This window comes from Dipteris shenzhenensis, chromosome 11 (genome assembly GCF_047967505.1).
Source record: "Dipteris shenzhenensis isolate YYH24624 ecotype China chromosome 11, Dip_SZ_1.0, whole genome shotgun sequence".
Taxonomy (NCBI): Eukaryota; Viridiplantae; Streptophyta; class Polypodiopsida; order Gleicheniales; family Dipteridaceae; genus Dipteris; species Dipteris shenzhenensis.
In genome coordinates, this window is record NC_141606.1 from 5,907,055 (window position 1) to 5,966,456 (window position 59,402).

A 59,402-nucleotide genomic window follows, 5' to 3' on the forward strand; every position below is an offset into this window, starting at 1 on the left:
AGAATGATGGAAGAGATCCAAAAGCAAGGCAAAGAGATAAATTGGATATGTTAACATTTTATTCAGCTTATAGTGCAACGTTCCAAGCTTATGAAGATTGCACTTTCATAATATTTTTGGATGACATGGTTGTCTCTAAAGGTGAAGGATGATTCAAAGTGCAAACTAGAAGTAATTCTAACTTTCAAACATCAGATTCAATCCTATTTTGATAGTCCAATTGAAAGACAGTTCGACACAATTTTGAATGCCAAATTGTAAAGTCCAATCGATCTAAAGCAAAATCCTAAAGTGTGAACAGTCTGAGGCATCATCAAAGGTACGATTATCTCTACTTTTCTCATTTACTGATCATATCATGGCAAAGACAAAGCAAAACCAATGTTGGAGGATGCATTGTTTGTTATCTGGAAATCTTGATCATAAAGACAAAGATTGTTATCTATATTTGTGCAAGCATTACAAGCAACATAGTCAACGAAGAAACTATTGTGCTGATCTATTGGAGCTGAAGTTTTATGGGATCTTTCCAACAATATGTGAAGCAAAGTCTGATCGAAAGGTCGGGAACCTATTGTGGATAAGCTATTGGATTATTCCAACTTGCTTGATGATGCAAAATATTGGCATACTAAATTCCATTGAGGTGATTGGAGGTCTAATCAACATCTTTCCAACATCAAAGAGCTTTAACAAAGAGTTCAGATTTTGCAATTTGAATATGGGCACAAAGAGGACAATGATTCCAATTCCAACTATGATTCCGACTCAGATTCAAAAGATAATGGTAAGAATTGCAATGATAATTCCACTATTTCTGTTCGTACTCAAATGAATGCAAATGTTTCAGAACATACCCAAGTCGACATCCATTCCAAATAGTCAGACACCAATCTAATGACCGCAAGACTAGACGATAAGCTGCAACAATTGGACAGACTACAACAACCTAAAACAGTCCTCAAACAGTCAAACAATGATTCTGAATAGTCAAATGATAATTTTGACCAGTCTGAATGTTCAAGTATGCATGAATATCTAATGCCTAAAAGTTCTAGGTTTCTTCATCAACAAATGGAGCAAGAAGAACTTGGATCGAGAAATAATGATAAAGATGACTGCTTTCTAAGAGAGGATGTGGAGAATTTTTAAGGGTCCAATTGCCTCAAAAAAGTCAAATGAAATGCAACCAATAATGTTGACAGAAATTTAGATTTTCAATGGCAAAATTCAAATGAATACAACTCAGTTATTGGGTGAAGAAAATGATGCAAACAATGTTCCAGATGAAACACCCTTTGAGGTGGTTTTACAAACAGAAATTCTAAATTATGGATGACACGTCCGAAATGTTTTTTGATACTTGCACTAAGTTTGAGGATGATTATTTTGATCAAATAATGATATACAATTAGATTTTGGTTTATATTCAGATCCCCTTGTTGGCAAAGATCCAGTTGTTTGGGAGGACTTGAGTGCAAAAGCACAAACTGGAAATTTAGAAATAACTGCAAACAAAGATGATGCTGATGTTCATGAAATGATAAGGATGAAAGATGAAGGGAAAAAGAGGAGTTTAACCTGAAGCCGGAAGAGCCCAAAATGGAGCTGAAACAGCTCGGAGTAGTCCTCTAGTCACCTCTACTTCATACCACAAATGATTAGACACTTGGCATATGATCAAGGTCGACAAATAAAAGCTTACAAGAATGATAAAAGGCAAACATAAATTCAGCAAACAGTCTGACAGAAAGCAGTCCGAGCATGTTTCAGGATGTTCCATGATGGAAGGCGGATGCATTTTAAAGGTTGGAAAAAGTCCAAAAGATGAAGGGTTCGTGTTTATGCTTTTTGTTCCGAAAAGAGCTACCCACCATAAGTGCGAGGTGTTGAGGGTATTTAGGCACCTAGGCTAAGTCATAGGCTAAGAGGAGGCTAAGTAGAGTCATGTGGAAGTTGAAAGGTCACAAGTCATATAGATGAGTGGCAGTTATCAAGGACCACTATGGGCAGTTATAACTCCTTTTGGATAACGGTATCTTGATGTATGCCAGTCAGGCCATGTATTCCCCTTTAGCAAGCTAGAATGCTGATCGGATGATGATCCCTTCTCCATGCTCCTGACTGTATATTGTTGGGAGAAAGCTTTTACATCTATCTTTCTCTGGTGTATCAAATTTTACCTCGAATGATATATTTTCGAGTTAATATACAGTCCCCGATAACTTTTGTTTCTGCACTATCTTGTTGTTTTTGCATGGCTTATGCACATTTCTATTCTAATCAAGTTTAGCCCACAATAGTGAGGCATCATCCACATATGGGGATGAGTGAGAGGATGTGTCTTTAAGACATCCATAGACTATGCTAGAAGATGAAACCTTCGTCAACCTCCTTGTAGATCTCCCAAGGGCATGGGTCTAGAATATTGAGTTACCTTCTCACAAAAACAACATGACATAGTAGCTCTCATTGCTTCAGCAGTAGTTGCCCCTCTCGTTTGCCTTGCTACGGTTGTAGAGAAAGGGACTCGGAGATGTCAGGTACCCACTCGACAATGAGCTTAGACCTTGCTAGTAGCTGACACCCCTTCCTTCCCATCCTCTCCCGGACCCCTCCCCCTTGCCCCCCTTCCACTCTCATCTTCTTGCCCCCCTCTACCCGTCCCCCTATTGTCATCACCCTCACCACCCACCCCACCCCCTGCCCCCTCTACCTCCACCCGCTACCACCACAACAAGCTTGTCCACTTCTTATGCCTCCTATGCTCCCCTTAGGCCTAGCCTTGTGATCCCCAGCCTTTGGACAAGGGTAAGGTTGTGCCTTCTTCCCCCCTGGTATATGGCCTCTTTACCACTTCAACAGTCTAGCCCCTCTCCTCAACAAGACTACAACCTCTTCACAGGGAGGCAGTAGGTCTTCCCAGATTCCAGCTCTAAGGCTCCACCATAGGCATCCCTTGCCAAGGGAGTTCCAGAGGCATGGACCATGGAACTACCTCAAGATCCCTGACTCTTATCCTATGGCTCTAGAGGTGATAGTTTGAATCCTATAGTAGCCAAGAGGACTTGATTGGTGTGGCTTACTCCCGCTGGTGCCCTTTTTGGGGTTTCTAGTTTGCTTCCACAAGTCAGGAGTAGTGGACACCTTCTATGTTGGATGCCCTAATGAGTGATGTAGGTTTGGCAGCTGGAGTGATCCATTGTCCACAAGAGGTGGAGATCACTCACCTGCATTAATAGATGCTTTAGCAATGCACTCACTTTTTTGGCATAGATGTCCCCTTCATGTTGCAATGGGCATGGAAGTTAGGAATTGAGCCTATCATAACCCTAGTTTTCCATCTGAGAGATATAGACTACTCTCCTTCCAAACCCCTTTTGAGGTCACAAAAGTCAAGGTTTTTGGTGTAGGCTCCCACTCAGGCTAGCCTTGTTTCCTCTTTCCCCCTCCCATGAGCTGGACCATACTGAGTTGGAACATGCATGTACTACTTCGACAGGAGTTGCAGAGAGCAGTGATGGGACGGAAAGTAGATATTCTTTTGATTTAGGAGCACATGCTTTCAGTAGTAGCAAACATTAGACATCACCACCACCTTCTCATGGGGAGGGGCGTAGAGGTTTGGTCCACAGAGTGGAGGATTTTGCATCCAAGTCTCCCAGGCAGTGGCCCTAGAGGTCTTTGATAAGTGTGAGCTTATCACAGGTCAAGCAGCTTGGATGGGTCTCTGTGGGTGAGTCTAAGATTGAGATCCTAAATGTGTATGCACCCACTTATAGATGGCATCGCCTAGCTTTTTGGATGTTGCTTTCCTTTTTCGAGTTTGGGAGCAAATCTTTGCAGGTAGCACAACCGGAAAGTGCAAGAGTGCATTGTCTCAGATTGGGACGCCCTTCGTGGTGCGGTAAGAGGGTAGTATATGCTGCAGTAAAGGCAAAGCCCCTGGTGACATTATTTTTTTGATTTGAGGCCATTTTCGGGCCCATTTTGGTGGCAAAAGTTTTTCGCAGGCACTCAGGAAAGTGCCCTAGTTTTACTGTGCGACCACTGTTCCACAAGTCGGTGAAAAGTTATCACAGAAATGGGGGATTCAGCAATGCAAAGGGGTGGCTTCAATGGCATTCTAGTAGGCACTACAATGTTGGATCACTCCCCCTATTGTACTCCACCTAATGTAGCCCTACCTGATACTTCCCCAAAAGGGGGTTGATATCCCATATGATCTATTCCAAGAGGCAAAGGTGCAATAGGCAATAGGTGAGATCTAGTAAGCAGCCAGAGGGAGGGCTTGAAGCTAGTTGGGTGTCACGAGTAGTAGATGCAATCCCACAGAGAAGCTGGGACCTATAATCATAGGCCCTTAGATGGAGGCATGCTCTTCGAGAGTGGGAGAGAGCATTATGATGGGACTTAGCCTCCATAGAGAGACTCAGAGAGCAAGATTTGGGCTCCCAGTGGCTCACGGCTTGACTTGCAAGCCATAGAGGTTTGTTGGCCCGAATTCTTATACCACTCCTCCTAAGACAAATGGGTGCAATAGGGGGACAGGATGACTAGATAGTTCTTCCAAACCACTGGGCCACGGTCAATAAGGACATAGCTCAATGGTTGTGAGATGCATAGGTGCAGATGCACATGGACCCTTGAGAGATTATTGGATTGACCATGAACTTCTATAGTAGTTGTTTCAATTAGAGGAGGAGTTGCCCTCAACTCTTGTAGCTCGTGAGGCGATCCGGCAATAGGTTTTGCCCAATAGTCCCATAAAGCTTGAGTAGATGGCTAGAGGTTTCATTCATGAACAATGAGCCCTAAGAGGCCCTTAAGGCCCTCCCTCCTTAGAAGTGCCTTTTGGAGGATGGCTTGACCCCGAGTCTCTATTGGTGTTTTTTGGAGCATCTTCTCACCCCGCTTAGGCAAAATTGCAAGGGAATTTTTAACTTAGGCTCACTTCCTCTGTCTTTGAGTTAAGGCTTGATTTTCTTGATCCCAAAGATTAGACATTCGCCTGTGGAGATTGATCACTTTACTGGATACCACTTATTACAAGATCTTGGCCAAGGTCTTAGTTTGCAATTGAGGCCCCACCTTCATGATATCATTCATGATAGGCATATAGGTTTTGTTCAGGAACACAACGTCCAGACAACATCTTCACCAGCGGTGGATTGGGCCAGAGAGGAATCAAAACCTCTTGCTATCCTTCTCTTAGATTTCAAGAAGGATTATGAAAGGGTGGAGTGGTCCTTCTTGGAGGGAACTATGTACAGATTAGGCTTATTGGAGAGCTAGATCAAAGGGATCTTAGCTCTTTATGTAGGGAGCTTTAATCATGTGATCTAGGGTGAACACATGGGCAAGGCCTTTTCTTCTCTCGCTTGGTTTGACAAGGTTTCCCCCTTCATCTTCCTTTTTGTAGTTGAGGCGTTGGGCTATTTTATATACTCTCAAGCGATAGGAGTCACAAGGATCTAGCTCTTGATATGATAGGAGGAGGAGCTACTAGACTCATAGTTTTGTGATATGGCCTTATATGTGGAGGGAATATCAGGGAGCCTTGTGAGACAGTCGGACTCAAAGTTTGCAAATGATATGGCCTTGTATGTGGAGGGATGAGCAGGGAGCCTTGTGGCCATCTATCATGAGGCCTCCGAGCTGAATCAACAGGACCAAATGTATTGGCTTCTTCATGGGCCTAGAGGAGGTTTAGGAGGTATGTGATTGTGGGTTTGCCTTTGGAGTTTGGTGGATTTTGCGAGGGCAAACAACAATATACCCTAGCTGCCAAGTTGGTATTGATATTTTAATAGAGTAGCAGATTGCCACCGCGGTTCTCAAGAGCATTCAGTGCAAGCTTCTTCGACCAAAATATCCCTAGCAAGTAGACTGCTAGTAGTCAACCAGGTCTTGCATGGTACATAGCCTCCTACCGGTGCTTCCATTGGGGGTGCATGACGTGGCTAAGATGCTTAGTGCATAACTTCCTTTGGGTAGGATTGGATGGCATGCAAACTATCAAAGCTAGAGTTGGAGTATTTAGATACCACATCCAAAAACTTTGATCAAGGCAAGTGTACTCCAAACTTGGGAATTTTAGATGATGACGAGACCATATATTGGATGCATATGATGACCAGTATTTGACTTAGTAAATTTAAGAATGATGTCAGCTTGCTCAATTAAACTAATTGAATGATACCAATATGAAGAAAGTGCTATCCTTATGCAAGCTATGACATGGTCGTACAAACACCTATTAAAGGAAAGATCAGTTATCGAGATTGTCCATGCCTCCTTCACTGTGGTAACATGTTGAATTAATGCCATGATGGAATCACTAACACTGCAGACAATAGAACACAGCGTATCTACATTTCTTCTTCTCCACGCGAGAATCTCATCCGCAGTTGGTACTATCTGTTGTTCTGCATTGGCTGGATCCGGTCTTGCAACCGACCTCACGTCCACCCTAGTAGCAGTGTCCCAAAGGTCGTATGTGCTTAGGATGGTCTTCATCTTGAACTTCCAGAGTGGATAGTTAGAGCCGTCCAACTTTCTGCTTTCACCAAACAGTGGGATTCGCAATCTTGCAGGCTGGGCCATCTCTCACAATCTGCTCGCAAACAAAAACACACTACCAAATCTTCTTGCTAGAGTCCAGGCTCTGATACCATGTAAGAAAATAATACATCTCTGCTCAACAAATAACAGGATCTTGTACGCAAGAGAGAAAACAAGATAGTATGGAGAATCAAAAATTTGATTACTGTAAAACTGATACAATAGATGGTGCTACCTCCCAACCGTGCGCTCCTATGAAAGAAGCTTCGATGGCATGCTGGAAACAGTAGAAGACGAAGACTGGATGCTAAGGAATCAGGGTTGCTGTAGCCAGTGATGAAATGGGCTTCATGGGCTTGCTCTTATATAGCCACCAGTTGTAGTCGGTTAGGCTCAATTGGGTGACTGACCTAGTCCGCCCAAATCGGTCGACTGGGGGTCGGTCCCAAAATAGGCCGCCGACCATACGATAGAACCGGTGCACAAAACAAAGCAACTCACCTACGGTTACTGTTCGGCCCACCATTCGAAATCATCTGAGGCTCCAAATGGGCCCTGCAACCCGAGACTGGGCTGCCCTAGGAAATGCTCCATCTACCCTCAGTGCGGTCAGTCAAGGGATGCCTTCCCGCACTTGCATGTAGCCTAGTTGGCAGTGTGCCAACTCTATCTGAAGCCGTCCAGCCATCAGGCCACACATGGCCCCCATCTGGTGTCCAAACCAGGACCTGCCAGATAACCGAGCTACTCAAATGCCTTCTCCTCATATGGGGGGCTTACAAGTAGAGTTAGCTGGTTCTCGCGTAGTTACACAAGAGTGGAGCATTAATATCTAATAGTAGTGTGGTAGCTTGTTGGTGAGATTCAAGATTGTATGTATCTAATGCTTTTCTATTACTTCTTTCGATTGTGATAATTGGATCTCTTCTTTGTCATATCAAATTTTTATCTAATAAATCAAGCTCCCACCTTGACACTTCATTCTTTGTTTTCATACATTATTGGAAATAAGGTTCACGATGTGATGGCATTCCAAAGTATAAAACATACTAGGTTTAGAATTTTTTACTTGTAGTTGGGAATGAATGTAAAAGGTTACAAATAATTACCAAGCTTGGTCTAATTATATCTCATGCCTAAGGCCACACCTAAAATGGTGAGGGTCCATTGCCCTACCTCTCAAGATGTGCAGACTAAGGAAACCTCCAGTCACCTTTGAGGACTTCATCACCATGCTTCTACATCAATAGTCTAGGTAGGGAGATGATTCAACTTTCTCCACAATGTCAAAGAAAAAGTAAATACTTCAATAACCCATCTTCTTCAAAGGAGGGGCAAGGAGATGGTTCAACTTTCTCTATAAGCTCAAAAAAGGGTAAATACTTCTATAACCCCTCTTATTCAAAGGATGAGGGGGAGAGAAAGATAAAATGCTTCTACTACAATAGACACATTCAAAATGAGTGTAGAAAGAAGGTTGTAGATGAGAACAATGGTATGCTTAATCCACCCAAGAAGGACTCTAGTAATAGTGCTCAAGTTGGGTTGGAGCTATTCATGGCTATGGAAGAAATTATGATGATGGGGAACAAGCATTTGCTTCGGTCCACCACATAATGTATCCTAAACTTAGTAACTAAAAAATTTTAGCCTTTGCCAACTTTTCATAATTGGGGTTCATTCAGTACCTTTGTTGCCTGATCAGCTTTACAGCTAGGATTAGAGAGATTCAATGTTGAATCAAAGTGGATGGTACACCCTTAGGTTGTGTAGTGCCACATGAAGACATCTTTAGGTCTATGTACTTCCATGTAAAAACACCTTTGTATTACAAGAAAGGTTCATAGGATTGCTTGATGACCTCTTTAGTTCCTCTTTGAGCTATATTAGCTTCGGCTCTCTTTGAGTTCTTTGATGGCTTGTCCCCCAATGATTCAGCCATTTCCATGGATTCTATATATATTTGATGAGCAACCTCTCTTGAATTTTTCTCTATCCTTCCCATCTTTGGTGATACCCTTGGACATGTCTTTTTTGGCTCCTCTTTGTCCACAAGTAGCTATATTACCACTCTCATGGCACTAATTGTAGCTATCAACACAATATTCATTGCAAGTAACTTGACTTCTATATCCATGGAATTTGCTTTGTCTAGTGGCATCTATATTGCCACTTTCATGGCATCGATTGCAGATATCAACACAATATTCATCATGAGTAACTTGTCTTCCATATCCATGCAATATGTTGCCTCCACTTCTAAGCATTTAGCCATATTTGAAACTTCTTGCCTACATTTTCAATTGTGAATGTACAATTTTCCCAATTGTGCACACGCTTGGCTCCTTTCAAGTGAGCCTATCCAACCATGGCCTACCCAATTGTGCACAACTTTGGCTCCTTTCAACCATGGCCTACCCAACATCTTGTTCACTTCCATTTGACCACGATAAATGTCAATGACAAGTAAGCCCCATATATCTTGATGCATATGTGTCTTAGCATACCCTTTGGCATCACTAACCTCTAATATACCATACAAATCTTGAAAGATAGTTTCAAGTTCTTCAATTTGAGCTTTTTTTTGGACTTTTGAACTATGATGACTCTAGAACCTCTGTCAATGAGTCTCCCTTGACCATGTGGTTCTTGACCTTGAAGTCAATAATTGGTAGGTCTTTGTCCCAAATATTTGTCTCAAATATGTCCATTCTAATGGTCAATGTTTTTTACATTGGTTGTTTGCTCACTAGTTGATTTTGGAGGACCTTGGTGCAATGAAGAGGAAGTTTGAATAGTTGGCTGATTGAAATCATCATGTTTAGCTCATGAAATTTCTCCCATGCTACACTAAAATTATTTTGCTCCAATGGGCTACCTTCCATTTCATCATCATTGGTGGATACTATACTTTGTTGGCATTCTTTTACCCCTCCATCTCTTTTCTATCCTCAACATCATATCAGCTTTTGAACTAGTTAGGTTTCCCACTCTCTTCTTGGCTTAAATTTCCTCATCATTCAATGCAATCTTCCATAAGTTTGCTCATCCAATCTCCCTATCCACTTTTCTTATCTATTGACACATTTTTTGTCATTGAGCTCTTACATCCTTTGTTGTGCCTAAGATTCACTTCATGTTCATTTGCACTACTTGCTCTCAAACTTTCTTTGGTTTTCATCTTTATCATATCTAGTACTAAGGAATCACTTTGTGTATTTGTCCCATCAATCACCCATTGGCAACTGCATCAATTCTAAATTTATGAATTCATTGATGGTTCAATGTATGCCTTGAGCTTTATTTTCCCAAGGCATAGAATGTAACAGAATAATAGCGTTGATAGCTTCTCAATTTGTAGAGCCACTACACTGAGTTTGTAAACTTCCATTCAGTCATGATACCTTCACACAAGCTGCATTACATCTTACATCTTGGCACTAATTTGGTCTTGTACCTCTTAAGGGGCTTGCCAATATCTCCTCTTTACTTCCTTCCATCTCGCTCCATCACTATTCAAGTTTCTTTTCCATTATTGCAAAGTCCATCTTACCATCTTCTTTCATTGGTACATCAAAAAAGGCTCGCCAAAAATGTTGGCTACAAATTGTACCCAACACTGTGCTTTGTTTTGCATTGAGATGCATTTAAGTTGACCAGGCTCTTGGCTCTATAAGGAAGTACACCTATTTCTAGATGGCTAATAGTAGCAAGTGCTCATCTAGGAGGGGTCCATTATGCCCATAGCCACCTTTGAAGACTACATGTTTGTAAAGGAGGCATAAATACTAGAAAAGCTAATTTATAATCAGAGCCTAGTGCATACATTGCCAATGGCTTAGACTAAATTTGGAGAAGAAAAGTACTTCTTTAACTGCCCATTTATTTTTGAGATGTAGTAGGAGTGACAATAATGCACTTGCCATGCCCATTCATCCATCCTATCTCCACACTTATTTTGATGAAATCACATTGCAATCCATATGAATGCTACTAATGTAAATGCTCTCACACTCATCTACAACCATCACTGTGCAAGTCTAGTCCATTCCCCTACACGTCACTACTAACTACTTAAGTACTCTCCTCCATCAAGCTTGGTGTATTAGGTATATTTCTATTGCTGTAGCCAAAGCCATTGGTAGGAGATCCTAACAAGAATGTTAGCAAAGTTTCTACTTGACTTTTGCTTTCCCTCCTTTGTGGCTACTCAGTGTGCTTCTATCACTGACTCTAAAAAATCTTTGGGGTTTGCTTTAGTTCATCAACTCATTTGACTTAAACTTCTAGCTATGGTTCATTTTATCCTTCATTTTGTGCTTCACCTTGCATTCACTTCATTCTTGAATTTAGGGTTCAATAGTTCATGGCAAGGCACCTTAAGAATTGGAATCCATTTGTCTCTCCATGGCTAAATTAAAGGGGAAAATGGACTCAAATAGTTAAACATCATTGAGATAAGATTGACCCCATTTAGGACTAGGATCTTTTTTTGAGAGAAGAGGAAAAGGTGGGAGTGGAGAGTATGGAGTAAAGGACATGCAAACACCACAAGTTCAACATCTAGGACCTTGCATTGAGAGAAGGGGTGAATGTAGGAGAGGAGAGGATGGAGGAGAGGACAAGAAACGACCACAATTCTAACATACCATACAATATGCACAACTATCTATTAAAAAAGATAGCATTTTGAAAACTTTTGGCATTTTTCTTAAAAGTTGAACTCAAAACTTCAATATTGGTTTATTTCACTTGTAAATCAACCATTTGGACAACATCAACCTTGAGTACTTAGAAAAGCTAGACAACTCAAACCATAAAGCTATCTTGTAAGATAGATGGGAATATGTTAATGGTTCACTATGATAGATCCTACACTACCAAAGACAACTGGAATGGAATAACAAAAGGTTCACATGCCTATCACTTGTTAAGATGTTATGCTTGTTCAACTCAGTATCTTAAAATCATTGAAAGAAGCATTGGATAAAAGAGATTTATTAAGATTTTGACACCAAAGAATAAGATCAATCAAGGCTTCTAACATAGCAAGAATCTAGACATGCAAAAGTGCAAAGAGTCAAAGACATCAATACACAATTTGACATAATATGTAAGTCATCCTCAATGGACTTAGAGAAGGTTGTGAAACACTCATCTAGAATATTGCAATTCAAAAGCAAGTAACAATACTAGAAGAATTGCAAATATTCTTACTTGGTTAAACCTTTGAAACACTTTCAATTCAAGCCAAAAAAGGTCAAACAAGAGATTGTCGGATTGAAATCAATGTAGAGGAAAGGTACTCCATTGTATATAGGAGGAATGCAACATCAGCACCAAGAATAAAATTGAAATAAATTTATCCATCAACTTTCAAGAGGAAATCATTGAGGCAATCATTCAAATATAGGAAATTATCAACATTGAGGCAATCCTTCAAATAGAGGAATTTCAAAAAAAAGGGAATTCATCACCAAGTAAACTTTAAAGAAAAACATCATCGAAGTCATGGTCATTATGCTAATTGACAATGACAAGGTCATGGAAACAATAGAGAAAATAGGTACATAATAATTGAGAGCTTGCATGATGAGAAAGCTATGCAACTCATTGAACTATCCAATGAATTCATCAATCTTGCATTGAGGAAGGCTCGAAGCTTGTACTATACGATGAGGAAGTTTAATCACAGGAAGAGAGTGGGAAACTTGACTAGTTTAAGAGCAGATATGATGCTGAGGATAGTAAAGAGCGGGAGTGGAAAAAGAAGGCCAAGAGAGTAAAGGCTCCACCAATGACAATGAAATTGAAGGGAGTGGAACAAGATAACAAATGCAACATGGGAGAAATTTAGTGGTATACATGCAATGATTTCGATAGGCCAACTATTGGAAATGGCTCCTCATTGCACTAAGATCTTCCAAAATCAAGCAATTACCTGTGACAAAAACATTGACCACTAGAAAGGAAATAATTGAGACAAATATTTGGGACAAAGCAATGCACTAAGATCTTCCAAAATCAAGCAAGAACCTATGACAAAAACATTGACCACTAGAAAGGACATAATTGAGACAAAGATTTGGGACAAAGCAGTGCCAACAATGATTGACTGTGTAGAGTGAAAAACCACATGTCCAAGGGAGTGCCCATGATTGAATTCAAGGTCCAAAACCACACAATCAAGGGAATGTCATTGATGAAGGTTTTGGAGTCAAACAAAGTCTAAAACTAGCTCAAGTTGAAGAACTTGATACGGTCACCTTTCAAAACATAATCAAAGAAATTCTAAAAATGGTTTAAGTTGAAGAACTTGAATTCATCACCTTTCAAGAATTGTATGGCAGATTAGCGGTTGGTGATGCCAAAGGGTATGCTAAAGGACATATCAATGGTGACAACTATCCTGGCAAATTGAGAATAGAGGTAAGAAAGTGTAGAGAGATCCTTAGAAGTGGATGAAGCATATCTCATGGATATAGAGGACAAGTTACTCACAAATGAAATATCATGCCAATATCTACAACTTATGCCATGAAATTGGCAACATAGATGCCAATGGACAAAGCATATTCCATTTACGTTGCATATAGAAGTCAAGTTACTTGCAATTAATATTATGTTGGTAGCTATAGTTGATGCCATGAGAGTGGCAACATAGAACGACAAAGAGGAGCCAAAAATTGGCATGTCAAAAGGGTATCACTAAGGATGAAGAAGGATAGAAGAAAATTCAAGCAAGATTGCTCATGAGATCAACAAAAATAGTGGCAATGGCCAAATCATTGAGGGTAAAGCAAAAAAAAAACTCAATGTAGGCTTGGAAAGAGAGCAAAGCTAATACAAATTAATGAGGAACTACCTAAGAGTTCATCAAGCAAGCCTATGAACTCTTCTCGCAATTCTAATATGTTTTCTACATGGAGGTAACATGTTTTTGTGTGGTATTACACACACCTAATTTACTTTGATTCAATACTGAATTTGTTTGATCCTAGATGCAACACACATGAGGTTACAAAGGTATTGAAAGAACCCCAACCATGCAAACTTGACCAAGGATGAAGTTGATCAATTTACGAGGGGTAGGATTTATTTATGTGGTGGACCAGAACAAGCACTCATTTCTAGCATCATAGTGCCTAAGAAGAATGGAAAGCTGATGGTGTTTGTGTACTATAGGAAGTTGAATGAAGAGACTATCAAAGACCCTTTTCAACTATGTTTCACCAATAGCATTCTAGATGAGTTGGTGAGCATCGATGTATTCATTCATGGATAAATACAATTGGTACAAATAAATCACCTTTGCTAAGGCAAATAGAGAAAAGATCACTTTAATCACCAAATGGGGGGCATACTCAAGTAAAATGATGCCATTCAAGTTAAAACAGTGGCAAAAATATTTAGGAGGCTTAAATCTCTCTTCATCTATATCAAGAGTATTATTATGGCATGCCATTTCAAAGAAAGGGATATGCCTAAGAAAAGAAAGATTGATGCCATTGTAAAGAGAAAGGACCTGAGAAATGACAAGAAAGTTCACTTAGTTGTTGCAAGGCTCCTAAGTTTCTATTGGAGGTTCATTAAGAAGCTTGTTATAGTGGCTTTATCACTACATCAACTTACAAGTCAAGAAAGAAGTTCAACAAAAATAATGAAAAAGCAGATTCTATAAGAGATAGTATTGACATCACCCATACTCAGAAAACTGAATTGGAACAAGAACTAGAGGTTGAGAAATATCAATAAAAAACAAGTCAAGCAAAAGAAAAGGAGGTAACTTCATGAGCACAATGAAGGGAAGAGGAAGTGAATTGAGAAATCGATTTGCTGAAAGAGGGTGGCAAAATCCAAATAGCTCAACAAGAGGAGAAAGCATCGAGAAGTGGAAATAATAGGAAAATTTGGCAGAAAAACAAAGAGAACACAAAGCTAAAGGCAATGAGAGTGCAACAAAGAAGAATTAGATTTGTCAAATACTCACAATACAAAGATCCAATCAATGACTAGTGAAAGCGCATTCTTGTGCATTTTCCTTTTCATGTATATGAAAATGAGCAATAAAAAATTGTATATACATTTTCATGTATATGAAAGTGAGCAATGAAAAATTTTAATGGATCATAGAAGCAAGCTTTATTCGATGGTGTGAATCAAGTTTTTAAAGGCATGACATGAGAAAATAGTAAAGATAGATTATGGATGCATTTTCCTTTTAAAAATACGGATGAAAACCAATACGAGAACAACATATGTACTCACCATCTATTGACAAAAAGTGGACAACAAATTTTTGCACTATAAAGAAAAACAAATTGGCCCTTGCATGTCACAAGAGAGCAATTGTCTATTTAACCAATTGCTACAAAAACAACTGATAAAGCTTGATTGACAATGGAGAACCTTGCTTTCTCCCCAAAAGATATTGACACACATGGCCTTGCATAGATAGCACTATCTACAATAAAAACAATTGAAAAACTTACCTTAGAGACATGGCCTTGCATAGATAGCACTATTTGTAATAGAAACAAGTGAAAACCTCTACCTTAGAGCCACTCTAAGACAAACACCTTGTGAAGGATGAAAATGTCCTCCAAGAAATGCAAATATTGATAACAAATGCAACCTAGGAAATAAATATACTAGACTTTGAAACACACATTTTCAACTTTGCTCTTGTCATGTTAATGATCCTTACCCAATATGAGCTAGAAATTGTGTTTGCTTGCAGGAAACTAACCTTGTTCAATCTCAATTTTATGGCCTCTTGGATTTAAAACCATCGCAAACTTTGATACATTTGGGTCTTACACTATCATATGAAATACAATCTCCATACATGCCTTTATGACTCTATAATATGAAGGAATGAAACTCACAATTACGAGAGACCCAAACGACAATAATTTTTGTAGCATAATCAATATATATAGTCCTTTAACATCCAATCATAAATGTTTTATTTGTGTATATTGATTAATTCTTGGAGATTTACATGATTAATATAAAGCTTACACGTTTCTCATTAGAAGCAATGATGAAAATAGCTTACAACTGTTCACTACATACAAGACCACATATGGTTCAAAAAGGGAAACCATAGCAAATCTAGAAAGAAAAGTGCAAAAAAAAAGTTCCAATGTATTTTTCATCGAAAACCGACCAATAGCATGTCATGTATGTACATCGATTATATTGATGCAATTCGACTGCAAATAACAAAACCAACCTTGTTTCTAAAAAGGGGCCCAAAGTGCAGTTTATAAACACCAACATGAAAGAAAAATAGAGCATTTATTCTCAAATGAAAATAGTGATTGCAATAACATATTAGAGAGTCCACATATATCACTTGTGAAATAAGTATGTCAAAAGAACAAACATGGTAGTATATTTAGCAAAATTTGATGTAGAGTATGATTGGGTTTTTTGGGAATGCAACAAAGAAGAATTAGATTTGTCAAATACTTGCAATACAAGATCCAATCAATGACTAGTGAGAGCAAGTTCTTGTGCATTTTCCTTTTCATGTATATGAGAAAGAGCAATCAGAAAATTTCATGGATCATAGAAGTAAGCATACTTACCTAATGTTGATATTATGCAAATGAGCACACATGCACATTAAACACCAATCGTGGTTTAGTCAATGGTATGAATCAAAATTTTAAGGGTAGGACATGAGAAAACACTAAAGACATAACATGGATGCAATTTCCTTTTAAAAATAGGAGTTGAAACCAATACGAGAACAAACATATGTACTCACCATCTATTGACAAAAAGTGGACAACAGTTTTTTGCACTATATTTGAGAATTGACAATGGAGAAACTTGCTTTCTCCCTAAAAGACATTAACACACATGGCTTGCATAGATGGCATTATCTATAATAAACAATTAAAAACCTCTACCTACTAGAGCCACTCTATAGTCAACACCTTGTGACGAATGAAAGTGTCCTCCAAGAAATGCAAGGATTGTTAACAAATGCAACATGGGAAATAAATATACGACAATTTGAAACACACATTTTAGACTTTGCTCTTAAGTTCCTTACCCAAATATGAGCTAGAAATCGTGTTCGCTTGTAGGAAACTAACCTTGTTTAATCCCATCTTCATGGCCCTCTTGGATTTACAATCATCACAAACTTTAATACATTAGGGTATTGCAGTTTCATATCAAATACAATTTGCATCCATGCCTCAATGACTCTTTAATATGAAGGAATGAAACTCAAAATAATGAGAGTCCCAAAGGACAACCATACTTATAGCATAATCAATATATATGGTCCTCTAACATCCAATCATAACATCCAATTGTAAATCTTTTATTTCGATATGTTTTAGCATTCACACGATTAACATAGAACTTACATGTTTCTCATTAGAAGAAATGATGAAAATAGCTTACAATTATTCACTAGCACATATGGGAAACCAAAGCAAATTTAGAATGGAAATTAAAACCATGTTTGATACTGACTTGCATTGACGTCCATGTATCTTGCCACACATTAGAACCATGATGCAAGGGTACACTCCCCTTAGGCTACGTTCACACCACTTGCTTGGCCATGGAGGAAGAAAATGGAATGGAAATGGGCGCTGGGTGTGGTAGTTCACAGCACTAGGTGGTTATAAAGGCTGCCACTTTATTGCATCAAAGGGTAATTGGCTTAATGGTTGAAAGAATCTTGCACAATGAAATGGAAGGGCAACCTTGTTTCGCATGCTTTCTCTCTCCTCACCTAGATCCGTGGGTGCCCCTCTTGGACGGGTGACGTTTTTTCTCCTCTAAGTGCAGGTCACTGTCATGGATTGGACCACGGAAGACGAAGAACATGTATGGACGAGGTCAGGGCCGGTTCGGTAATGAGGGTGGTTACACACCAAGCAAGTGCCCGCCTAAGATTGAATATAATTACAGTGGGTGGGCAGTGTTGCATACACACTGCCATAAGGGAAAAGGTAGAAACTTTGTGGGGTTCGAGTCCCACTAGTGTTAGCGCAATTATTAAATTTTTGTGAAGAAAACCCCCGCCCGGGTGCTTGGGCGGGGGGGTCTTGTTTGCCCAAACTTGGGTGGGCATCGAAAATATCGCGACCCCTCGCGCCTCAACATGTGGCAACATTTTGTTTTCCCCCCTCGAGCACGCGGGCACATGCCTGGCGTGTAACCACCCTAAGGGTATATTGACCGATGGTGCGATGAGGGCAGTGTGCGTGGGCGCAGGGAGCTCACCAAAATTCCATCTTTCGCCTCAACCAAGTCTTGAACGAGAGGGCACTTGCAAGACACGTGGCAATTGGATCTGCCCCATGACACTCGCACCACTAGAATACTAGTATACTAGTATAAGCAACGGGAGGACAATTTTGCTTGCTGCCTGCAGCTTAGCAAAAGCAGCAGCAGTAGCAGCGGCGGCGCCACACCTGAATTGCAATACAGGACCACGCATTGACCGGATTCCATTGCTTTGCTGCGGCATAATTGCGCCACAGTAAAGGTCACCACATTGCAGAAGCACGCTCAGAAAAAGAAGCAGACGCAAGCAGCAGCAGCATCATCATCATCATCAAAACGAAAATCAATCGTAGCAATTGTAAGAACCACCGCAAATCTACGTAACACTGGCCGTTTCTCGCATGCATTTCCACCCGATTACCTCGCTTAGGAAAGGCATAGGAGCATATCCTTCTGCCTTGTAAATGACATTGCTGAATTACGTCTGCCAGATTATACATTTCCACTGGTCAGGGTTTCCATTGTGCTTACACAAGAGAGGGAAGAGATCACATCTGTGCGCTCTTATTCCGAACTCTCAGAGAACCGCAAAGGATGGAAGTGAACTCGGGCGTTCTGGTAAGAAGCTTTTCGTGCGACACGACGATACCGGAATTGGGGAAAACGCGCGTGGGTCCTGCTCATGCAGGAGCTAAAATCCTGGTGTACCACGGAGACCTTTTTTGCGGTTTTAAGGAGAAAACTCATTCTCAAAATGGCAGAAGACCACGCAAGTGGAGGATAGAGGCGGTGGCAACGGATTCTTCTCCAAAATTGAAAGCAGCTTCTTCGTCTGAAGACAGGCGAGATGAATACAAACAAGCAGAAGCAATCGTGTCATCGGCTACTCGGTCTTTGGTAAACTGCTAACTCCATAATCCAACATTTTGAGGGAAAGAAATGGATGTGAGATACACCCTAAAAAAACCGAATTGTGCTGTGTGCTGTTCAACCAAGTTCGATTTATGGATACGTTATTTTAGATCCAAACTCATTGCCAAAGGACTAGGGACTTATCGTCACTGTTAACTTACAGAGTTGGTGAATAGTGATTCTGGCTAGCTCTTTGCGACCCAGACATGGCTTCAGCCTTAGAGCTTTGCTAAACCAGATTATTTGACAGTATGCTGCAACGATATTGTTTTTGTATGGTTCCACCACTTCTCAAAGAGGAAAAAGCTGCAATCTTCCTGGTAAAAGCTTGGACTTAATAGAAAATCCTATCAAAACCAGGCTACATCCTTAGCAGGCTCATTTTTTGAGCTAAAACATCTTATCTGTGCCAGCATCTCCATGCCAAATGGATTAAGCAGCAATCCACCTTCAGCGTATAGAGAAAGCCTGTAAATTGAAGAAACCTGATTGTGCTCTTTCTGGACTTAAATAGGAAGGGAAACTTAGTAGTATGGCCCCTGATAGAAATATTGAAATCTAGGGTCGATGCCCCACCTGTGAGCCCCCAAATGGGGAGGCAGCGGGGCTTCACACCTATAGGATGTTGGGTGTAATTGTGCCACAAGGGCACATGTAGAGGCTGCCACAGTGCTGTTTTTTGAATTCTTCTCTACAATTCGAGCAATAAATTAGCATTTTACATATAAGAGTGTAAATTATGTATAAAAACTGTATTGGTTATTTTGAAATAAGAATTTCGTAGTGATTTGAGGTTCAGTAGCATTAAAGTCAGATTTGGAAACAGTAAACTAATCTAAAGATGGTAGAGTTTTGGCTAAGATTGTGGGTTGTGGAAGTGGAACATAATAAAGATTGGTGATATTTATAGAGTGGATGCATGCATGTCTCTTTTTGTTTTTTTTCCTGGTAACGATGGTATGTTGCTTCAACCTATGGTTTTAGAATGTTGGAGAAAGGCTCTTTTTGACTTAACATTTTGTGTGCAGAAAATGAGGGGCATGTCAGAGGAGATAAAGAATATGAGAGCCCAGCTTGAGGAAGATGAGCAGGTTGCATCCTTAATGCGAGGGCTGCGTGGACAGAATCTATCTGATGAACTTTTTGCTTCTTCTGATGTTCAATTGAGACTTGTCGAGGTATGCTGACATATACAAAATACTTGATTTGGATCAATCACTATTTTGATAGTAATTTGAAGTCGTTAAGTGGATATGATGATTAGAAGTTTTCTCTTTGGTTGTACTCCTGTTGTCCATTTTTTCCCCATTAGGAATTAGCTGTCTTTCTTTTATCGTAATGCAAATGTTGTACATTTTTCCAGGTAGATGGTGGAAAAGGAGAAATTTTGCCTTTAGTCTATGACCCAGATACCATTGCAGCATATTGGGGGAAGCGACCAGGAGCCGTTTTTACCAGGGTTGTGCAGTTGCTTAGCGTTGCTGGGGGTTTTCTTTCTGGGATTGCTTCAGATATTATTGCGAAAAAAGTGAAGGAGGTATACATAAACATTGTAGAGAAGTGTTGTTTTGTCAAAGCAGCTAGAAATTCAAGGCCCTTTGATACACACATTTACTCAAAGGAATTCACAATCTCATCGTCTCTCATGAATGCCTACTCCTCCTACACCTTCTCATGTGTTATGAACTTAAAAATTACGTATTGGTTTGATCTAATTTACATACTGGATTGATCTAAATGTTTGTGTTTAGATATTGTGGATGCAATGGATTATCGTAACAACAGAATAGTCTATGGAAAGGGGGAATCCAGCTACCTCTGAAGTGAGTAATTTAATATGTGAGGGGTTGTTTGGACTTGGAGAGGGCTGGGAGGAGACTGTGGAGGGTAATACGGAAGTTCACCTCCCATTCATTGTACTCATGTTGTGGCATTTTTAACACAATGAATTCAATAGTCAGTGAATTGTGCCTTTACAAAAGTAGAACCAAGGGACTGTTTGACTCCATTGTTTTTTGGTCATTTTTTTGGACTCGCAATGGGGTGTTTTACTTTCTGGTAGTCAATCTGTGTGAGCTACTGCATCCTTTGCATTGTTGTTTTGTAAGTTCTGTGGACGGAATCAAAACCTTAGTTAAAGGAAGAGTCAGGGAGGCATCCCGACTTACAGGTCTCTCATGAAGGTGTAAAATGTATTAACTTTACTATATATCTTATTTGTTTGCTGTTGTAATGATAATTATATTTTATGGTCATATGATGTGCTTCTTCTTGTTTTCTTACAGAACGAAGTTGCTAGGGCCATTGAGCTACGAGATATCGTCACATCCTTAGGGCCTGCATACATCAAATTGGGGCAGGCTCTTAGTATTCGGCCTGATATTCTCTCTCCTGCTGCCATGACTGAGCTGCAGAAACTATGTGATAAGGTATGCTTCAAAGAAAAAGAAAGTGGCTCGTATTCGGCCTGATATTCTCTCTCCTGCTGCCATGACTGAGCTGCAGAAACTATGTGATAAGGTATGCTTCAAAGAAAAAGAAAGTGGCTCTTGCATAGACAAGTGCAAATGCTTCCTCAGGCAGCTGATATAACAAGCATTCCTGTCCATGTGTAGTCAAAATGTGATATATAACAAAATTTTAAAGTAGTTCGTCATTCTTCAGAGATCGCTGAAACATTCAGTTGGGAGTAGGCTGTAAGTTTTGTATTGTTTACTATGTGTGTGTTGTTGTTGTCCATGTTAACGTCATCTGTAACCGTTTATACTTTTCAATATGTAAGTTAGGATGTGTTCAAGTTATAGAACCATATGTTTCAAGGATTGTGGCGTAGACATCAGCATATGCTTGCAGGGAACAACGTGAAAGCTGATTTATAGATTCATTTACTGGTACAAGGGGGGTTGCTCAGTTTCAGTCTTATTACCGACAGTTTTGCATTGTAATATATATCTAGTGGACTTTATGCTTCTAGGCACTGCAACTTGAAGTGAACTGATAACATAAGCATGACGCCACAACATGTACCTGGCAATTGTTTAGGAAGATTTGTGAAGTATACAGTCATCTAATAGGACCCAACTCATTTTGTTTGTGTTTATTATGTGATGCTTGGGGTAAAAACAATCTTGCAGCCTTGAGCTGAAGGCTTTGCACTTGTGTTGTGATTGATTAGTGAGAATTTCACAGTACTTGCGATAATGGACATTGCTTTTGTCCCTCATCTGCACATTTTTTGGCTTTGATACAAGGCTGTGTCAGTGAGTGCTCAGCAATCTTCGATAGGGACTACAAATAAAAAACTCTTGTGTAAAAGTACACAGCATAGTTTTTTCCATTTAGATTCTCTTGCACATTAGGCTTACGATTTACTGAGTCCATCCCTGCAAGGAAAAGCCCATGCCTCTAGAAGATTGATGAAATAGGTCAAGATCACAATAATACCTTGAAAAACTTGAAATGTATTTTTGGTCAACCAATTAAAGGGGAGCTCCTGTAAGAAAAAGACACCTTGTGCTACATGAGAACTCCGTAGGAAGAAAGAAGAATATCCTAGGGAAGACTTTGATTGGAGGACAGGCACGGACCACACATGTTGGGTGGAAATGCCTTGTACAGCCCTTTTGTTGTCTTGGAGGGTGTGCATGTCTCAAAAGCTGTCTAGACAGTGTGTATGTCTGCAGTGAGGTGTGCTCTGGTTGTTTGGGGCCTTTTGCCCTGCAAGAACTGCAGCTGTGGATCCCTTGATCCCTCTTCTCCATTGCCCTGGGACTGTTGAAAGATAGACTGCCCCCAAAGGGGGCCTATTTATAGGGCTGGATAGGCCCACAGACCTGGCTGACCTGCTGACTGGGCGAACCCAGTCTGTGGATTTCCCGACCTACAAACCCAGATCTGAGGCCTATATAAGGTTCCCTGCAGCCGGCTTTTGCTGGCCCTGCACGTGCTACCTTCTGCAGGCCCTACTTCAGCTCTGCTGCAGCCTTCTGATGCTGCTCTACTGTCTGCTGTGCCAGTCCAGGTACTTGCTGCTGCTTAGCACGTCTGCAAGTACTGTACCATGCTTGTACTGGATCTGCTGACGAGACCCTCTCTCTGTGTTTTCTGCAGCCCTTCTGCTGGCCCCATCTGGCTGCCCTTTGCTCCCGCCTATGTGCCCGCACCAATGCCCTTGATTTCTAATGTCCTCTTTTCTATTTTCTCAATTCCCTGGTTTACATCCAATCCTGCATATCTTCACTTATCTTGAAATCAATTATAGCAATGGCTGAAAGGATTTGATGGTGAAGGTCAAAGCTAAGATTTTTCTGTCTTTTGGTTTCAAATGGAACACATTTTGACTCATCAGGAGTCAAAAGAATGATCATGGGTTGCCAGTGTCTGTTTTCATCACTTCATCTTATATGTTTTGCCCTATTGCGTAAATGCTCGTTGGGAGAGACTAAAATGAAATTGTATAGTCTTCACAAGCAGTTGTAGCTTGAATGACGAGTTTGGGCATGTGCCTGGATTCATCTAGATATTGCTAGAGGTCAACATCTCCTGGTGTCACCCAGAGAGAGGGTCTTGCTTGTGGGTGTGCCTTACCCAGTGAGTGAGGATAGCGTAGAGAGTGAGGGCCTGTGTTGTTGGTGTGCCCGCCCCCGTGAGAGTAGGTTAGAGTGGCTGTCCAAGGCCTCTTGCACGTTGCCACGGAGGCCATGGAGGTTCCGAGGAGGGGTGTGGAGTGTGGCCAGATCTGCTCTGAGGGCCTGCATTGATGTGCCCTTACAGGCGCCCCTGGAGAGCAGAGGGTGGGCCGACCTGCAGGTCGGCCACCTTGGCTAGAGACAGCCCCTATTGTGGGGGGTGTGTGCCCTCTTTATAGGGCCATGTGCAGCTCTAGCAGTGGGTCGGCCCACACTTGCTGGTCGGCACTACAGCAGGGTGGTCGGCCCCCTCTAGATCAACTGACTAGGCAGGCGGGCTGCCTATATATAGGCCCCCCATTCTCATTGTTTTTATCACTTCAGTGTGCAGCCTGGCAGAGGTGCAGAGCCGCCCACAGTAGCACTTGAGGAGCAGGGTAGTGGAGCAGTTCAGCCACTCCCTCGTGCTTCTCTTGGTTGTTGAGCTGTTTGTCTGAGCTCTCAAGCAGCCCGTTGGTTCCGAGGTTTTCCCCCAGTTGTAGTGGGGTTTTCTCTAGAGATCACTTGCAGTTCTCATGTGCCTCTCTCTCTCTCCTTTCTCTTCTTCATAGTGTGGTGTGTGTGTGTGGCGTGCTATATTTCTCTCTCTCTTCCGTTCATTTCCGCTGCACTTCTCACATGGTATCAAAGCCATGGTTGACTTGAGACTTGAGGAGTGGAGGGAGTGTTGAGCCAACACATAGAGAGGAAGATTAGGGTGGGTGTTTCTGAGGAGGAGCGTGTGCGAGGTGTGGATTGTTCGAGTGACCAGCGAAGGGTGAATTTGAAGGGTGTTTTCAGATCAGAGAGGAGGTGTTTCCGAGGAACGGAAAGCGAGGTGTGAGGGTACATTGGGCTGTTAGCCCCTTCATCCTCTTCTTCCGCCTTCTCCTTTCTTCAACCCTCAGTTCCCTTCTATCCCATCCATCTTCTCTTTCAGTTCATCATCCTCTTCACTCTGATATGGTGACTTTGTCTGAGATGGCAAAGAACAAGACTAGAATTCGAGTGTTGCCCACGCTCCCGGTTGACCGGCAATTAGATGGGCTCAATTACAACTAGGTGGAATTGACTTACATGCAAAGTGGCATTCCCATCGCATAAGTACTTGATCGGATAACACACCTAGCAGCGTGTTTTTTTACGGATGTGCATGACACTAAGGCAAAAATGGTATGGCGGTCTTCAACGATGGAGTATCACACGATGGATTCCTCCAATTGTTCTAGCGGCACACCCAGGCCCAGCTCCCTGGCGTCTCTATTCCATCTAGGAGCTGAGAGGGGGTGTCAGAGGTCAACATCTCTTGATGTCACCTAGAGAGAGGGCCTTGCTTGTGGGTGTGCCCGCACAGTGAGCGAGGATAGTATAGAGAGTGAGGGCTTGTGTTGTGGGTGTGCCCACCCCCCATGAGAGTAGGTTAGAGTGACTGTCCAAGGCCTCTTGCATGTTGCCACAGAGTGCCATGGAGGTTCCGAGGAGGGGTGTGGAGGAGTGTGGCCAGATCTGCCCTGAGGGGCTGCATGGATGTGCCCTTATAGGCGCCCCAAGTGAGGGCTGGAGAGCAGAGGGTGGGCCAACCAGCAGGTCGGCCACCTTGGCTAGAGACAGCCCCTATTTTGGGGGGTGTGTGCCCTCTTTATAGGGCCATGCGCAGCCCTAGCAGTAAGTCAGTCCACACTTGCTGGTTGGCCCTACAGCAGGGTGGTTGGCCCCCTTTAGATCAGCCAACTAGGCAGGGGGGGCTGCCTATATATATAGGCCCCCCATTCTCATTGTTTTTTATCACTTCAGTGTGCAGCCTGGCAGAGGTGCAGAGCCCCAGCCCACAGTAGCACTTGAGGAGCAGGGTAGTGGAGCAGTTCTTCCACTCCCTCATGCTCCCATTCTCTTGGTTGTTGAGCTGTTTGTCTGAGCTCTCGAGCAGCCCGTTGTTTGCGAGGTTTTCCCCTGGTTGTAGTGGGGTTTTCTCCAGAGATCACTTGCAGTTCTCCTGTGCCTCTCTCTCTCTCTCTCCTTTCCCTCCTTCTTAGTGTGGTGTGTCTGAGGCGTGCTCTCTCTCTCTCTCTCTCTCTCTCTCTCTCTCTCTCTCTCTCTCTTCCATTCATTTCCGCTGCACTTCTCACAGATATATGGTATCTTTTTCTTTTCAATATGGTAGGAAAAACATCAACAGAGCCTAAGCAGTTCTTTTTTATGGGATTTCAAAATTGACCTCAATGTTTTGACTGCTACTGCGGGGTTCTTGCTGAAGTTTTGTCATGTAGGTGGAATTTTATTGGAAACTTGAAAGGACGCCTGTCCGATGAGGGATATCCTAGGCATGGCTTCTTTCATGGGGATTTTTAAATCTGAACATTACCCCTTTACTGGTCTTTCCTTAAGGTCCAACCCTAGCAGAACAATTTGCAACAATAGGGGTCGCTGGGCCTCTTTTTTGGTGATTCTTGCTTTTCAGTGCTAAGGAATTGGGCCAATACTTTGACATGCTACTGTGGGTTCTTGCTGACATATTGATCATGTAAGGATGGATGGCCCATGAGAGATCTCCGAGGTGTGGTTTTGGTTTCTTTCATGGGGATTTTTAAATCTGAACATTGCCATTTACTGGTAGTCTTTCTTTAAGGTCCAACCCTAGTGGAACAACTTGCAACCATATAGCAATCACTGGCCTTTTTTTGAGTGTTTGATCTTGGCAATTCTTGCTTTTCTGTGCTAAGGAAGATGTCTTCTGGTTAGCCTGCAGTTTGGAGGCTTATTCATGCCTCGCTCATCATTTTCAGGGGCTACAATGGACCAAACTTCATTGTTAGATTTTGCTTTCTATATTTTATCATGTTCTTGTAAGCTTGGAAATTTGGAAACATGGTGTCTAGTTGGATGGTTTTCATGTGTCACATGTGAATGTTGTTGGTATGTTGTATATTTGTGTATATCCTATGCTAACTGTGTGCATATGGATTAGTATAGGCTAGTGACTAATGCTAGATTAGTCATGGCAATTCTTTTTGGATAATGTACAGTATTGGAGAGTAGTTGTACATGCACTTGTGTGTGGTCTTTCTCCTGTATGTTTGCTTCTTATAATGCTCAGTTCCTTCCGCTCCCGTATTACATTTTGACATGAGCCGAAAGATTAGGCTTATCTGTCTCAGACTTGTCTGTTGCGGCTTCTGTTGAAGCTCAAGCATCTCGTGAATTTGAGCTCTAGGATGGGAATACTACAAAAATCTCCTATGAGTATCACAGGCCAGCATATCACGAGATTTTCCAAGTGAGTTCTAGGTCGATATTGGCAAGGTGTCCATGGGAGTCTCTTACCAACACTAACAAGTTTTCTTGTGAGTTATGCATATCAACACTTGCAAGTTTCTTGCAGGGTTCACAAGTCAACATCACACAATCTCTTGTGAGTTTCACATATTAAAAGTCACAAGATTTGTTGCAAGTTCTAGAGATCAACACTTGCAAGCTTTCTTGCAAGGTTCACAAGGCAACATCACACGATCTCTTGTGAGTTTCACATATTAAAACTCACAAGATTTGTTGCAAGTTCTAGAGATCAACACTCGCGAAGATTTCTCACATCTCATAGCATGATATACAAGTTTCTTAGCCCTTCCCCTCCAAAGCTCCAAAATGAGCACAGCTTCACAGACACCTCAGTCAATCCGATTCTTACAGCATTCGCAAATAGAGAAGCACACTACAACTTCACAAGTCACAACACTAACGAAATTCACTAAATGGCTAGAAACTGAAATGAGGAAAACTTTATGTAGACAACTTCATTTCCATACCATTCTCGACTCGAAGATGCATCTCGACAAGCTCTATAAAGGCATCTAGCCTCTAGCAACACTTCATGCCAAGAGCAAGCTGTCCAGATCTTAAAAATGTTGCGAGTTTTTAGCGGCACAAAATTTTGTGAGCATCATCAATCTCACATATTTGAAGCTCGCATGGAAAACTCACAAGAAAAGCTTGTGACGATTGCAGAAAATTCTACATCCTTGGAATTTGAGTTGGAGTAATGTCTAATGTTGAGATCAAATCTATCAAGGTAATAGAGTTGTAGGGAACAAACTCTACAAGTTGAATGCTGTAGTATCTGTAAAGTGCTAGGACCCATCAATAATGGATGGTAGAGGGCTTTGGCATTGTAGACGTAGTCATATAAACATGGAGAGCATTCACCATTTGTAAGATCATAATCTGGTTAAAGGGCAGTTTGATGTGAAAGACCTTGGTACAATCTGTAAGGGTGGATGAAAGGTAAACAACACTGGGATAAGCTTTCTCAGGGTGGTATAAGAAGAGTAAATGAAGTGCTGGAGCTTGTGCATACTAATGTTTACAACAAATTCCGAATATGTCAACAGAGGGAGCTTATTAGTTTCTCACATTCACAAATGATTTGAGCAAAGAGACTTGGATTTACTTCTTATTCAAGAAATCTCAAGTGTTTGACAATGTTACAGCATGGAAGGCAATGGTTGAAAGGCAATCTCGTAAGCAAGTGAAAGTCTAAGGTCAGATGTGGCAGGGAGTATTTTTGAAAGAAGTTTCAAGACTATTATAAAAGAAAAGGTACGTATAGTCTTAGGGGGGGGAAAAAAACAAGGTACGTATAGATAAAAATCAATTTGCTATACTCCTCGGCCGAACATAGTTGTTGAGAGGAAGAATTGTTCTATAGTCTCAAGCAAAATCCAATTCATGGTGGGCAAACACATGCAGCATGCCAATGCACATGTTGAACAGTTCCCCCACAAAGACATTGGATGGTCGAACACCTGAAGAGGTCTATATTGGTGTGTGAAACCTATTGTTTCACACTTGAGAGTTTTTGGTCGCATTGCATGTGCTCATGTTCCTAATGAAAGAGGATGAAATGGGATGCAAAGTTAGAAAGATGTATCTGTACGCTTATCACAATGAAGAACAGAAAATATTGATAAGCTGAGATGTCCAGTTTGATGAATCATGTGATGCAGGTACGGCACATTAAGAATGATAATCAAGAAATCATTGTTGAGTCTAAAGTCATGGTATTGAGCATGAAGGTTTGATGGAGGACAAGGAGGAAGCATCAGAAACTCAAAAACATTCTAATAAAAATATGAGGAAGCCATAAAGTTGGAGTTATTTATACTTGCACAGAAAAATCCACCTGTCTATGTTTAATTAAAATGGAATGTTGATGTGAGCTTGAGGTTGTGTCTGTTGGTCAACGTTAGAGATATTATACCCTAATTGTGGGATCATAAATGATGATGTGGAAGTAGGCTGGTTTGGATTGTTCAACATGCTAAATTGTTCTTTGATATTGCTCATATAATCAGGTGCCTTCATTTCCCAGCGACATAGCAATGGATCTGATTGAGAAAGAATTGGGCATGCATTGGTCAGAAATTTATTCTGAGCTTTCCCCTTCTCCGATTGCTGCAGGTAAGTCTTCCTTGCATGAAAGGTGGACAGATTAGTTTTTATAGTAAGAAAACACTTTATTTTCCTTAATAAATCTGGTTGTCCACATCTTTACAGCATCACTGGGGCAGGTCTACAAAGGGCGTCTGAGGGAAACCGGAGAGTTGGTGGCGGTAAAGGTCCAGCGCCCCTTTGTTCTTGAGACAGTAACCGTTGACTTATTCATCATCCGCAAGTTGGGGATGGTTCTTCGTAGATTTCCACAGGCAAGTCTATCAACTCTCTAATCATCTCGTACAGAGTGGTATCTCATCTACTTCTGATGAGAGTTTAATGGAAGTCTATGCTTATAGAATGAGAGTTATCCAGTGTGTATTGTGCCAACATATGTATCTGTGTGATCATAAGAGGAGAGAATTGGTGTTTTGTCATGGTAAATAGATTGCAACAGACGTGGTTGGGCTTGTGGATGAATGGGCTGCAAGGTTTTTTGAGGAGCTTGACTATATAAACGAGGGGCAGAATGGAACACGGTTTGCTGATTTGATTCGTGATGATCTCCCTCAGGTATCTGCTGAACACCATATAGATACCTTTATGCCATAATTTCATTCTTCTTCCTGATTACATGTAAGAATGGTGGGTAAGGGGTCAGTGGATACAAAAGTTTGCAAAGGAGTGGCAGAACTTGCATGCTTTGGGTAAGTTTTTACTTCATAGATGTTTTTGTAATACGTTGATGTAATGAGTATGGGACACAATCCATTTGATTGTAAAGAAGCAGCATTGAAAAGTGTCTGGTTAAGGTTTCCTGAAATGAGTGATATGACTCGAGTTTCAACACCTGAGGTTTCTTGCAGGTTTAGTAAAAAAATGCTAGATACACACCTTATATCCATAAGCCCTAGAAATGCAAAAATATGGCTTGTAAGAGACGGAAACATCTAACAAGGCATACTTGTAGTTTGAAACTTGAGATAGAAAGTTCAAACTTGAGACTTGGATGGTTTGGTAGCAGATTGTGTTTCTTTGGCAATGAAACATTTCGAAACTTTTAGAAATGCTTCAAAGTTTTGATTTTGATTTCGATGAGTTTTTTTTTTCTATGGGTACACATCATTGAGTATGCTGAGCATGTAGATATGTGGGATATGATTCGAACAGTTGGATCGCATTTATACTCTTAGAAGAAGGCTGGACATGAGAAACAAAGAGTATCTGCTTTAAGGCTTTCAACTTCATACCATGCATGCGTCTCCTTTCTCAACTTCGAGCTGTTGGCATTGTATCTGTCATTATCTTGGTAGTCATGGCCATATGATTCTTGAGAGATCATATGCCGCCCCATAGGACATCTTTGAGAAAGTGAATACGACCGCCAATGTGAATAAGGGATGCCTTCTATTTCCTACTCTTGTAGTAAGGGCACTTGTGTGATTATTATGCAAAGGGCTATGGTGATAAAAAGAGAGCTTAGCAGGAGTAGGATGAGATAGTATCAGAATGTGAAATGGTCATCAAATCAAGTTAAGGACATGCTAGAACAATTATCCATGCATGTTAAATCAACATGTGGCTGATCTTCTTGAAATTAAGATCCTATGTCGTTGCTTGTTTCAAGCATTTTCTTGCCATGGCTGAAAATGAGAGCGGAAACAAGCTCCTGACCCTCCGAAAATGAGAGCGGAAACAACATTTTTTGCCATAGTGAGTACATGTTCCATGAATTTTTTGATTTTTTAGCAGCCCAGGGCATCATACATCAGTGCATAGTGCCGTACACTCCACAACAAAATGGAGTTGTAGAGTAGAAGAATCGAACATTGATGGAAATGGCCAGGTGTATGCTTAAGTTAAGTATTTGCCCAACAAGTCTTGGTTGGATGCAACTATGTGTGCCAACTATGTGCTCATAGAGCACCCACACGGGCATTGAAGACAATCATCCCTATGAAGCATGGATGGGCTGGAAGCCTGTGATTTTACAAATGCGGGTATTTGGGGTGATGTTCCCTCTTAGCTGGACACAAGTTGTAGGACAGTTTAGTGCATATTTTATGGCTACAGCTTACAAAGTAAGGGCTATTGATAATGCTTGTGGTACCAACAGAGATATTCAATGAATCTGAAGGACCTTAAGAAATACATGCTGCACTAATTTCAAATTCAAGTATAAATCGCAAGCAGAAAGCATGTTTATGACAAGGTCACTATCAGATGCCAATTGTTATAGTCTTGCCACTATATTAGCCATCACTGATATGACAAAATTGCATGGATGGGACATGATTATTGCCAGAGTAAGCTGACATGTAACCAGTAAATTTTGCACATGAAGCCCAAGGAGTTCTACGTAAAGACAAATCAGCAAGCTGCTAAAATTTCACCAAAATATCTCAAACAAGGGGTTACTTGGTGGGATGGTCTGTCCATGCATATGCCAAGGTATTTAGCATCTAACGTTCTCCCACAATCTTGCTGTTTATATCCCCTTTAAATGAATCTGTACTTAAGTCTACAAACTGGATGCCAAGATAGTAATGCAACTGGCCTATATCTGACATTGCAAAAGGTTTCTGCAACTCAGCCTTGAAGGCTGCATTTTGCTGAGTATCTGGCCCAGTGCTAAGCACGTCATCCACATAAACAACTAATATGAGCAAATCTGCTCCACCCCTCCAGATATTAAAAGTTGCTCCTATGGGGCTCTTCTGAAAACCAAGGCATATCAAATGTGCAAGTATTTTGGCATACCATACCTGGGGTGCCTGCTTCAAATGAGAAAGGGTCTTGCATAGCTGGCATACCTTATTTTCAGACCCCTCAACCTCAAAGCCACTGGAGGTTTTTTTGCAAAAAAAAGAAGCCACAGGAGGTTGGCTGACATAGACTTCCTCAAGCAAATCACCATAAAGAAAATTAGTCTTAATGCACAGTTGATGAACCTCCCAATGCCTGTGTGATGCAATAGCAACCGAATGGTAGTCATGCATGATCTAGGAGCAAAGGCTTCCTCAAAGTCAATGCCTGGTTGCTGAGCATAGCCCTTGGCAACAAGACAGGCTTGGCAACAGTCTCCGCTGCCATTGGGCTTTCCGCTTCAACTTATAGACCCACTTAGTACCGGTTGCACACTTTAGTACCGGTTGCACACTTGCCAAGAGGCAAAGTCACACAACTCCCATGTGTCATTCTAGTGAATGAAATCCAATTCAGCTTTCATAGCATCCATCCACTCTCTGTTGTCAAAAGCATCCTTATGGCATAAAGGTTCCTCATTGGACGATGTAGCAATCAAAGCAACATCCCAAAAAATTTGCCATGCATCTCAGTCTGTGCACCTTAGCCAAGGGCTCAGCCTGCTTGCTGTCTTTAAGAGTATAGCCAATTGGGGACTATTTTCTATTGTCTCATGACAGCCCTTTCCTCTGCAATTGCTTGTTCAATAGCATGATCATCAAGCTGAGGCAAATTAGGATGAACATGGGCATTAGGAGGAGACTGAGAACTGCTAGAAGCTGGGTGATTTGAACCCTGTAAGAGCTGATTTGAATCTATATTAGATTGAAAGAGGGGCATGAATGAATCAAACACATTAGAGGCATTTATAGAAGGCTATTTTTTACAGTCCAGCCAAGGCAAAGCTGCATGCACAACAAAAGCATCATCTCTGCTGACAATAACCTTCCCCGTGCTAGGCTGATACAGGTAATCAAGTCGTAATAGATCGTGGGACATCATTTTCGTATTTTCTTTATGAGCATGACAGGTACATGAGGAAGTTTGAATACCGCATGACGAAGCATAAGATTAATGAGTTGATTCTCTTAAGAAAAGATTGATGTGCCTAATTATTGTCTAGAAAGGGTGCCTTTAATGAACTTGACTTTCAATGTTGTCCTTGCAGTTTGAAGCAAGCGAATTTCTATGCTCATGTTATATATATTGAGTTAATCTTAAAGATCCTGGATTTGAATCGTCTTCTAAGCAATGTACTTTTACTTCAGGTGGTTGTTCCAAAGACATATTCTAAGTACACTTCAAGGCGCGTCATAACTACACAATGGATTGATGGAGAGAAACTATCACAGAGCACTGCTGCTGATGTTGGAGATCTTGTGAACGTTGGGGTGATTTGTTACCTTAAACAGGTGCTTGTTTTCTCAGTACCGTAGTATGGCATGATTTGGTTTTTGCAAAGGGGCTTCTTGCAATGGCAAGTTTGTCAAATAATTTCTCTATACGTGACTAGTCAGGATGTCGCGAAACATTCTGTCTGACAGCCTTATCTACACATAACACTAAGAGAAGCCAATAATTTTTTTGATGCAGCATTTGGATCCTATTAAGGTTGTAGAATATGCCTTGTAACTATGCATGCTGTCTTTATAGTTGCTGGACACAGGACTTTTCCATGCTGATCCACATCCTGGAAATCTCATCCGCACACCCGATGGAAAGCTGGCTATACTTGATTTTGGTATGGGTCTAGTCCAAGTAGGTGATTGCTTTTGGAATTCGCGGATTTAGGATTCTCCCTCATTCTTTGTGGAAGCATATGAGCATTTAGAAAAGTTTTTTTCAAATATCATGTCCATTGTTTTGCTGAAGGACTACCTCCTCTTGTATGGTAGTCTGGTTTAACTTTCTAACTTCATCAGTCTGAAGTATTGTTACTGATATTATACGGTCCTGCAGTTTATGTAGTTAAAACTCGATTGGTTACAACGTACAGGCCTCATGACTCAAATCACGGATAATCAAAAGTATGGGATGATTGATGCCATCTCTCACCTCATTCATAGAGATTATGATGCAATCGTCAAGGATTTTGTGATGCTGGATTTTATCCCAGAAGGAGTAAACCTCGATCCAATTATGCCAGTCCTAGCAAAGGTTTTTGATCAAGCACTTGAAGGTGGAGGTGCCAAAAATATAAACTTTCAAGAGCTTGCAGCAGATCTTGCACAGATTACTTTTGATTATCCCTTCCGAATCCCACCATATTTTGCATTGATTATACGTGCAATTGGTGTTTTGGAGGGCATTGCCTTGGTGGGGAATCCTGACTTTGCAATTGTTGATGAGGCATATCCGTACATAGCCCAGGTACAATCGTCAACCTCAAAGGATTCAGTGAATGTTTGTGGTAAAATACTTTGTATATGCTTGTGCCTTCTTTTTTATGGCTGGAGGGTGTTCTGTTGTTGTTTGTCTTTTGTGTGCGCGCGCACGTCTGTTTTGGGGGGGAAGGGGGTGGGAGGGAGGGAGAAGGGTAAATGCCTCACAGTATGTTGTTTGTAGTTGGAAAGCATAATGATTTTTTCAGTAAGGCATACCAGAAATCACTTTCAGTTGCAGGAAGATTTGATGTTAAAGATGGAGCAGAATTAGAATTGTTCATGGAGTTGTGGTCTCCAATGTAGATTTCCAATGTAGATTTATACCTATTATTCAATTTGTATAATGCTCCCGAGTCCATACAAGGTCAGGGGTAGAACATTTAGGGTGGCATTTTACTACTTCATTGATACCACCATAAACTCTGAAGGTATAGAGAGTGGCACCTCGTGAGTGGCTGTCATAAGGTTGAAAGTAAGCTTGAAGTGATGAGATTTTGGACTACTTTTTGATGAGCCTTCTCCTTTAGTGCTAGCCTTTGTCATGGCTGAGTTTGCCCTTCACCTCCGGAGTGCCAACAGAAACTCAGTACGAAGACTTTGTATAAATGGATGCTCAAGTATGTGTGGGTGCGTGGAAGCATATGCTTATACTATGATCTACACCCACTATTGGGCGCTGATGACGTCAGTGGGAATGTGATAGTAGCTAGTACCTCCTATGCGTAATGGAGTTGTCAGAGGTCAACATCTCTTGATGTGTCACCTAGAGAGACAGGGCCTTGTGTGTGGGTGTGCCTGCCCAGTGAGTGAGGGTAGCGTAGAGAGAGAGGGCTTGTTGTGGGTGTGCCCGCCCCTGTGAGAGTAGGTTGTTGTTGCTATCCATTGCCTCTTGTGGGCCCATGCAGTGCCACGGTGGCCATGGAGGTTCCCAGGAGGGGTGTGGAGGAGTGTGGCCAGATCTGCCCTGAGGGGCTGCCATGGATGTTCCCTTGATAGGCACCTCAGGCGGGGGCTGGAGGGAAGAGGGTGGGCCGACCTGAAGGTCGGCCACGTTGGCTGGATACAGCCCCCATTTTGGGGGTGTGTGTGCCATCTTTATAGGGCCATGTGCAGCCCTAGTGGTGGGTTGGACCACCTAGGCTGGTTGGCCCTACTACTAGGGGTCGGCCCTCATGCTGCATAGCCGACTAGGCAGGAGGGGCTGCCTATATATAGGCCCCCTATTCCACTTGTTGAGTACCACCTGGAGGAGCAGCATAGCACTGCCTTGTGGAGCAGCACAGTCTGCCTTGGTGAGCAGTCTTAGGGCATAGGTGTGGAGCAGTTCATCCACTCTTTGTGCCTCCGTTTGTCATGGTTGTTGAGCTGTCCGGTTGAGCTCTCAAGCAGCCTGTTTGTTCCAAGGTTTTCCCCCAGTTGTAGTGGGTTTTCTACAGGGATCTCTTGCAGCTCTCTTGTGCCTTTCTCTTCTTCTCAGTGTGGTGTGTGTGAGGCATGCTCTTTCTCTCTCTTCTGTTCATTTCCGCTGCACTTCTCGCATGGTATCAGAGCCACGGTTGGCTTGAGACCCGAGGAGCGAAGGGAGCGTTGAGCGAACACACAGAGAGGAGGATTAGGGTGCTGTTCAGAGGTGTCTTTGAGGAGCATGTGCGAGGAGTGGACTGTTCGGGTGACCAGCAAAGGGGTGACTTTGAAGAGTGTTTTCAGATCAGAGAGGAATTGTTACCGAGGGACGGATAGTGAGGTGTGAAGGTACATTGGGCTGCTAGCCCCTATATTCTCTTCTCCAGCCCTCTCCTTTCTTCAACCTTCAGTTTTCTTCTATCCCATCCACCTTCTCTTTCAGTTCATCGTCTCTCACTCCGACATGGCGACTTTGTTTGAGATGTTAGAGAACAAGACTAGAATTCCAGTGTTGCCCACGTTCCCGGTTGACCGGCAGTTGGATGGGCTCATGGCGGGTGATGATGGAGCAACATCTTGCTTACACACACACACACGCACACACACACACACACATACATGATCTTCTATCCAGGTTGTATAACTATGTGGCCACATGGTCTTGACTCATGGCTGGGAGTAATGAGCAAATGCTAACTCAAGACCAACACTTAGACAATCTGTATAATTATCATTTGAAATAGTGGAAACAACTCAGGTGAACTTCACATCCAACAAGGATAATTAACATAGAGGCCTACAATGAATTCCAGGCGCAATTTACAAGAGTGTCGTCCAATTCTTCCTAATAGAATGTAGCCAGCCTCAGACTTAAGCAAACGAATCTCTTTGAATACAAACTTAGAAATCTCTCTCTCTCTTTCTCTCTCTCTCTCGCACACAGACTAGGGCCCAGAACTAAAAGGCTCCCCCCCCGAAAGGTCTTTATTTCACCGAAAAATAGAGCTACAAAGTACAACTCTTTTTGTGCACCTCACAAGCTGCTTTTCCAATGTGAAAAATCAGAATACAATGGGGAATGAGATCCTCTTTCTTGCGGCATCTTTCTAGCCATCATAAATTACATGCCAAATGGATTGGCAATTGTGGAGGCTTCTAAGCTTTGGGTCACTTCTTGTTGATGTAGTTGATGTAGACCTCTCTTGGTAAGCAGCCTTAGTCCTTAAGAAAAGGCCACTTTAACCCCTCTTGGTACTTGCAACAAATTACTAGTCTTGGTACTTGCAACAAATTACTAGTCCTTAAGAAAAGGCCACTTTAACCCTCTTGGTACTTGCAACAAATGGCACCCATTAACCGTTAGCTTTTGCATGCAAAATAAATCTCTAGACTAATTCCTAGTCTCTATGGGCTTCCCCACCAAGCAAACCAATGCGTACACAAAATCAATAATTCTTTGATTGATTGAGGTCAACCCTCTTTGACTATAACTAAGGTGCTTTGACTAAAGTCAAGGCACCTTAATTATAACGAAACCTTTCCAACCGTAGTTGGAATGTCTTGGTTGACTAAAGTGAACCCTCTTGGCCTAACCAAGTCTCCTTGACCGAAGTCAAGTATCTTTGACCGAAGTCAATGCTTGGACCATTTAAAAGAACTCTTTGACCATAATTAAAATAAATAGAAAACTCTTTAATTATGATCAAATAACTAGCACAGCCGACTCCTCTTTGAAGGGCGTACTCTAGGGCTACATGATGTTGCCTGACGTCAAGAGGCTGCTATGACGATACCCAGATGGATAGAGGGCTCGCGGGGACCCATAGCAAACGTCTTGCTAATCTGACATGTTCCAAAGTCGAGGTCGTGGTTGTGGCATCCTCCGGTCTCTTCTTCTCTTGTGAAGAAGTCTGTCATCTCCTGTTGTTTGGGGTTGTGTGGCATGGTATGTATCATGAGCCTAGACCTAAGTTGAGTGAACTTAGGTACAAAGAGTACATCACACCGCTGATCTATATAGTCAATGAGTCCACCATGTTGATAAAGTCCCGGGTGAAAAGGCAATCATCAATGGTACCTCCCTTAGATATCATAGTATTGCAAGCATCACATGTAGGCATGCTCCTCGGTCTCCATCTCCTGTGTGTTGCATAGTGTGCATATGCTCAGATTTCTATGATGTTGTGTGGCCGCAATCTTGCGCCCTGCCTCGATCTAGAGTCTGTGAGATGATGTCCTAAGCTGGCCCATGATGATCCATACTGCATGAGAGAGGTGGATCTGTAAGTATTCCGGTGCTTAGATAAAACCTTCATCATCCAGATGAAGGAAATGCTCTCTATAGAAGGCCATCTTGGTCGTATGTGGGTGCTAGGATGTAAACCTTCCGTAGGTTATCACTTGCAAATGATCTGATGGATCTCCCACTATGTCAACCGCATGAATGGGGCATCTAGTGAGGACTGGTATGGTGGTAGGTGGTCAAGAGGCATGCCCTGCAATCGGAACATCTGGATACTCGTGCATACGAGCACCTCTCATCTCCCTTGGCTTTTAGCTGCATAGAGGACGAAAGGGCTCTCCATGGCAATCTCTATTGACTTGAACCTGTCGCAACGAACTGTTTGACTGTGTCTAGGTGAATGATTTATCAGCCTATAGGGTGCTCGCTGCAAACTATGCTAGAATGATATCATCTTCCCCTCTTCCCCCTGGATCATGTGAGATAACATCATTACCAATAGTCTCTCAAAGCCCGTCCACTCATCTTTCGTGAGGTCTCTGGCCCAAAAGGCCCTTGCAATGGGGGTATGTCCTCTAAAGCAGTTATGGATGGACTGGGAACATCCTAGAGTGAAATCTCACGCTCATAATTAACTGCAAAACACTCTCATAAGCACTCTCTTTCTCCCTCTCTCCCTCTCTCTATAAACAGCTAGGGCCCAGGACAACATGTCGGGCTGGACCCCCCCGAAGGTATTTTATTTCTTGAGAGAAAGTGAGTACAATAGTTCAAATTCAAAACGTGAATTGAAATTACATGAGCTCTCAGGCTCTTCTTCTTGACAACAAGCCACTTGTCAATTTCTACATTACTTTCCTAATTACATGCCACTAAGGGCAACTCTGGAGTCTTCGAAGCACTTGGTCATGCGAACCGCCTCCTAGACTCTTGTTAGGCTCCATTGCGCTTAGGAAAATAACTCTTCCTACTACTTGCAACAATTAATTAAAGTGCACCACCATGGTACCTATTAATTGTTAGCACTTTGCATGCAAATAACACATTGTGGACTAATTCTAGTCACGGTGGGTGTCCCCACTGAACACATGTGCATACATAACAAATATAGAAAAATATATTTTTTCTTTGGTTGACCGAAGTCAACGCTCTTGATCATAATTAAGGGGCTTTGACCAAGGGTTGAGGCGCCTTAATTATAGTCAAGTCTCTCCAACCGCAGTTCGCAAAACTCTCCAACGAAAGTTGGTACATCTTGGTTAACCGCAGTTAACCTTCTTGGTATAAACCAAGTCTTCTTGATCGAGATGAGGCTTACTTGACCGAAGTCAAGTATCTGTGACCGTAGTCAATTCTTTGACCAATAGAAAAACTCTTTTGACCATAATTAACCCAGATCGAATAACTCTTTAATTATGATCAAATAAATGGTCAACTGTACTTTGACTTAGGATATTTACATTGTGGTAACATCCCCTCGGCTTCTATTCAGTTGACCTCATCTGAAAAGCTTCCTTGTAAACATCCAAAAGCTGTGGATGATCGGACAACATGTCTTCATCCATCCACTTGGCATCCAATGCCGTATAATTCTTGAATCTTACAAGGTACCTTTGCGTACGGTATGGTACACGATCTGCTCTGGCTGAAGGACCTCCTCCAGCTCGTTCACATCTGGTGGATCCTCTGATATTGCTTCTGTAGGCTCTAGCCCCTGAAATTTCTTTAGAAGACTCACATGGAATGCATTGTGAATCCTCCAATGCTTTTGCAATGCTAACCTGTATGCAACCTCATTTATTCTTTCTGTAACCCTGAAAGGGCCATAGTACCTAGGAGATAACTTTGCATACACTTTCTGTTTGCCTTTGAACTTGCGGAGCCTAGCTTTCTCAAACTTTAAAAGTACCCAATCCCCTTCCTTGAGATCTAACTGTCTCCTATGCTTATCTGCAGCTCTTTTATGCCTCTCTTGAGACCTTTCAATTGCTGTCCGGACTTGGCTGTAAGCTGTCTGGAGGTCTCTCACAAACTGATCAATTGCAAATATTTCATCCTTGGTCCTCAGGATAGGTGGCAGAATCACCTTCCCATAGATGACCTCAAAGGGGGCTTTCCTTGTAGAGCTGTGTACTGTATTATTGTAAGCAAACTCTACCAATGGTAGGTACTTTTCTCAGTCTGAACCTTGGTCACCCACGTAGCATTTCATCATATCCAATGCTGTAGAATTTGCTACTTCACTTTGACCATCTGTCTGGGGATGGAAAGAAGAAGAAAAATTCAGATTTGTCCCCATGTTATCAAATAAAGCTCTCCAGAATAGACTGGTCATTATGGGATCTCGATCACTGACAATGGATTTAGGCATACCATGATGCTTAAAGATCTGTGCCATGAAAAGCTTAGCCATATGATCTGCCTTTATGGTTTTACGAACCAGAATGAAATGAGCTTGCTTGCTGAATCTATCAATGATAGTCCAAATCCCATCATTCCCTGACTTTGACCTTGGCAAATAAAAAATGAAGTCCATTGTAATACTTTCCCATGGTCCCTGAGGCACGGGAAGGGGCATAAGTAGGCCAATTGCCTTTTGTCTGTCATACTTCACTTTCTGACACGTAAGGCATTCAGTAGCAAATTGATGTATATCTTTCCGCATCCCTGGCTAAAAGAAATACCTCTCTAGTGCTAGAGTTGTTGCTGTAATTCCTCTATGTCCACCATAGGGAGGTGCATGGCATTCCTCCAAAATCTTTTTCCTCATCTCCTAGGTTATGCATAGGCAGTCATCTTTCATTAAATACCCATCTTTCAGGGAAAAGTGACTGGTGCACTACCCCTCTTGCATTTGCTGTAAAATGTCACCAAAATCTGCATCATTAGCATATTGCTCCCTCATGCCTTCCAGGTCCTGATGATAAGCAATAGTCACATTGTTGACCTGGGGTCTTCGGGACAAGGCATCTGCCACTCTATTCCGAATTCCTGGAGTATGGACAATCTGAAAATGATACATTGACAGCATATTTGCCCATTTCATATGCTTCTCGGAAAGTTTTGTCTGAGTTAGAAAATATCTCAGACTTTGGTGATCTATTTTAACAGTAAAATCTGCACCCAAAAGATAATGCTTCCATGTGTTCACAGCATGAACTACAACCAACAATTCTTTTTCATAGATTCCCAGATATCTTTCAGCATCACGCAACCTTCGGCTCTCGTATGCTACTACATGTCCATTCTGATGTAATGCAGCTCCAACACACTCCCCACAGGCATCGCAATCAACATCAAAAGATTGATACAGATCCGGGACTACAAGAATAGGCTCTGTAGTCAACTTCTCCTTGAGTGTATTGAATGCTTTCTTCTGTGACATTCCCCATGTGAAGGCTGCATTTTTCTTAGTAAGGTCATGCAGTGGAGCTGTGATATCAGCAAAATGCTTGATGAATCTCCTATAGTAGGAGCAAAGTCCTAAAAAACTACGGACTTCATGCACAATTTTCAGCTCAGGCCATTCTTGGATGGCTTGGATCTTTGCAGGATCCATCTGTATCCCATTCTTGGATGTTATATGGCCCAGATAATGGATCTCTTCCAAAAAGAATTCACTTTAGCAAGGAATCTCCTATAGTAGGAGCAAAGTCCCAAAAAACTACGGACTTCATGCACAATTTTCAGCTCAGGCCATTCTTGGATGGCTTGGATCTTTGCAGGATCCATCTGTATCCCATTCTTGGATGTTATATGCTCCAGATAATGGATCTCTTCCAAAAAGAATTCACTTTTCTTGCTATTGGCAAAAAGCTGATGATTTCGAAGGTCTTGAAATACCAAAGCAAGATGTTCCGTGTGCTCTTCTTCTGTCTTTGAAAATACTAGGATACCATCAAAGAAAGTACCCGTGAAATGCCTGTACTTTCGGAAGATGCGATCCATCATTCTATTGAATGTGGCTGGAGCATTCGTCAACCCAAAAGGCATCACTAAGTATTCATACAACCCGAATGTAGTGCAAAAAGCTGTCTTATGCACATCTTGTGGTTGTATTCTAACTTGATGATAGCCACTCTTCAAGTCTATCCTACTGAAAACTGTTGCTCCTCTGAGCTGATCAAGCACATCATCTATGCTGGTATCGGAAATCTATTTTTGATGGTCATCTTATTCAATGCACGATAATCAATGCACATTCGAAAATAACCATCTTTCTTCTGTACTAAAAGTACTGGTGAGCGAAGAGGAGATGAACTGGGCTGTATCAACCCTTTGGAGAGCAAGTCCTGCACCTGAGCCATAATCTCCTCTCTCTGAGTCGCACTGACTGTATAAGGTGGTCTATTTGGTGGCTCACTACCAGGCATTTACTCTATCTGATGATCCTCTAGTCTCTCTGGGGGTAACTCCCTTGGCAAAGCATTGGAAAAGCAATCTTTAAAGTTTACAAGAAACTGAAATTTATCTTTGTCTGCATCATTCATTTCAGAAGAAGATACAGAAGTCGAGCTCGAGGTAGACGGTGAAGGACTGGGAGATTGATCTCTTCCTGCTATGAGACTGTCCCCTATGAGATCTCTCTCTCTCTGTGGCTGTACACGAGAGTGTGCCTCTGGCATTGGCACATCATAAGCTGCATTAGGCATAGTTTCTGCTTGAAACAAATGCTGAGCTCTTGGATCCCTTCCGAGATTTTCCATCTCCTGCATACGAGTGCGTACCATCTGCTCAAATTCTTGCTGATTTTGTTACACACTTCTCTGTCTTGGATGTGCATCCCTATCTTGTGAATCCCACTGGATAGGTGATTGAGCCATTCTCTTACAACTAGTCTGAGATATGCAAATTTCTCACACACACTGTGTATGCAATTGATGCGCGCAACCTTTGCTTTTCAAAGAGAAAAATTACCTCCACAAGAGGTGTCTTGCATTCACAATCTATGCCAGTACGGGGCTGTCAACTCAAGGCATATACCCACAAAGTTGCCAAGGCATCAACAACTATATTGTCCAGCCTTTTTTGGCTGCTGCAAAAAGCACTGAGTATGCATCTGATTTCCTTTTCTGAGCACGAAGGCACGCATTTCTTTACTTGTGCAAATCTCTGATTTCTCTGCTTTTCTGCTGTTTTCCTGGCATATACCCACAAAGTTGCCAAGGCATCAACAACTATATTGTCCAGCCTTTTTTGGCTGCTGCAAAAAGCACTGAGTATGCATCTGATTTCCTTTTCTGAGCACGAAGGCACGCATTTCTTTACTTGTGCAAATCTCTGATTTCTCTGCTTTTCTGCTGTTTTCCTGACAGGAAAAAGTCTGACAGGTAGGTGAAAATTGATGGCCAGAACTGTCTCTGCAACTGTTTGTTTGTTTTTTTTTTTTGGGACAGTATTTGGATGCCGGCTGGTTACACTCACGAGACTAGCTCTAGTTTGGTTTGGTTGGCTCCCAACTGAACTCAACCCAGTGTAGTCTAGTTAACCAGCTATGGTTTGGTTAACTACAGCCAAGGTTAGTTGGTCAAACCTGGTTTATCTAACCAGTCTGACTTGGTTAGGCCAACTAATTGAACCTTTGACCAGGGTTAACTAACCAGAGTTAACGACTGGTCTGCCACATGATATTGTCACGTGTCTTGCCACGTCATCTGCTGAGTTGGTTGCCACATGTGTCGCCATGTCATCACTGCACATGCTTGCCATGTCAACGCTTGTCACTGCCACATCACCCTAAGGTTAATCCTTGGGCTGAAAATGGGCGACAGATTTTTCCCTACGGCGTCGCGCATCGCACCCATTTGGGCGCCTCAATTTGTCCATCAGCGCCCGTCGGTGTCTGCGCCATTCATCTACAGATTTTTACACGGGACTTTGAAAATGGTTAATGCGATTGGCGCTAAGCGAGGCGCAGATCTGTAGTCATCTTCGGATACCGCTGGCGGAGGCAGTGAAAAAGTCACTACACGTGAGGGCGTCTCTCTCTACGTGATAATTGCCGGTACTTGCAAGAGGCTTCCAGTAGCATAATCCCGATCAGTGCGCACAGCCCAAATGCTTGTGATATGCACAGCATTTGCAGTAATCACGATGCCCAATTAGCGCCTCGAGATAGACAAACACCTGTGCCTTACTTTTCCTTGCTTGCCCTCTCCACGCAATAGCTTACTAATATGACACACGTCCTCCTTCAGCAAGGTAGCTGCTCATTGCTAATACGTTGGGTGCAAAACTGCATATCGGTTCTTCGCCTGCAGGGCTCTTCAACTAACCAATGATCAAAATCACGCTACTCTCTAAAGCGTCACTTATCATCTTGAGAAACTCTCTTGCACTTGGATCATCACAATTTGGGAAAACTATGAGACCAGGCTCTAATACCAGTTAAATCTCACGCTCATAATTTACTGCAAAAACACTCTCATAAGCGCTCTCTTTCTCCCTCTCTCTCCCTCTCTCTATACACAGCTAGGGCCCAGGACAACATGTCGGGCTGGACCCCCCCGAAGGTATTTTATTTCTTGAGAGAAAGTGAGTACAATAGTTCAGCGTAGAGCTGAGCATACAAATTCAAAACGTGAATTGAAATTACATGAGCTCTCAGGCTCTCCTTCTTGGCAACAAGCCACTTGTCAATTTCTACATTACTTTTTTAATTACATGCCACTAAGGGCAACTCTGGAGTCTTCGAAGCACTTGGTCACGCGAACCGCCTCCTAGACTCTTGTTAGGTTCCATTGCGCTTAGGAAAATAACTCTTCCTAGTACCTGCAACAATTAATTTAAGCGCACCACCATGGTACCCATTAATTGTTAGTGCTTTGCATGCAAATAACACATTGTGGACTAATTCTAGTCACGGTGGGCGTCCCCACTGAACACATGTGCATACATAACAAATATAGAAAAATATATTTATTCTCTGGTTGACCGAAGTCAACGCTCTTGATCATAATTAAGGGGCTTTGACCAAGGGTCGAGGCGCCTTAATTATAGTCAAGTCTCTCCAACCGTAGTTGGCACAACTCTCCAACCGAAGTTGGCATATCTTGGTTAACCGCATTTAACCTTCTTGGTATAAACCAAATCTTCCTGACCGAGATCAGGCTTACTTGACCGAAGTCAAGTATCTGTGACTGTAGTCAATTCTTTGACTAATAGAAAAACTCTTTTGACCATAATTAACCCAGATGGAAAAACTCTTTAATTATGATCAAATAAATGGTCAACTGTACTTTGACTTAGGATATTTACATTGTGGTGACATAGAGTCCACATATGCTTTCCAAAGGGTGGTACAGCAGGGCTAGACAGTGTGTGTAAGCATTGGAATGCCCTATGGTTAGCCATACAGCAGTATGGCTGTGGTGACTGTACAGATGGATCAGGGTGACTGGGCGAGAAATGAAGCTATGGACGGGGCAGGCAGCAGGCTATAGGAAAGGAGGATGAAGGTACAGATGGGGGCTGTACAGCAGCAGGCTGTACGGGTGGCTGGGTGAGGATAGACAGGTCAGCACACTAGTGCCAAACGACAGTGACAGTAGATGTTCTTGATTCTGTTCCGATGCTCGATACACTGCAAGAAATTCATGCATTTTCAGTACACTATCAAGAAAGAGTTACTTTTCATAATGCGCTCTCTGTCTCTCAGAGTTCTGCTTTTTATGTTACTGTATTAATTTTTTCCAAGGCAAGCAGAACTTGCATAGAAGTAAAGTGCAAAGGTTTGAGAAGGGTGCTACAGATGTGCCATGAGCTATCTGAGTTTTGAGACCCTTGGAGTTTCAAGGCTTTCCAGGATTTGGATGCGATTTACAGCATATTTACTGCTTCACATTAACATGCTTGGCATTTCTGTGTATGAGCAATATATTTGCTCCAGAACCAACAGCTTTGGAAGTTTACGGATGTAGCTTATCTCTAGATTTTTATAGCAATTGTGATGTTTGTTTTGATTTTTTTGTTCGTCAATATTGTTCTCCAACTACTGTACTTGTAAACTAGACTATGAGGTAGCTGATGTTGGAAAGTTGTTTGGATTGGATGTGCTTTTACCTTTTACCAATGCGTACACTGCTTTGAAATGTGAAATTCCACAGTGTAACCCAAATGCTGTTTTCTTGACATTGTTTGTTTTTTAATCTACATGCCACCTTTGAAGCTTACCCTAAGGTTGAAAACTGACTAAACGAACTCAGATCCTTCGTGTTGTGTATATTTTTTGGAAAGTTTTGGAGCTTTTAACATTAATATAGGTGCTGCCTTTGCAGAGGCTTCTCACAGACAATTCTCCACGGCTGAGAGAAGCTTTGAGATACACTATCTATGGAAAAAGTGGTGTATTTGATGTAGAGCGGTTTATTGATGTTATGGAGGCCTTTGAGACATTCATTACTGCTGCAAAGAGCGGAGGAGGCGAAGAGATGCAAGGAAACATGGCCTCCCTTGGATTGATAAAGACAGAAGGCACAGGAGTTTTTCGCACTACATGGTTGACCCAGCAAGATAGGCAGGAGGAGCAAGCCCGGACCAGAGCTGCACTATCCTTCCTACTCTCTGGGCAGGGTGAATTTTTTCGAGAGTTTATCTTGGATGAGGTTTGACAATGATATCTATTTTTGTTTTTGAAGCATGCAAATGTTCTTTATCGGAGTCTTTCATGATGTTGTTGCACGTACTGCTGACAGCTTATATATTGAATTAATTATTTTCATCATTATCTCTAAATGAACCCCCCCCCCCCCCGGTCTCACCTTGCTCAGCCCCCCGCGCTCAGCCCCCCGCTCAGCCCTCCCGCTCTCAGCCCCCCGCTCAGCCCCCGCTCAGCCCTTCACTACCCTCCCCCCCGCTCAGCCCCCCCTCCGGTCTAGCTCTAGCCCCCCCCCTCCGCTCTCAGCCCCTGCTCTCTGCTAACCGCTACCTCCACTACCCCCCCGCTGCAGCTAACCGATCTGCTACCCCCCTGCTCAGCCCTCCGCTACCCCCCCCCCCCCCCTACCCCCCGCTTGGGCGCTGCTGCAGCTAACCGCACCCCCCCCTTTCGCTCCTCGCTTTTTTTTTTTGGGGTCTCTTTTCTGTAAAGGGAGAAAAAAAAAAAACTAGCCTCTCCTCCTTCACCTCTTGGCTGCCTCTCCACTTCAGGCTTCCGCACTACCTCTCCACCACCTCCCACTGGACGTGCCTCCCATTATGGGGGGGGAACTGCTGCTCTCGCTCCCGGTTGAACATTAACACTACGATCTGCACCCGCACCCCAAGAGAATGGGGGACAAAGCCAAGAAAGACGAAAATAACAACAAAAAAAAAAAGCAAACGACACAACTGAATTTGGAGGATGTGAACACACGTTACAACCGAAGTGGACTCGGGGTAAACAGCAAGGCAAAGTTAGGACCCGCCTCAGCTTCTTCAGCATCTATCTGTACCTCAACCTCAACCTCAACTCCCGCTACAGTGTCAGTTTCGTTTTCAGCTCCAACCTCAGCTCCCTCTATCTCTATCTCTACTTCGACTTCAGTCCCCGCTTCAGGCCCAGTCTCAGCTCCATCTACATCTACGATCAATGACATACTCATGCCCATGGAGCCGGTTGTTGTTCCCTTTCCCTCTTCTCCTGTTACAACTCTCACACAGCTTTTGACACCTACTTCCGAGGTGTTATACACTGTGCCGCATTATGCTTCACTCTCCCCTCTCCCTCTCAGTCAGCCCATCCTCCCACACCCCGTTGGGACTGCCTCACCCATTCCACTGTCATCTCCGTTCCTCACTCAGCCACTGTCCAGTTTTCGGACTCAGTCCCACTCTTTCATGCCACAGTCACCACAGTTTCAGCATGGACATGGGTGGACTGACACACCAGAGGCCCGTGAGACCCTACTCATGGAGATACATAATTTTCGTGAGCGTGAGATGGAGCTGGCTCGCTTCGCACGGGAGCAGGTCTGCTTCAACCAGGAGCAGAGCCGCATCATACAGGAGCAGGCTAGGGCCATTCGGGAGCAAGCGGATCTTATTCAGAGACTCAGACAGGATATCATGCAGCTTCGACAGGAGGTCACAGCCATACACACTGTCCCAGGGAGTACCCCGGTGGTCGAGGCATAGATTGCGAGCATGTAATCTGCTATTGAGGAGACTTCCAGATGGGTTGACGTGGCCAAACGAGAACCCGCAAGGGTCACTATTTCGGCTACCCTCATGGAGCGGCAGCAGAGAGCCAGTAAGGCTCTCAACATCAGAGTACGCGGGATCCCACGCACAGAGGCTATACCGATGGTAGATGCGACTGCGTTCGTGACTGCTACCCTGGGTGTGGCTGAGCACAGGATAGAGAGGGCATGGCGGGTGGGGAGAGATCCCAACCGAGAGCAACCCCCGATCGTACGATTTCATGACACTCGGGCATGACTTTCAGCTCTACGACGCAGGTTAGTCCTTCGAGATCAGCCAGCGATCTCTATGGATGAGGATCTCACACCTCTATAGGTTGAGGAGAGGCGCTCTTTGCTGCAGTAGCGGGATCAGGCCCGAAAGGAGGGGAAGTGGGTAGTGGTACGAGACGGACGACTTCTTACAGGCCCCCGTAGGACACCTGCCCCCTCCCCTACATAGGGAAGCGGGGCCTATGAGACTCAGATATCCGAGACCCTGTCCTGCACCATTTGGAACTGTAATGATACCTTATGGTCAGAACCAGGGAACTTCTTGAAATCCTATACAGGCCACGACATAGTCTTCTATACAGAGACACATTAGAGTCCAGAGCGCCCTCTCCCAATAGTCAGCGGATATACATGGGAGTCTGCCTACAAAGATGAGACGAGGGGTACAGGAGGAGTTCGAGGTTCAGGTGGAGTTGCAGTCCTTTTCAAATCCACACTTCGGGGGATCATTTCAGTAGAGCAGAGAGATACACATTCCAGATTTCTTTGGATCCGGATACGACACATGGATAGCCAGGATCTGTTTGTCGCAGTTTGCTACTTCCCCCCGGAGACCTTCCACTTTGCCAGAGATATTCGAGGTGATGATGAGACATCCCCATTTGCTGCCCTGTATCAGTCCATCATTGACTTTTCTAGCCGTGGAGAAGTCCTTCTAGTGGGGGACTTCAACATGAGGACAAGGACCCGTCAGGTACCACTTCTTGATTTCAAAGATGATTCCACTCTACTGGCAGATGTTGACCTTGAGGAGGTAGGTATGCTACGGGTTTCGGCTGACAGGTGAGGTCCACTTTCATCCTATGGGCAGGCCCTATTAGACCTGGGCAGAATACATGATCTCATTATCTATAATGGTCTTGACAGATGGCCCGCTTCAGGTGGTTTCACATGCTTTCCACACGGGGGGGCTCCAGTGTTGTTGATTACATCATGGGATCCCATGTCTTCACATCTCGCATTACTGACTTCACTGTAGCACCTCTCCCCCCAGGGGCTGATCACACATACCTTTTCTTTCGCATCTCCACCTCCCTTCGCACAGCACCTTCCACCCCACTCAGGGCTTACTCTACCTACCACGATATACGCTTTGATCGGGATCACTCACCTTCTTACTCTGGCCGTCTGTACATACTTCTCGCTTATATTGACTTCATACCCCTTTTAGAGGATCGTGCTGCCCTTGTCACCCGCTCACTACACGAGGCTGCCATTCACACCTTTCCCCACACCACCCGCTCCACCCACTAATGAAGCGGTTTGTTTGGGATTTCCACACACTTGGACCATTAACACTATCTCACCCATCCACAAGGTAGGGGATCCCATGAGCCCGGAGAACTACAGGACCATTATGATTGGACATGTCATGTCCAAGATTTATGCATCGGTACTTGACTCTGAGGTTAGCAGACTTGCAGAGTGTCGAGGACTTAGAGCAGCAGGACAGGCCGGATTCCGGCGTGATCATGGAACCATGGACCACATTCTGATGCTCAGATGTATCATCAAGGAGGCGAGATCACGGAAGCAGAGGGTTTATTGTTGCTTTGTGGATTTTCGCAAGGCATTTGACACAGTCCCGATAGCCCGCCTCATACGGTGCCTACAGGACTTGCGTTATGACCAGGAGATCATTTGGGCTGTCATGGCACTTTACGAGAGAGTTTCTGGCAGAGTTCGGGTAGGATCCGGGTGGACAGACGAGATCATGAGTACCATCGGGGTCAAACAAGGGTGTCCTTTGTCGCCTACCTTGTTTGGCCTCTACATTGACGAGCTTGAGACAGTGATGCAGACACAGGGGGATGTAGGTTGCTCTCTTGCAGGCACGTTGATCCAGATTTTGCTCTATGTAGATGACGTGGCTCTCTTGTCTCCCTCAGCAGAGGGGCTTCAGAGACACCTAGACGCACTACAGTCCTTTTGTGAGTCTCATGATTTGAAGGTCAACCCGGGTAAAACCAAGGTCATGATCTTCAATACATCTCGAGCCATCATGCGTCAGGAGCAGTTTACATTTGCGGGGTCATCTGTTGAGATAGTTTCATCATACACTTATCTTGGGGTTATCTTCTCCGGACCGAGCTTCACTATGAGACCCGCGATGCAGGCACGCTTGAGTAGAGGGTATGCCTCATTGGCATGTTTTGTAAGGGAATGCTAAAGTGTAGACTCCACTATGAGGCACCGCTTCAAGACACCATCATCCATGAGCATTGATGTGTTGACATAGAGGACTCCAATACAATGCCAAAACACACTCCATTATCCATGAGCATTGATGTGTTGACATAGGAGACTCCAACCCAATACCAAAACGCATTCCAATCGAAGGGAGGATGGCTTTGTATTCCTAAGAGGCACTTGGAAAGTGCAGTGTGACCAAGAATATGGGTATAGGGTGTATCGAGATCATCTATTGTGAACCCATGATATCAAGGGATGAAACAAACGAGATGGGGACCCAAGTATATAGGGCTTTGCTTGACCAAGACCTAGGTGATCTTGAGCAACGTAAGCTGAAGAAGGAAGATTCTTTCCCATAAATGGTAACCTCCTGATATGGTCACTTTCCAACACTAAGCTTCCTTGGATCCAAGCTCGAACCTAGTGTGAGGCAAACAATTTGGTCTAAAACAGCCCGCCCCTTGTAGTTCATGGACAACTTGCTGCATCTGCTGTTTAACTGGAGGGAAAAAATAGATTTGGATAGGGAGGGGATCGTGGAAGCTGCCATGGGAGCTCCTTGGCTGGACTAAAGGTCACCATCACCATCAGAATCGCCTTTCCCTTATAACAAAGCTGTGAATCGTGTTAGCAAAAGAAGTGTTGGAAAGGTCACCTCCCCATCTGTAAGCCCCATATGAGGAGAGCATGGGGGAGGTGGACCTAGGTTCTGAGAGAACGCCACATGGGCAGCACTATGGCTGCCATGGGGGCAAAGATCAGAGAAATAAAGGAGAAATACCTGGAGCTCTAGAGGCTGCTTCAGATGGTGAGACTGTGCAGGATGGATGGCGAGGGCAACGGCCCCTGGATCTAGGCCTGGCAGGAGGTGCCACATGGCTGAGAGGCTTTGGGCAACAGGTGACATATGGCGAGGTATCCTGGACCGATGGCGCAGCATGGCGGGAGTCTGGAGGCAAGTACACGGCCTGCAACATGGATGGCACATGGCGCAAGGTGGCGGGAGAGCCTGCAAGGGGGGCCAACAGCCAGGTCAGCCTGTATGGAGGCTGGTAGGGCTGGTCACAGCCAGCCTACCAGGCCTGGAACAGGGCCAGACTATGGGGGCTGGACCCCACAAGGTTAAAGGGCATATGGCCCTGGTTTTATACCCCGGGGAAACTGACCGACCAGGTGGGCCAGTCTGTGGCACCTGGGTCGGTGGTATTCCCAGCCCTCTGTGCCTATAAAAGGAAGGCCTTTGTGCCCTCATAACACATCTTTTGAAGCAGGCTCTGAGGTGCAGAAAAGAGCAGCACCAGTAGCAACAGTTGGGCCTCATCCTGGAGGTGAACTTGGCTGGAGACCTGCAGACTTAGCTCACTGATTGGCAGCCCACCTAGGCTGGCTTCCGGACAGCAAGGTGCTGCCCACCTAGGCTGATACATAGGCAGTAAGGTGGAGAGGATCATTCAAGACACAGAGTCCTCATAAGCTCAAGGTGGAGCACATGGGCTTGAGTCTAGAGATATCCAGCAGATAGTAGAAGTACCTTGTGGTAAGATCAAAGGACCACGCTCTGGTGGGACTTTGGATCTATCTCTCTTTTGTTGTGTCCATAGTTTCGGACGGAAATATATTGTTTTGGTAGCTTCTATATCTGGCTAGTTCATTGTCTATTGATGAGTCTACACATCTATGTGATGCACATTAAGTTAAGAAGTTTGTGATTCCACTCCCCACACAAACTGTGTGAGCTCCTGGGCTATTCTATCAATCTTCCGCTGTGCGTACTCTCTGTTGGTTGATTTCTAACAAGAAGGTGGGCAGGCAGAAGGGGCTGCTTGTTTGCAGTCAAGGAAGGGGGAAGGGGAGCACAAGTAGGAATGCTGGCAAGATGTGGTGTGAGGGACGGAAGGAAAGAGAGAGAAAGGAAAGAACCCCAGGGGTCTTGGGGAAATGCTGAAAGGGCTATGAAGTAGATGCCCCAATTGGGGGCAGCAGGCTGGAAAGCATATGGGGAGAGGAGGAGGATGGGCATGTGAATAGGTCCCCAGGGGACTTCAAAACCACCTCCTGCCTGAAACGAATCATGTGGGGTTTCAGGGCCTAGAAGCCCTGAGGTACCTAGGCCAGCCACTGGCTAGGGTACCTGAAGCAGCCAGGCCAAAAGAGGCTTTCACTGACCAAGTGTGCCAGCCAAGAGCAGAGAAAAAGAAGTATGGAGTAGGCGAGTGTCAGGCGGAATAGGCAGAAAGGAGAAGGAGGGCGAAAATGGCTGAGTGGTACGGGGAGCTCTGACAGGAAGGGGTTGTGCTGAGCAGAGGTGAAGGGGAAACACGAAGGTGAGGAGAAGAGCAGTGGGCAGCTGCTGGAGGTGGAAGAAGGGAGAAGGCGGGAGGGTGTTGGAGGGGCTAGCAGGCTGGAGTAGCTTTATGGGCTCAAGTAGTGATTGCTTGCAAGACTCCTCAAGCAAGACATGTTATAAACTTGAGTCTCAGATTCTTGTGCGAATGTGACTAATAAAATGCTTAGCCCTCTCCTAGCTGCTGGCCTATGAGCTTCATTTGACTTATACAGCGAGATTGGTGTACCACGGATGTTTATGAGATTGCTTGATTTGACCAAGCGAAACATAAGATGATGATCCAACACATATAAGGGGATACTTATGTAGAAGCTCTTAATTCAAAGAGATACCTTAATTTGTACACGGGTGAACTTCTTTGGAACAGAAGACACTGATCTAGTCGTGTATCAATAAGAGTTGTGGAGTAGTGTAGACACCTGTCCATTTTATAAACCGCTAGAGGAAGAGGCAGTAGAGGGCAATATGTAGGGTAGGGTAGAGACTGGTTCAAGGGCTTGTATAAGCCCATCCACCATCTGTTTTTGGCACTCACCAAGGTCCACTTCTGGCCCAACTTGTGGGCCACCCTTTGGAGACAGCTAGGGGCATTTGACTGATTCACTGACCATCTTGGTTTGTTAAACATATTCAAGGACAAGACAATGCAACTCGTTGGCAAGTCTAGCCTAGTTTACCCCTTGTAGTGAGTAGATAACTTGGAGAAAGCATCCAGTCCTTATACTTGGTATGTACATCAGTGCACCATTTCCACACAGTTATTCTTAGTCTACTTGCTGTCTTTTAAGGAGTTATCTTGTGTAGGTGACCTCCTGGTTTACCAGCGCTGCCATACTTACTGATTAGTTGATTGCTGAGATGACTTGGAGGAGATTTAAAGGAAGAACCTTATTGGGCTCAAAGAAATGCACTGGTTGATGCACTTGTCCATTAGAGCATGACAAAGGTCATCAATGGTGAGGTTTAAGAGGAGATTTGGCTGTGGTAGAAAACCTCATTTTCATTCAGAGTTTTTGGTTTTGACATGTTTACCAGGAGTCAAAGGGCCAGCACATACTGTATAAGCAAAAACAAAAGATATGAGGTGAAGGACACTTGCCATAGCAGTGGACTTTCACAAGAGAAGCAAATATCGAGATTGTAGCTTAAGGCCTTGGAGCGTATATAACTTCAGGATGCTGCTGATTTCGACATAGATACTCTTACGTGACCATGCTGACCTGAAGAAAATGTCCAAGAGGATCGTACTTGCTAAACATTACCCAATTGACCCAGGATCATGGATACATTCAAAGCGTTAATTTTCAAGATGAAGTGGGCTAGTTAGGATGTTAGAATACATGCCAAGAGGAGTACAACTATATCTTGGGAGAACTGCACCTAAGATTTTGTGGATAGGGCACAGTTACCCCATACCAATTGGGTTTACAGAGTCAAGTATAGGTCTGACAGAGCTTTTGACGGTTGAAGGCTAAAGGGTATGCTTATGCAAGATTGGACAATGGATTACAACACCACCTTTGCCTCAACAACCACATCCATTTTGTAAGTCCAGAGACGAGAAGTTTTGTTGTTATAGGAGGGTAGGGAAATCTATCAGCTACACCTACGTCTATTTAGTCCCTAACTTCTGGCCACGTTTGAGGTCCATCCAGTTATGAGTGTTAGCCCTTCTAGGGTTGACAGGGTTTGCCTAGGATTGCCTTGTGCAGGGCTACATGGCCACTGCTTAAGTGCTATCCATTAGACTTGTGGAAGCCTAGCTATTCTATTATCATTATTGACAATAAACCACTCAGTGATGGAGCAGCTATGCATAGAACAGCTTTAAGGGCAGAAAATGTGAATGTATTATCTCATGTCAAGCCTCTCTTAGATAGAAGGTCAAAAGTTGCAACTGTAGGGGAGTGTGCACTATTTTAAAGGCTGCGTACTCAAGGATATGAAGAGACTGAGGAGTGTGCACTGTTTTAAAAGGCTGTCCTTGAGTACACAACCTTTTTTTAAAGAGTGGAATATCCTTAGGTTCAAATATGATTCTTGTGAATGGGTTACGGATTATACAATGTATTGGTGACATTTGTACATCAAGGTGATTAGAGGGGTGTAAACCCACATCCACATGATTCGTAGATGTGGATCATGGATAGGATTTGGATTATGAGACGAGGACTTGCTTTCCTATTTAATGGTGATCATCCCCTTCTATTGTATGGATCACTCTAGCCTTCCATGTTATAAAGGTGATAGCTAATCTCATCCATTTTGATTGGCTCCATTCGTGAGATCCTCTCTCTCTTTCTCTCTCTCTCTCTCTCCCCCCCCCCCTTGGGAGCATTTTCCTCTTTTGGAGCACTCTCTTGCAACCTCATCATGGTATCAAAGCTCTAGGCTCTTCTCCCTTCTCCTTGCCATTTTTGTAGCTCTTCCTTGTTCATCTTTCCTTCATCTTGCTGCCCTTCATCTTGTTGCCAAGCTGCAGAAGGACAAAAACTCTGCTTATGCTGGTGTTATTGCTGGTATTTTATTTCCGACATGGTGGTCGCTGAAGGAGCTGTAGGAAGTTTGTATCGGCTGCCTAGCTGCTGGACGTGTATTTTCACTGCGGGAATCTTCTTAGACATTGCTAGATGCTACCTACGACTTTTTTCCTTTGTCCAATGTTGCCGAAGGACTTCATAGAGGCTGGCAGCAGCTCTAAATCTGCAGCGCCTTGTTGCCATGGAAGAGTATTGTCTATCGCTGTTTGGCAGAAGGTCTTATTTGAGAACTAACAGTCGTTTATGCTGTTGGCTGCTAAGTTGTTGGATTTCCATCCATGCCCTCCATTCTCTCTCTCTCTCTCTCTTCCCCCCCCTCCCCCCCTTTGAGCATTTTTCTCTTGTTGAGCACTCTCTTTTGCAACTTCAACTTTATATATCATAAAGTAGATGTGACAATCTTAGGAAACTGCATGTATCCTTTGCGTAAAGTTATGTCTTTGCAAATAGTGATTCACAAGTCTCCATCCCCCAGATGGAGGCTATCACATGTCAATCTGTAGGTCTGTAAGGAAGTGCTACAGAGATTTGATCTTGAAAGTATTGTAATAGGTTACTGGATATCGCTACATGTCCTCAAATGTTAGCTACGTGGCATTGAAGTTGTCAATTTTTTGCCACTAGAGAAGCAATTGGGTGATGAGGTGGTTGATCACACCTTGCACACCAGCGATATAAATGGTGATGCCACTGGGACTCAGGAGGGGAAGACCAAAGAAGCAGATATTAGGAGATCTAAAGGTACAAGGTGGAATAAATGCCCAGCAAAGAGAAGGCAAGATTATCTATGTTCTACAGAAAGAGAATCTTGGAGGAGGGTTAGGAAGACAGAGAAGATCGGATTATTAATGTAAGGATTAGATCTACTGGACAGATTAGACACTTTACTTAAACAAGAAAAGGGTGGTGCAAAGAGAAAAGATGAGAACGAGAGTGTGCAGATTTACTTTCTTGCAAAGTCGTTGGCAACTCATAACTCAAAAGGCAAGGCTGCTGGAAGGCATTTGATATGAACGCCCATGTCTTCTGTCAAAGATGGAAGTAGCTTTATCTGCGGAGATTCCTCTAGGACTTGTCTTGGTAAGCTTGGCACGGATATCAATCTACTAAAACAGTTGCAGTAGTCTTCTCAGCAAATTGCATATGTAACGGTCTCCTCTGGTTTAACTGTCCACCTCAACATATGGAAAAGCATCAACTTCCTGCATGCTAAGGAAGCATTTGGGGGATAACTGCGACTGGGAAGCAGCAAAAATCCTCCTGCTTGGAGACTTGCAGGAACAAGCACCTAAATGCATGTGTGTTGGTCCAGTAGATAGTTATATCAATTGTTCATGACAGGTGAATGACGATGAGACTGTTTAGCTTTATGCCTTTTGCAATCTAGAGAGCTTCCTTTGATGTAACAAACGCCAACCCCCAACAATATTAAGCTCACACTCGAAAGACATGGAGGAGCTTTGAGTGATGGTTAAAAGCAATTAGCCTTCAATTTGCGCGCCGTGTGTGTGTGTGTGTGGGGGGGGGGGGGGGGGGGTCAGACATTAGAGGGTTCTATTTATACTTAAACCTATGTTCTGAGCTGTTGTGATCTATGTAATGTGTTTGCTCATGCTGATTTTGCAGGTTGTGAAAGGTATAGATGCAATAAGTAGAGAGCAATTGGCAGAATTGTTGGTAACCTTTGGGCTAGACAGAATTTTGCCTTCATTAAATACTTTGCCAGCCTTTGCATTCTTAAAGCCTGTCACGGTATTTTCATCATTGACGGAAGAAGATGAGGTAGTGATCAATAATGTAAGAAGGGTGTTTTCATTTCTGATAGACGGATCACCTGCTGCAAATTCCCGTAGTCAGGTATGCCTACTACTTTGTCCAAAGCCCAGGACCTGTTTGATTTCAATGCTCAAATGTCTAATTCAGCTATGCTCAAGAGTTGAAATTTTCTAGTAGAAACAGAATCTGGTCCAGAGACTGCTACTCTTGGTATCTATTCTTTTAAATGGTTCTGAAAGGGTATGTACTGAATTTTCAGATTATAAACTAGATGTCTTCGTAGGGGAAGAATTATAGGCCGACTTAGCTTGTTCTTTATCAATAGCTCTCTCTGAGTAGTGGTAAATTAAGTGCAGCAGATCTCCATGCAAAGAGATGAGAAAGGTAGGCCATGTGTGGATACTTTTGAAGTGAACACTTGTAGAGAAAGTCTCTCCTTATATCTTTTACATACATCTTGACATGAACACTCCCAGGTGAAGTCTCTCCTTATAAATCTTTCATATACATCTCTGCTATGTTATATGAACATTTTACTGCCTTGCTGATGCTTTAATCAGGCTTGTTATACATCCATCTTTAAAGAGCTTTTGGCCTTAGAGGTGTCAGTCTCTAATACTATTTATGCTGTCACATGTATTCCTGGAGGTTTTGCATTGAATGAAACTGATCAATTGTTAGGGGGATGCATTGTAATTTTACAAATATATATGGTGTTCCTTCTCAGTCATTTCGTGGATGAAATATTTCTAACTCTGTTGTGTGTGTCTGTGTATATCAATTTCTTCATATTTCATTTGCAAATTTTTCTGTTTTTTGGCTTCTAGTTTCTGTGAGAAGGCAATGCTATATGCTATCTTTTAAATTCTGTTGCTGAATTTGTCCAGGTGGAAAACTTGAACGTTTTTGAAGTTACAAGGGAGCTTTTACCTTTACTTCCAAGTATCACAGCAGAGATGGTACCTGAAATTGCTAACCGGCTCATATCTCGAGTGGTTGCTCGATTCCTACGGGAAGTTTTCCTTGCTTGATGAAACTTCATCTATTGCCTTTGTAAAAATATACATCTATTTGGAAAGCTTATTACAACTTTAAAAGTAGATTTCTTGCAAGAGAGAATTGTAAAAGTAAATATTTTGCAGGAGAGAGAGAGAGAGAGAGAGAGAGAGAGAGAGAGAGAGTCTGATTTCCACTCAGATCTCTAAAAAGAAGAGATAGTCATGGGAAGTGCTATCCGCGAAACCCCCTCTTATAATTAGCTTAGGCATCTTAAAGCCTTACATCTTGAAAGGAGTATCATGGCTTGCTCTCAAATGTGCATTCTCAAAAAGCAGTTGGTCACTCTGGCAAAGGTCTTCATGTGGGTTTGTTGAATATCCTCTCTGCCATCGTTTATGTAAACATATGCCCTTTTGTTAGTGCTTGGCATATGCCAAATTTTATTTCTCTAGAAGACTTTTTTATATAGGAGTTCTATAATAGGATATATCCAACAAGAAACTCACTAAAGCCTGACGACTTTTTCCTGACGGATTTGTGCATGGCCAAATAAAAATTTCCCCTAGAACCTCTTTTCATATGCTGTCCATGATATTTTGTCAAATGCATGTGCTAGGGAGAAAGATTCAGTCAGATTTTCTCTAGCTCATGTCGGAATGGCTTTTGTGTGTATCTATACTTTTTATCATGCAACTTGGTTACTATCAATGCCATCTTAGCATGTTGTTATAGATCATGGCTTGGAAGAATCTCATAAATGCTTATATGCCAAGACTATTCCTGCAACTCTTGATTGCTCTTTGGATTTAATGTGTGTTAACCAAAGCTAAATTTTGCTTGTCTGCAATGTGTATGCACCATGACAATTCAAGGTGAGGCAAGTGAAACTTCTAAGGTTAAAAGATGAAATTAAGGAAAACTTTCCATGGCAGATTTTTTTTTGTGACATGCTTTATTGGAGTCAATCTAGAAGTGTTATTGGAACTGTAGATCCAATTGTGAGCTTGAGACATGCTATCGGTGCTTATGCATGAACCAATTTAGAAATGTGATCACAATACTTCAAGGATAGCTCACGATCTTGTAAGCATCAGAAATTGGCAATGAGCATATTTAGTGTAAAGGAGAGGAATAAGCTGCTAAGCTAAATGCATTTGTAAACCAAATGTATGGAATGTTGTATCCCCATGTATCAAATTTCAAACTGTCTACTTTATGAAGAGGAGACATTTCAATCAAATACAATTCTAGGCTATCTTTTTTAAAGACATTTTGCGGTGGACTCCGGCACCTCTCCTAGAGGAATTTGCACACCCCCTTTTGGAAGCTCAGATAAAATGGAGGACTTGCCGCCTTTTCTAGATGAAATTGCACTCCCCTTATGGAAGCTCGGCTTGAAGATACATTCTAGAACAATTTGGCGAATTTTTTAGCAAGTTCTCAAACTAACTCTTGAGACTGGCATTTTCCAAGGTTCTGTGGGGTAATTCGA

The 59,402-nt window shown here is 42.9% G+C and overlaps 1 protein-coding gene across 1 annotated transcript; it reads left to right on the forward strand.

Moving 5' to 3' along the window:
• The first annotated feature begins 17,922 nt into the window (after window positions 1–17,922).
• LOC147896538 (Protein kinase superfamily protein) lies at window positions 17,923–58,463 on the forward strand. Its single transcript, XM_087381454.1, has 14 exons — window positions 17,923–18,184; window positions 18,318–18,723; window positions 19,767–19,916; window positions 20,102–20,275; window positions 21,024–21,167; window positions 28,751–28,856; window positions 28,953–29,101; window positions 29,277–29,402; window positions 32,843–32,986; window positions 33,228–33,315; window positions 33,571–33,944; window positions 45,881–46,207; window positions 56,762–56,992; window positions 57,799–58,463. The coding sequence occupies exons 2-14, from the start codon at window positions 18,421–18,423 to the stop codon at window positions 57,940–57,942; spliced, it is 2,460 nt and encodes an 819-aa protein (XP_087237580.1). The 5' UTR covers window positions 17,923–18,184; window positions 18,318–18,420; the 3' UTR covers window positions 57,943–58,463.
• The last annotated feature ends 939 nt before the right edge of the window (window positions 58,464–59,402 follow it).

What these genes read in the sequence shown, in the direction of transcription:
- LOC147896538 (XM_087381454.1), top strand. Translation starts at nt 18,421, where the DNA reads ATGGAAGTGAACTCGGGCGTTCTGGTAAGAAGCTTTTCGTGCGACACG. An exon ending in CCCTTCTCCGATTGCTGCAG is followed by an intron (nt 28,857 to 28,952) that starts GTAAGTCTTCCT and finishes ACATCTTTACAG; the next exon opens with CATCACTGGGGCAGGTCTAC. An exon ending in CATATCCGTACATAGCCCAG is followed by an intron (nt 33,945 to 45,880) that starts GTACAATCGTCA and finishes CTGCCTTTGCAG; the next exon opens with AGGCTTCTCACAGACAATTC.